Source organism: Aegilops tauschii, chromosome 5, assembly GCF_002575655.3.
Source record: "Aegilops tauschii subsp. strangulata cultivar AL8/78 chromosome 5, Aet v6.0, whole genome shotgun sequence".
NCBI classification, from domain to species: Eukaryota; Viridiplantae; Streptophyta; class Magnoliopsida; order Poales; family Poaceae; genus Aegilops; species Aegilops tauschii.
Window position 1 is genome coordinate 388,537,892 of NC_053039.3, and position 72,089 is coordinate 388,609,980.

Here is a 72,089-nt window from a genome sequence, read left to right on the forward strand (position 1 = left end):
TACTATCAGGTACTAAGTTCATGATAAATTAAAGTTCAATTAATCATATTACTTAAGAACTCCCACTTAGATAGACATCCCTCTAATCCTCTAAGTGATCACGTGATCCAAATCAACTAAACCATGTCCGATCATCACGTGAGATGGAGTAGTTTCAATGGTGAACATCACTATGTTGATCATATCTACTATATGATTCACGCTCGACCTTTCGGTCTCCGTGTTCCGAGGCCATATCTATTATATGCTAGGCTCGTCAAGTTTAACCTGGGTATTCCGCGTGTGCAACTGTTTTGCACCCGTTGTATTTGAACGTAGAGCCTATCACACCCGATCATCACGTGGTGTCTCAGCATGAAGAACTTTCGCAACGGTGCATACTCAGGGAGAACACTTATACCTTGATAATTTAGTGAGAGCTCATCTTATAATGCTACCGTCAATCAAAGCAAGATAAGATGCATAAAAGATAAACATCACATGCAATCAATATAAGTGATATGATATGGCCATCATCTTCTTGTGCTTGTGATCTCCATCTCCGAAGCACCGTCATGATCGCCATCGTCACCGGCGCGACACCTTATCTCCATCGTAGCATCGTTGTTGTCTCGCCAATCTTATGCTTCTACGACTATCGCTACCGCTTAGTGATAAAGTAAAGCATTACAGGGCGATTGCATTGCATAATAAAGCGACAACCATATGGCTCCTGCCAGTTGCCGATAACCCGGTTACAAAACTTGATCATCTCATACAATAAAATTTGGCATCATGCTTTGACCATATCACATCACAACATGCCCTGCAAAAACAAGTTAGACGTCCTCTACTTTGTTGTTGCAAATTTTACGTGGCTGCTACGGGCTGAGCAAGAACCGTTCTTACCTACGCATCAAAACCACAACGATAGTTTGTCAAGTTGGTGCTGTTTTAATCTTCGCAAGGACCGGACGTAGCCACACTCGGTTCAACTAAAGTTGGAGAAACTGACACCCGCTAGTCACCTGTGTGCGTAGCACGGCGGTAAAACCAGTCTCGCGTACGCGTAATGTCGGTCCGGGCCGCTTCATCCAACAATACCGCCGAACCAAAGTATGACATGCTGGTAAGCAGTATGACTTATATCGCCCACAACTCACTTGTGTTCTACTTGTGCATATGACATCTACGCATAAAACCAGGCTCGGATGCCACTGTAGGGGAACGTAGTAATTTCAGAAAAAATCCTACGCACACGCAAGATCATGGTGATGCATAGCAACGAGAGGGGAGAGTGTGTCCACATACCCTCGTAGATCGAAAGCGGAAGCGTTAGCACAATGTGGTTGATGTAGTCGTACGTCTTCACGATTCGACCGATCAAGTACCGAACGCACGGCACCTCTGAGTTCAGCACACGTCCAGCTCGATGACGTCCCTCGAACTCCGATCCAGCGGAGTGTTGAGGGAGAGTTTCGTCAGCACGACGGCGTTGTGACGATGATGATGTTCTACCGACGCAGGGCTTCGCCTAAGCACCGCTACAATATTATCGAGGTGGACTATGGTGGAGGGGGGCACCGCACACGGCTAAAAGATCAATGATCAATTGTTGTATATTTGGGGTGCCCCCTGCCCCCGTATATAAAGGAGCAAGGGGGGAGAGGCGGCCGGCCAGGAGAGGGGTGCGCCAGGAGGAGTCCTACTCCCACCGGGAGTAGGACTCCCTCCCTTCCTTGTTGGATTAGGAGAAGGGGGAAAGAGGAGAGAGAGGAGAGAGAGGAAGGAAAGGGGGGTGCCGCCCCCCCTCCTTGTCCAATTCGGACTAGAGGGGGAGGGGGCGCGCGGCCTGCCCTAGCCGCCTCTCCTCTTCTCCACTAAGGCCCATGTAGGCCCCTTAAAACCCCGGGGGGTTCCGGTAACCTCCCGGTACTCCGGTATATATCCGATAACCCCCGGAACCATTCCGGTGTCCGAATATAGTCGTCCAATATATCAATCTTCATGTCTCGACCATTTCGAGACTCCTCGTCATGTCCGTGATCACATCTGGGACTCCTAACTACCTTCGGTACATCAAAACATATAAACTCATAATATAACTGTCATCGAAACTTTAAGTGTGCGGACCCTACGGGTTCGAGAACTATGTAGACATGACCGAGACACGTCTCCGGTCAATAACCAATAGCAGAACCTGGATGCTCATATTGGCTCCCACATATTCTACGAAGATCTTTATCGGTCAAACCGCATAACAACATACGTTGTTCCCTTTGTCATCGGTATGTTACTTGCCCGAGATTCGATCGTCGGTATCTCAGTACCTAGTTCAATCTCGTTACCGGCAAGTCTCTTTACTCGTTCCGTAATACATCATCCCGCAACTAACTTATTAGTTGCAATGCTTGCAAGGCTTAAGTGATGTGCATTACCGAGTGGGCCCAGAGATACCTCTCCGACAATCGGAGTGACAAATCCTAATCTCGAAATACGCCAACCCAACAAGTACCTTTGGAGACACCTGTAGAGCACCTTTATAATCACCCAGTTACGTTGTGACGTTTGGTAGCACACAAAGTGTTCCTCCGGTAAACGGGAGTTGCATAATCTCATAGTCATAGGAACATGTATAAGTCATGAAGAAAGCAATAGCAACATACTAAACGATCGAGTGCTAAGCTAACGGAATGGGTCAAGTCAATCACATCATTTTCCTAATGATGTGATCCCGTTGATCAAATGACAACACATGTCTATGGCTAGGAAACATAACCATCTTTGATCCACGAGCTAGTCAAGTAGAGGCATACTAGTAACACTCTGTTTGTCTATGTATTCACACGTGTATCATGTTTCCGGTTAATACAATTCTAGCATGAATAATAAACATTTATCATGATATAAGGAAATAAATAATAACTTTATTATTGCCTCTAGGGCATATTTCCTTCACTATGTTGATATTAACTAGGCCCGGTTCAGGCGGTCTCCACCCATGCCCCGGCATGACCAAAGTTTGCTTTTGTGGAAGTTCAAGAAGCGCAAGGGCTTCTCTGGTCATACCCATGTAGTTATCCGGATTGGATCCTTCCTCCTCATGCTTCAGTTTATTCCTAGAGTGCCAAATATACCACATGATCGTGATAATCTTGGGCCTATCTCCATCCGAAAAGCGGGGGTCACAGAGATTATCTCTTGCCCATGAATCTGGATGTAGTCGGGGGAGTTGAAGATCAAACCAGAGAAACGCCTCGTTCCAAAAATGTTTTGCATGTGAACAGTGGATCAAGGCATATTGGAGATCTTCCTCCATCGCAAGGCGGATTTTGCATCTGCTTAAAACACTGATATGTCATGAATTTAGGGTGTGTTCATCAGGCAGAATCCCGCGTAAGACCCTCCACCAGAACACTCTAACCTTGGGCACAACATTCAACTTCCATAAGGCATTCCACAACTGTTGATCACTCATTGAGGTGTCGGTAGCCGTCCCTTCTTCTAGATCCAAGCACTCTTTCTAGGTCACAAGAGTACGGTACGCCGATTTGACAGTGTAGTTGCCTGACTTTTCAAAAGCCCAAGCAAGAAAAACCTTGCCCCCGCCCTGCCAAATTGGGATATTTAAGATGGCAGCCGCGTCAGGCGGGATAAACGTGTATCAGACCACCTGCTGATTGCAGGTCCAATTGTGATGACCAATTACCTCAAAGACTTTTTCAATCACTGTATTCTTCGGTTTCAGCAGCGATGACATGGAAATAGTTCCCGGGATCTATTTATCATTCCAAACCGAAATTGATGAACCATCACCCACTCGTTTTATCAATGGGAACCACTAGGGATCATACTACTGATCCTTACTGTTTCATCAGACAAGTTTGTGGCCGTAGGATTAGTAGCAGAGAAGCCGTTGGATCCTGTAGGGAAATGACGTTGATTGTTTGTTAGATTTTTAGTAACGTCCTCTTTAAATTACGTGCTTCTTGTAACCACTCCCGTTAACTTCTCGGAGCCTTTGCTTCTTAGAAACAATTTGTCAGCTTCCTGCTTCTGTTCCATCGCTCAACCTTTCCTAGAACCTGTTGGGGATCGTAGCAGAAATTTAAAATTTTCTACGCATCACCAAGATCCATCTATGGAGTTTACTAGCAATGAGAAGGAAGGAGTGCATCTACATACCCTTGTAGATCGCGAGCGGAAGCGTTCAAGTGAACGGGGTTGATGGAGTCGTACTCGTCGTGATCCAAATCACCAATGACCGAGCGCCGAACGGACGGCACCTCCGCGTTCAACACACATACGGAGCAGCGAAGTCTCCTCCTTCTTGATCCAACAAGGGGGAAGGAGAGGTTGATGGAGATCCAGCAGCACGACGGCGTGGTGGTGGAACTAGCGGGGATCCCGGCAGGGCTTCGCCAAGCGCAAGCAGGAGGGAGAGGTGTCATGGGAGGGAGAGGGAGGCGCCAGGGGCTAGGGTACTGCTGCCCTCCCTCCCCCCACTATATATAGGGGTCCTGGGGGGGCGCCGGCCCCCTGGAGATCCCATCTGAGGGGGGGGCGGCCAAGGGGGTGGCTTGCCCCCCAAGCCAAGTGGGGCGCCCCCCCCCCACCCCTAGGGTTTCCAACGCTAGGCGCAGGGGAGGCCCAAGGGGGGCGCACCAGCCCACCAGTGGCTGGTTCCCCTCCCCACTTCAGCCCATGGGGCCCTCCGGGACAGGTGGCCCCACCCGGTGGACCCCCGGGACCCTTCCGGTGGTCCCGGTACAATACCGATAACCCCCGAAACTTTCCCGGTGGCCGAAACTGGACTTCCTATATATAATTCTTCACCTCCGGACCATTCCGGAACTCCTCGTGACATCCTGGATCTCATCCGGGACTCCGAACAACTTTCGGGTTTCCGCATACTAATATCTCTACAACCCTAGCGTCACCGAACCTTAAGTGTGTAGACCCCACGGGTTCGGGAGACATGCAGACATGACCGAGACGACTCTCCGGTCAATAACCAACAGCGGGATCTGGATACCCATGTTGGCTCCCACATGTTCCACGATGATCTCATCGGATGAACCACGATGTCGAGGATTCAATCAATCCCGTATACAATTCCCTTTGTCAATCGGTACGTTACTTGCCCGAGATTCGATCGTCGGTATCCCAATACCTCGTTCAATCTCGTTACCGGCAAGTCACTTTACTCGTACCGTAATGCATGATCCCGTTACCAACCACTTGGTCACTTTGAGCTCATTATGATGATGCATTACCGAGTGGGCCCAGAGATACCTCTCCGTCATACGGAGTGACAAATCCCAGTCTCGATCCGTGTCAACCCAACAGACACTTTCAGAGATACCTGTTGTGTACCTTTATAGTCACCCAGTTACGTTGTGACGTTTGGTACACCCAAAGCACTCCTACGGCATCCGGGAGTTACACGATCTCATGGTCTAAGGAAATGATACTTGACATTGGAAAAGTCTAGCAAACGAACTACACGATCTCTGTGCTATGCTTAGGATTGGGTCTTGTCCATCACATCATTCTCCTAATGATGTGATCCCGTTATCAATGACATCCAATGTCCATAGTCAAGAAACCATGACTATCTGTTGATCAACGAGCTAGTCAACTAGAGGCTCACTAGGGACATGTTGTGGTCTATGTATTCACACATGTATTATGATTTCCGGATAACACAATTATAGCATGAACAATAGACAATTATCATGAACAAGGAAATATAATAATAACCATTTTATTATTGCCTCTAGGGCATATTTCCAACAGTCTCCCACTTGCACTAGAGTCAATAATCTAGTTACATTGTGATGAATCGAACACCCATAGAGTTCTGGTGTTGATCATGTTTTGCTCTAGGGAGAGGTTTAGTCAACGGATCTGCTACATTCAGGCCCGTATGTACTTTACAAATATCTATGTCTCCATTTTGAGCACTTTCACGAATGGAGTTGAAGCGACGCTTGATATGTCTGGTCTTCCTGTGAAACCTGGGCTCCTTGGCAAGGGCAATAGCTCCAGTGTTGTCACAGAAGAGAGTCATCGGGCCCGACGCATTGGGAATCACCCCTAGGTCAGTAATGAACTCCTTCATCCAGATTGCTTCTTGCGCTGCCTCTGAGGCCGCCATGTACTCCGCTTCACAAGTAGATCCCGCCACGACGCTTTGCTTGCAACTGCACCAGCTTACTGCCCCTCCATTCAAAATATACACGTATCCGGTTTGTGACTTAGAGTCATCCAGATCTGTGTCGAAGCTAGCGTCGACGTAACCCTTTACAACGAGCTCTTCGTCACCTCCATATACGAGAAACATATCCTTAGTCCTTTTCAGGTACTTCAGGATATTCTTGACCGATGTCCAGTGTTCCATGCCGGGATTACTTTGGTACCTTCCTACCAAACTTACAGCAAGGTTTACATCAGGTCTGGTACACAGCATGGCATACATAATAGACCCTATGGCCGAGGCATAGGGGATGACACTCATCTTTTCTCGATCTTCTGCCGTGGTCGGACATTGAGCCGTGCTCAATTGCACACCTTGCAATACAGGCAAGAACCCCTTCTTGGACTGATCCATATTGAACTTCTTCAATATCTTGTCAAGGTACGTACTCTATGAAAGACCAATGAGGCGTCTTGATCTATCTCTATAGATCTTGATGCCTAATATATAAGCAGCTTCTCCAAGGTCCTTCATTGAAAAACACTTATTCAAATAGGCCTTTATACTTTCCAAGAATTCTATATCATTTCCCATCAATAGTATGTCATCCACATATAATAAGAGAAATGCTACAGAGCTCCCACTCACTTTCTTGTAAACACAGGCTTCTCCATAAGTCTGTGTAAACCCAAACGCTTTGATCATCTCATCAAATCAAATGTTCCAACTCCGAGATGCTTGCACCAGCCCATAGATGGAGCGCTGGAGCTTGCATACCTTGTTAGCATTATTAGGATCGACAAAACCTTCCGGCTGCATCATATACAATTCTTCCTTAAGAAAGCCGTTAAGGAATGCCGTTTTGATGTCCATTTGCCATATCTCATAATCATAGAATGCGGCAATTGCTAACATGATTCGGACGGACTTCAGCTTCGCTACGGGTGAGAAAGTCTCATCGTAGTCAACCCCTTGAACTTGTCGATAACCCTTAGCGACAAGTCGAGCCTTATAGATGGTCACGTTACCATCCGCGTCTGTCTTCTTCTTAAAGATCCATTTATTTTCTATGGCTCGCCGATCATTGGGCAAGTCAATCAAAGTCCATACTTCGTTTTCATACATGGATCCTATCTCGGATTGCATGGCTTCAAGCCATTTGTTGGAATCCGGGCCCGCCATCGCTTCTTCATTGTTCGAAGGTTCACCGTTATCTAACAACATGATTTCCAGGACAGGGTTGTCGTACCACTCTGGTGCGGAATGTGTCCTTGTGGACCTACGAAGTTCAGCAGTAACTTGATCCGAAGCTTCATGATCATCATCATTAACTTCCTCCCCAGTCGGTGTAGGCACCACAGGAACATCTTCCCGCGCTGCGCTACTTTCCGGTTCGGAAGGGGTGACTATCACCTCATCAAGTTCCACTTTCCTCCCACTCACTTCTTTCGAGAGAAACTCTTTCTCCAGAAAGGACCCGTTCTTGGCAACAAAGATTTTGCCTTCGGATCTGAGGTAGAAGGTATACCCAATGGTTTCCTTAGGGTATCCTATGAAGACGCATTTTTCCGACTTGGGTTCGAGCTTTTCAGGTTGAAGTTTCTTGACATAAGCATCGCATCCCCAAACTTTTAGAAACAATAGCTTAGGTTTCTTCCCAAACCATAATTCATACGGTGTCGTCTCAACGGATTTTGACGGAGCCCTATTTAAAGTGAATGCGGCAGTCTCTAAAGCATAGCCCCAAAATGAGAGCGGTAGATCGGTAAGAGACATCATAGATCGCACCATATCCAATAGAGTGCGATTATGACGTTCGGACACACCATTTCGCTGAGGTGTTCCAGGCGGCGTGAGTTGTGAAACTATTCCACATTTCCTTAAGTGCGTACCAAATTCGTGACTTAAATATTCTCCTCCACGATCTGATCGTAAGAACTTTATTTTCCTGTCACGTTGATTCTCAACCTCACTCTGAAATTCCTTGAACTTTTCAAAGGTTTCAGACTTGTGTTTCATTAGGTAGACATACCCATATCTACTTAAGTCATCAGTGAGAGTGAGAACATAATGATAGTCACCGGGAGCCTCAACACTCATTGGACCGCACACATCAGTATGTATGATTTCCAATAAGTTGGTTGCTCGCTCCATTGTTCCGGAGAACGGAGTCTTGGTCATCTTACCCATGAGGCATGGTTCGCACGTGTCAAATGATTCGTAATCAAGAGACTCCAAAAGTCCATCTGCATGGAGCTTCCTCATGCGTTTGACACCAATGTGACCAAGGCGGCAGTGCCACAAGTATGTGGGACTATCGTTATCAACTTTACATCTTTTGGTATTCACACTATGAATATGTGTAACATCACGTTCGAGATTCATGAAGAATAAACCATTGACCAGCGGGGCATGACCATAAAACATATCTCTCATATAAATAGAACAACCATTATTCTCGGATTTAAATGAGTAGCCATCTCGAATTAAACGAGATCCTGATACAATGTTCATGCTCAAAGCTGGCACTAAATAACAATTATTGAGGTTTAAAACTAATCCCGTAGGTAAATGCAGAGGCAGCGTGCCGACGGCGATCACATCGACCTTGGAACCATTCCCGACGCGCATCGTCACCTCGTCCTTCGCCAGTCTCCGCTTATTCCGCAGCTCCTGTTTTGAGTTACAAATATGAGGAACCGCACCGGTATCAAATACCCAGGAGCTACTACGAGTACTGGTAAGGTACACATCAATTACATGTATATCACATATACCTTTGGTGTTGCCGGCCTTCTTGTCCGCTAAGTATTTGGGGCAGTTCCGCTTCCAATGACCACTTCCCTTGCAATAAAAGCACTCAGTCTCACGCTTGGGTCCATTCTTTAGCTTCTTCCCGGCAACTGGCTTACCGGGCGCGGCAACTCCCTTGCCGTCCTTCTTGAAGTTCTTCTTACCCTTGCCCTTCTTGAACTTAGTGGTTTTATTCACCATCAACACTTGATGTTCCTTTTTGATCTCCACCTCCGCTGATTTCAGCATTGAATATACCTCAGGAATGGTCTTTTCCATCCCCTGCATATTGAAGTTCATCACAAAGCTCTTGTAGCTCGGTGGAAGCGACTGAAGGATTCTGTCAATGACTGCGTCATCTGGGAGATTAACTCCCAGCTGAGACAAGCGGTTGTGTAACCCATACATTTTGAGTATGTGCTCACTGACAGAACTATTTTCCTCCATTTTACAACTGAAGAACTTGTCGGAGACTTCATATCTCTCGACTCGGGCATGAGCTTGGAAAACCATTTTCAGCTCTTCGAACATCTCATCTGCTCCGTGTTTCTCAAAACGCTTTTGGAGCCCCGGTTCTAAGCTGTAAAGCATGCCGCATTGAACGAGGGAGTAATCATCAGCATGTGATTGCCAAGCGTTCATAACGTCTTGGTTCTCTGGGATAGGTGCTTCACCTAGCGGTGCTTCTAGGACATAATCTTTCTTGGCAGCTATGAGGATGATCCTCAGGTTCCGGACCCAGTCCGTATAGTTGCTGCCATCATCTTTCAGCTTGGTTTTCTCTAGGAACGCGTTGAAGTTGAGGGCAACGTGGGCCATTTGATCTACAAGACATATTGTAAAGATTTTAGACTAAGTTCATGATAATTAAGTTCATCTAATCAAATTATTCAATGAACTCCCACTCAGATAGACATCCCTCTAGTCATCTAAGTGAAACATGATCCGAGTCAACTAGGCCGTGTCTGATCATCACGTGAGACGGACTAGTCAAGATCGGTGAACATCTTCATGTTGATCGTATCTTCTATACGACTCATGCTCGACCTTTCAGTCTTCCGTGTTCCGAGGCCATGTCTGTACATGCTAGGCTCGTCAAGTCAACCTAAGTGTATTGCATGTGTTCCGAGGCCATGTCTGTACATGCTAGGCTCGTCAACACCCATTGTATGCGAACGTTAGAATCTATCACACCCGATCATCATGTGGTGCTTCGAAACAACGAACCTTCGCAACGGTGCACAGTTAGGGGGAACACTTTCTTGAAATTATTATAAGGGATCATCTTACTTACTACCGTCGTACTAAGCAAATAAGATGTAAAACATGATAAACATCACATGCAATCAAATAGTGACATGATATGGCCAATATCATTTTGCTCCTTTGATCTCCATCTTCGAGGCGCCATGATCATCTTCGTCACCGGCATGACACCATGATCTCCATCATCATGATCTCCATCATCGTGTCTTGATGAAGTTGTCACGCCAACGATTACTTCTACTTCTATGGCTAACGTGTTTAGCAATAAAGTAAAGTAATTTACATGGCGTTATTCAATGACACGCAGGTCATACAAAAATAAAGACAACTCCTATGGCTCCTGCCGGTTGTCATACTCATCGACATGCAAGTCGTGATTCCTATTACAAGAACATGATCAATCTCATACATCACATATATCATTCATCACATCTTCTGGCCATATCACATCACAAGGCACATGCTGCAAAAACAAGTTAGACGTCCTCTAATTGTTGTTGCAAGTTTTTACGTGGCTTCTATAGGTTTCTAGCAAGAACGTTTCTTACCTACGTAAAACCACAACGTGATATGCCAATTTCTATTTACCCTTCATAAGGACCCTTTTCATCGAATCCGTTCCGACTAAAGTGGGAGAGACAGACACCCACTAGCCACCTTATGCAACTAGTGCATGTCAGTCGGTGGAACCTGTCTCACGTAAGCGTACGTGTAAGGTCGGTCCGGGCCGCTTCATCCCACAATACCGCCGAAACAAGATAAGACTAGTAGCGGCAAGAAAAATTGACAACATCTACGCCCACAACTGCTTTGTGTTCTACTCGTGCATAGAAACTACGCATAGGCCTGGCTCATGATGCCACTGTTGGGGATCGTAGCAGAAATTTAAAATTTTCTACGCATCACCAAGATCCATCTATGGAGTTTACTAGCAACGAGAAGGAAGGAGTGCATCTACATACCCTTGTAGATCGCGAGCGGAAGCATTCAAGTGAACGGGGTTGATGGAGTCGTACTCGTCGTGATCCAAATCACCAATGACCGAGCGCCGAACGGACGGCACCTCCGCGTTCAACACACGTACGGAGCAGCGACGTCTCCTCCTTCTTGATCCAGCAAGGGGGAAGGAGAGGTTGATGGAGATCCAGCAGCACGACGGCGTGGTGGTGGAAGTAGCGGGGATCCCGGCAGGGCTTCGCCAAGCGCAAGCGGGAGGGAGAGGGAGGCGCCAGGGGCTAGGGTACTGCTGCCCTCCCCCCCACTATATATAGGGGTCCTGGGGGGGCGCCGGCCCCCTGGAGATCCCATCTGAGGGGGGCGGCCAAGGGGGTGGCTTGCCTCCCAAGCCAAGTGGGGCGCCCCCCCCCCCCACCCCTAGGGTTTCCAACCCTAGGCGCAGGGGAGGCCCAAGGGGGCGCACCAGCCCACCAGTGGCTGGTTCCCCTCCCCACTTCAGCCCATGGGGCCCTCCGGGACAGGTGGCCCCATCCGGTGGACCCCCGGGACCCTTCCGGTGGTCCCGGTACAATACCGATAACCCCCGAAACTTTCCCGGTGGCCGAAACTGGACTTCCTATATATAATTCTTCACCTCCGGACCATTTCGGAACTCCTCGTGACGTCCGGGATCTCATCCGGGACTCCAAACAACTTTCGGGTTTCCGCATACTAATATCTCTACAACCCTAGCGTCACCGAACCTTAAGTGTGTAGACCCTACGGGTTCGGGAGACATGCAGACATGACCGAGACGACTCTCCGGTCAATAACCAACAGCGGGATCTGGATACCCATGGTGGCTCCCACATGTTCCATGATGATCTCATCGGATGAACCACGATGTCGAGGATTCAATCAATCCCGTATACAATTCCCTTTGTCAATCGGTACGTTACTTGCCCGAGATTCGATCGTCGGTATCCCAATACCTCGTTCAATCTCGTTACCGGCAAGTCACTTTACTCGTATCGTAATGCATGATCCAGTTACCAACCACTTGGTCACTTTGAGCTCATTATGATGATGCATTACCGAGTGGGCCCAGAGATACCTCTCTGTCATACGGAGTGACAAATCCCAGTCTCGATCCGTGTCAACCCAACAGACACTTTCAGAGATACCTGTTGTGTACCTTTATAGTCACCTAGTTACGTTGTGACGTTTGGTACACCCAAAGCACTCCTACGGCATCCGGGAGTTACACGATCTCATGGTCTAAGGAAATGATACTTGACATTGGAAAAGCTCTAGCAAACGAACTACACGATCTTTGTGCTATGCTTAGGATTGGGTCTTGTCCATCACATCATTCTCCTAATGATGTGATCCCGTTATCAATGACATCCAATGTCCATAGTCAGGAAACCATGACTATCTGTTGATCAACGAGCTAGTCAACTAGAGGCTCACTAGGGACATGTTGTGGTCTATGTATTCACACATGTATTACGATTTCCGGATAACACAATTATAGCATGAACAATAGACAATTATCATGAACAAGGAAATATAATAATAACCATTTTATTATTGCCTCTAGGGCATATTTCCAACAGAACCAACTTTTTATCCCTGCTTCCATCGTTCACTAGTAAACAATTATTTTGGATGCTAATAAACTTTACTACAATTGCTACAATAAAATGAAAACTTTGTATCTAACACTTCATTTTTGTTTCCAACACAATAGAAATTTGCATCCACCGACAACACAAATTTGTATGATTGCGATCAAAATTTGGTTTGATCTACCAAAAATTAAACAAAATATTGCATCCGAGAAAAAAAATCACATGGAAAAAACTGAAGTCCCATATATCTTTTTAACTATGTTTTTAAACAACAGAAAACTTTGCTTCCATCCACTACACAAGTGTTTTCATCAGAAAAATAATTTTCTTAAAACCATACATAAATTAGTTTTCATACTTCAGTGGTTCATACAACATGTTTCAGATGTGCTACAAAATCTTTCTTCCTTCAAGTCTGACGACCCACAAGTATATGGGATCAATTGTAGCCTTTTAGATAAGTAAGAGTGTCGAATCCAACAAGGAGCAGAAGGAAATGACAAGTGGTTTTCAGCAAGGTAATGTCTGCAAGTGCTGAAATTGTAAGTAACAGAGTAGTTTGATAACAAGATAATTTGTAACGAGCAAGTAACGATAGTAGTAACAAAAGTGCAGCAAGGTAGCCCAATCCTTTTGAGGCAAAGGACAGGCCAAAATGGTCTCTTTTAATAAGCAAAGCGTTCTTGAGGGTACACGGGAATTCATCTAGTCACTTTCATCATGTTGGTTCGATTCGTGTTCGCTACTTTGATAATTTGATATGTGGGTGAACCGGTGATTAGGTGTTGTTCTTACTTGAACAAGCCTCTACTTATGATTAACCCCCTCGCAAGCATCCGCAACTGCGAGAAAAGTATTAAGAATACATTCTAACCATAGCATTAAACTTTTGGATCCAATCGGTCCCTTACGGAATAGCACATAAACTAGGGTTTAAGCTTCTGTCACTCTCGCAACCCATAATCTAATAACTACTCCACAATGCATTCTCTTAGGCCCAAATATGGTGAAGTGTCATGTAGTCGACGTTCACATGACACCACTAAGGGAATCACAACATACATACTATCAAAATATCGAACACATATCAAGTTCACATGATTACTTGCAACATGATTTCTCCCGTGACCTCAAGAACAAAAGTAACTACTCACAAGTGATAAACATGCTCAAGATCAGAGGGGTATTAAATGGCATATTGGATCTGAACATATAATCTTCCACCAAATAAAACATATAGTAATCAACTACAAGATGTAATGAACACTACAAGTCACCCACAAGCACCAAGCTATAGTTCCGGTACAAAGATTGAACACAAGAGATGAACTAGGGTTTGAGAGGAGATGGTGTTGTTGAATATGTTGATGGAGATTTCCTTCCCCAATATAGGAGAGTTGTTGGTGATGACGATGACGATGACGATGATTTCCCCCTCTGGGAGGGAAGTTCCCCCTGCGGAATCGCTCTGCCGGAGGGCAAAAGTGCTCCTGCCCAAGTTTCACCTCGAGACGGCGGCGCTCTATCCTGAAAGTCCTCTCTTTATTTTTTCTAGGTCAAAATGACTTATATACCAGAAGATGGGCACCAGAGCTCGGCTGGCTGAGCACACCCCAACAGGGCGCGCCTAGGGGGCCAGACGTGCCCTGGTGTCTTGTGCTCACCAGGTGGCCCCCCTCCGGTGGTTATTTGCTCTAGTATTTCTTATTTATTCCATAAAAAATCCTCGTGAAGTTTCATCTCATTTGGAGTTGTGCAGAATAGGTGGCCTGACGTAGCTTTTCCAGGTCTAGATTTCCAGCTGCCGGAATTCTCCCTCTTTGTGTGTACCTTGCATATTATGAGAGAAAAGGCATTAGAATTAATCCAAAAAGCATTATTATGCATAAAAACATTATAAATAACAGTAGCTAAACATGATGCAAAATGGACGTATCAACTCCCCCAAGTTTAGACATCGCTTGTCCTCAAGCGAAAACTGAAATCGAAAAACATGTCAACATGCTTGGAGAGAGAGGTGTCGATAAAAACAAAATACGGACATAAAAGCATGATGTGAATTATTATAATAGCAACAAACTTTAACATAAAACTTTTATCATAGAACTTTTATCATAGACTTCTCATGAATAAGTAACAATTCATCACACTATCTAAGTATAAAGCATAAACTCTATTGGAAACCAACAAACTATGTTCTCAGTCAATTTTGCAACTACTATTCATCATCTTTTCAGGAAGGGTCACGTATCGGAGCCTTTAGGCAAGTCCACATACTCAACCATCATATAGTTTTCTATGATTGCTAACACTAACCGCATACACATGAGCAAAACGTTTCAACCGGACACATAGAAAGATAGGGGCCTATGGTTTCACCTCCCAACGTATTCACCTCAAGGGTGATGTCAACAATAATAACTCATGCTACCCATTTCAACTGGACATATGTGCCTAGATCTTTCCTCACCACATGATGCTTGCCAAAGGAGAAAAATAAAAAGGAATAGAGAGAAAAAAAATTGACTCTTGCATAAAAGTAAATACATAAAGTAAAAGATAGGTCCTTCGTAGAGGGAAGCAGAGGTTGCCATGCGCTTAATTGTTTGTATGCTCAACCCCTTAGTGCAAAAGAACGTCACATTATATTGCCCCTTGTGATGGAAACCTTTATTATGTAGTCTGTCGCTTTTATTCTTTACCATCACAAGTTCGTACAACGCTCAATTTTCTCTTACACTAAATGATCTCACACTTTTAGAAGCAATTTTTATTGCCTTATTGCACCGATGACAACTTACTTGAAGGATCTTACTCAATCCTTAGGTAGGTATGGTGGACTCTTGAAAATAAGATTTGGGTTTAAGGGTTTTTGGATGCACAAGTAGTATCTCTACTTAGTGCTGAATTTTTGGCTAGCAAAGATGGGGGGCAAGCACCACATGTTGAAGGATCTATGACAATATAACTTCTATGTGAATATGAACAAACATAAATCATTACGTTGTCTTCCTTGTCCAACGTCAACAATTTTGGCATATAATATTTTTATGGGGGCTCACAATCACAAAAGATTTCCAAGATAGTGTATTTGTATGTGAATCTTCTATTCCCTTATTAATTCTTTCATGAGTTGCATCATTGACCAATGCTATGTTTGTCAATCCCTAATAAAATTTTCTACTTATACTTTTCCTTATGTGGTGTCATTACCTACCATAAAGATTAGCATATGATCCTTTTCATTTATTTCCTTTCTTTTTATTGCAACATGAAAGTCAAGAAAGCAAAAACTCAAACTAAACTTTATTATATATCTCACACACGATTACAAGGATAGAGCACTAAGCAAACACTCAAAAAGAAAGGATCGAACTAAACTTTTATTCATCTAAAGCAAAAGATAATTAAAGATCGAACTAGAAGAAGTAAAGGAAAAAGATAGTGGGGGTGATATGATACCGGGGCACCTCCCCCAAGCGTGGCGGAAGCCAAGGGGAGTGCCCATACCCGATACTCAATTTTCTTTTGGTGATGAAGAAGGAGGTGGTGGTGATGGAGTGGTAAGACACGTCTCCAACGTATCTATAATTTTTGATTGTTCCATGCTATATAATATTCTGTTTTGGACATTAATGGGCTTTATTATACACTTTTATACTATTTTTTGGGACTAACCTATTAACCAAAGGACCAGCCCAGAATTGCTATTTTTTTGCCTATTTCAGAGTTTCGCAAAAAATAATATCAAACGGAGTCCAAACGGAATGAAACCTTCGGGAACGTGATTTTCGGAATGAACGTGATCCATAGGACTTGGACCCTACGTCAAGAAAGCTACCAGGAAGGCACGAGGTAGGAGCGCGCCCTCCACCCTCGTGGGCCCCATGTTGCTCCACCGACGTACTTCTTCCTCCTATATATACCTACGTACCCCCAAACTACCAGATACGGAGCCAAAAACCTAATTCAACCGCCGCAACCTTCTGTACTCGTGAGATCCCATCTTGGGGCCTTTTCTGGAGCTCCGCCGGAGGGGGCATCGATCACAGAGGGCTTCTACATCAACACCATAGCCTCTCCGATGATGTGTGAGTAGTTTACCTCAGACCTTCGGGTCCATAGTTATTAGCTAGATGGCTTCTTCTCTCTTTTTGAATCTCAATACAATGTTCTCCCCCTCTCTTGTGGAGATCTATTCGATGTAATCTTCTTTTGCGGTGTGTTTGTTGAGACCGATGAATTGTGGGTTTATGATCAAGTTTATCTATGAACAATATTTGAATCTTCTCTGAATTCTTTTATGTATGATTGGTTATCTTCGCAAGTCTCTTCGAATTATCAGTTTGGTTTGGCCTACTAGATTGATCTTTCTTGCAATGGGAGAAGTGCTTAGCTTTGGTTCAATCTTGCGGTGTCCTTTCCCAGTGACAGTAGGGGCAGCAAGGCACGTATTGTATTGTTGCCATCAAGGATAACAAGATGGGGTTTATATCATATTGCATGAGTTTATCCCTCTACATCATGTCATCTTACTTAAAGCGTTACTCTGTTCTTTGAACTTAATACTCTTGATGCATGCTAGATAGCGGTCGATGTGTGGAGTAATAGTAGTAGATGTAGGCAGGAGTCGGTCTACTTGTCGCGGACGTGATGCCTATATACATGATCATACCTAGATATTCTCATAACTATGCTCAATTCTGGCAATTGCTCAACAGTAATTTGTTTACCCACCATAATACTTAGGCTCTCGAGAGAAGCCACTAGTGAAACCTATGGCCCCCGGGTCTATTTTCCATCATATTTAATCTCCCAACAAAAAGCTATTTCTGGCGCCGTTTATTTTTCTTTTATTTTACTTTGCATCTTTATCATAAAAATAACAAAAATATTATCTTATCATATCTATCAGATCTCACTCTCGTAAGTGACCGTGAAGGGATTGACAACCCCTTTATTGCGTTGGTTGCGAGGATTTATTTGTTTGTGTAGGTGTGAGGGACTCGTGCGTGGCCTCCTACTGGATTGATACCTTGGTTCTTAAAAACTGAGGGAAATACTTACGCTACTTTACTGCATCACCCTTTCCTCTTCAAGGGAAAACCAACGCAATGCTCAAGAGGTAGCAAGAAGGATTTCTGGCGCTGTTGCCGGGGAGTCTACGCAAAAGTCAACATACCAAGTACCCATCACAAACCCTTATCTCCCGCATTACATTATTTGCCATTTGCCTCTCGTTTTCCTCTCCCCCACTTCACCCTTGCCGTTCTATTCGCCCACTCTTTTCCGCTCGCCTTCCTTTCGCCATGTCAGAATCAAAAAGGGTTGGGGTTTCTCTCCCGAGTTTTAGCACTTTAGACAATCCTGCTATTTTATCTAAACTCATAAATAGAGATACTATGGAAAAACATGCCGGAGTTATCAATGAGAATCTTAATAATTTTGATGAAGATGATTCTGGAATTTTTCGTTATTTACTCGATGAATCTTTGAAAGATGCTTGGGATAGGCTGGCTGTTAAGGATCCGGGCTAGCTATGTACCCCAATATCAAATTGAGGTTTACTTAAAAATCTTTTATGTTGGGTTGCCCGCTTCGTTCAAACCAGTTTTAGATTCTATTTTTGAAGAGGGTTTTCTTGAAGGGGACCCCATAGATACCTATGAAAAGATGAAAACTATATTTGGGCACCCCATGAATGAGAAAGTTGAATCCACATCTCTTTCGCTCTCCTACCAAAACGAATCTATCAAAGAAATAAGAGCTAGCCTAGATGCCAATTTCCGCAACGTGCTTAATCTTTATTCTACCATTAATAGCCACGTACTTTATCAAAATAGAAAGATTAATTCCATAGATAACAAGTTTGCTCTTTTCTTCCCTAAAACTAAAGATGGCAATACCTAGATCTATCCTTGCTATTATGCCTAGCTAGGGGCGTTAAACGATAGCGCTTGTTGGGAGGCAACCCAATTTTATTTTTAGTTTTTTTGCTTTTTGCTTCTGTTTAGGAATAAATATTTGATCTAGCCTCTGTTTAGATGTGTTTTTATGTTTTAATTAGTGTTTGTGCCAAGTTTAACCTATAGGATCTTCTTGGATGATAGTTATTTGATCTTGCTGAAAATTCCAGAAACTTTCTGTTCACAAAAATAATTGTTCAAAATCACCAGAACGTGATAAAATATTGATTCCAATTGCTGATGATCAATAAACAAATTTTATAGGTCGTCCTATTTTGGCTGAATTTTTGGAGTTCCAGAAGTTTGCGTTAGTTACAGATTACTACAGACTGTTCTGTTTTTGACAGATTCTGTTTTTTGTGTGTTGTTTGCTTATTTTGATGAATCTATGGCTAGTAAAATAGTTTATAAACCATATAGAAGTTGTAATACAGTAGGTTTAACACCAGTATAAATAAATAATGAGTTCATTACATTACCTTGAAGTGGTGTTTTGTTTTCTTTCGCTAACGGAGCTCACGAGATTTTCTGCTGAGTTTTGTGTTGTGAAGTTTTCAAGTTTTGGGTAAAAGATTTGATGGATTATGGAACAAGGAGTGGCAAGAGCCTAAGCTTGGGGATGCCCATGGCACCACAATATAATCTAAGGACACCTAAAAGCCAAAGCTTGGGGATGCCCCGGAAGGCATCCCCTCTTTCGTCTACTTCCATCGGTAACTTTACTTGGAGCTATATTTTTATTCACCACATGATATGTGTTTTGCTTGGAGCGTCTTGTATTATTTGAGTCTTTGTTTTTTAGTTTGCCACAATCATCCTTGATTTACACACCTTTTGAGAGAGACAGACATGATTCGGAAATTGTTAGAATACTCTATGTGCTTCACTTATATCTTTTGAGTTATATAGTTTTTGCTCTAGTGCTTCACTTATATCTTTTAGAGCACGGTGGTGGATTTGTTTTATAGAAACTATTGTTCTCTCATGCTTCACTTAGATTATTTTGAGAGTTCTACAAAACAGCATGGTAATTTGCTTTAATTATGATAGGCATTCAAGATTAGTAAAACAAATTTTCTTATGAGTGTGTTGAATACTATGAGAAGTTAGATGCTTGGTAATTGTTTTGAGATATGGAGATGATGATATTAGAGTCATGCTAGTTGAGTAGTTGTGAATTTGAGAAATACTTGTGTTAAAGTTTGTGATTCCCGTAGCATGCACGTATGGTGAACCGTTATGTGATGAAGTCGGAGCATGATTTATTTATTGATTGTCTTACTTATGAGTGGCGGTCGGGGACGAGCGATGGCCTTTTCCTACCAATCTATCCCCCTAGGAGCATGCGCGTAATACTTTGCTTTGATAACTGATAGATTTTTGCAATAAGTATATGAGTTCTTTATGACTAATGTTGAGTCCATGGATTATACGCACTTTTCTTTCTTCCACCATTGCTAGCCTCTCTAATACCGCGCACTTTTCGCCGGTATCATACACCCACCATATACCTTCCTCAAAACAGCCACCATACCTACCTATCATGGCATTTCCATAGCCATTCCAAGATATATTTCCATGCAACTTACCACCGTTTCGTTTACTATGACACGCTCCATTATTGTCATATTGCTTCGCATGATCATGTAGTTGACATCGTATTTGTGGCAAAGCCACCGTTCATAATTCTTTACATGTCACTCTTGATTCATTGCATATCCCGGTACATCGCCGGAGGCATTCTCATAGAGTCATATTTTGTTCTAAGTATTGAGTTGTAATTGTTGAGTTGTAAGTAAATAAAAGTGTGACGATCATCATTTTTTAGAGCATTGTCCCAAGTGAGGAAAGGATGATGGAGACTATGATTCCCCCAGAAGTCGGGATGAGACTCCGGACTAAAAAAAAGAGGCCATAAAAAAAGAGAAAAGGCCCAAATAAAAAGAATGATGAGAGAAAAAGAGAGAAGGGACAATGTTACTATCCTTTTACCACACTTGTGCTGCAAAGTAGCACCATGATCTTCATGATAGAGAGTCTCCTATGATATCACTTTCATATACTAGTGGGAAATTTTCATTATAGAACTTGGCTTGTATATTCCAATGATGGGCTTCCTCAAAATGCCCTAGATCTTCGTGAGCAAGCGAGTTGGATGCACACCCACTTATTTCCTTTTGTTGAGCTTTCATATACTTATAGCTCTAGTGCATCCGCTGCATGGCAATCCCTACTCACTCACATTGATATCTATTAATGGGCATCTCCATAGCCCGTTGATACGCCTAGTTGATGTGAGACTATCTTCTCCTTTTTTGTCTTCTCCACAACCACCATTCTATTCCACATATAGTGCTATGTCCATGGCTCACGCTCATGTATTGCGTGAAGATTGAAAAAGTTTGAGAACATCAAAGTATGAAACAATTGCTTGGCTTGTCATTGGGGTTGTGCATGATTCAAATACTTTGTGTGGTGAAGATAGAGCATAGCCAGACTATATGATTTTGTAGGGATAACTTTCTTTGGCCATGTTATTTTGAGAAGACATAATTGCTTAGTTAGTATGCTTGAAGTATTATTATTATTTTGTCAATATTAAACTTTTGTCTTGAATCTTTGGGATCTGAATATTCATACCACAATTAAGAGAATTACATTGAAATTATGCCAAGTAGCATTCCACATCAAAAATTCTGTTTTTATCATTTACCTACTCAAGGACGAGCAGGAATTAAGCTTGGGAATGCTTGATACGTCTCCAACATATCTATAATTTTTGATTGTTCCATGCTATATAATATTCTGTTTTGGACATTAATGGGCTTTATTATACACTTTTATATTATTTTCGGGACTAACCTATTAACCGGAGGCCCAGCCCAGAGTTGTTGTTTTTTGCCTATTTAAGAGTTTCGCGGAAAAAGAATATCAAACGGAGTCCAAACGGAATGAAACCTTCGGGAACGTGATTTTCGGAATGAACGTGATCTAGAGGACTTGGACCCTACGTCAAGAAAGCTACCAGGAAGGCACGAGGTAGGGGGCGCGCCTACCCCCTGGGCGCGCCCTCCACCCTCATGGGCCCCATGTTGCTCCACCGACGTACTTCTTCCTCCTATATATACCTACGTACCCCCAAACTACCAGATACGGAGCCAAAAACCTAATTCCACCGCCGCAACCTTCTGTACCCGTGAGATCCCATCTTGGGGCCTTTTCCGGAGCTCCGCCGGAGGGGGCATCGATCAAGGAGGGCTTCTACATCAACGTCATAGCCTCTCCGATGATGTGTGAGTAGTTTACCTCAGACCTTCGGGTCCATAGTTATTAGCTAGATGGCTTCTTCTCTCTTTTTGGATCTCAATACAATGTTCTCCCCCTCTCTTGTGGAGATCTATTCGATGTAATCTTCTTTTGCGGTGTGTTTGTTGAGACCGATGAATTGTGGGTTTATGATCAAGTTTATCTATGAACAATATTTGAATCTTCTCTGAATTCTTTTATGTATGATTGGTTATCTTTGCAAGTCTCTTCGAATTATCAGTTCGGTTTGGCCTACTAGATTGATCTTTCTTGCAATGGGAGAAGTGCTTAGCTTTGGGTTCAATCTTGCGGTGTCCTTTCCTAGTGACAGTAGGGGCAGCAAGGCACGTATTGTATTGTTGCCATCGAGGATAACAAGATGGGGTTTATATCATATTGCATGAGTTTATCCCTCTACATCATGTCATCTTACTTAAAGCGTTACTCTGTTCTTTTGAACTTAATACTCTAGATGCATGCTGGATAGCGGTCGATGTGTGGAGTAATAGTAGTAGATGCAGGCAGGAGTCGGTCTACTTGTCGCGGACGTGATGCCTATATACATGATCATACCTAGATATTCTCATAACTATGCTCAGTTTTGTCAATTTCTCAACAGTAATTTGTTTACCCACCGTAATACTTATGCTCTCGAGAGAAGCCACTAGTGAAACCTATGGCCCCTGGGTCTATTTTCCATCATATTTAATCTCCCAACAAAAAGCTATTTCTGGCGCCGTTTATTTTGCTTTTATTTTACTTTGCATCTTTATCATAAAAATACCAAAAATATTATCTTATCATATCTATCAGATCTCACTCTCGTAAGTGACCGTGAAGGGATTGACAACCCCTTTATTGCGTTGGTTGCGAGGATTTATTTGTTTGTGTAGGTGCGAGGGACTCGTGCTTGGCCTCCTACTGGATTGATACCTTGGTTCTTAAAAACTGAGGGAAATACTTACGCTACTTTACTGCATCACCCTTTCCTCTTCAAGGGAAAACCAACGCAGTGCTCAAGAGGTAGCATGGTAGCGATCCTGTCTTTCATGATATGAAGATTCTCCAATCTACGGACGACGCTCCGGAGGAAGATGATGTGCTCTTGATGCAGAATATTTTCACGAGTGAGATATTTATTTTGCACACGAACCGTTTCAATGATCTGAAAAGCTTCAATCTTAGTAGGGGTAAATATGAGCATAGTAAGGTTTAAGGATATCTTCTTCTTCCTCAGCAGGCCAGGCCGGCTCAACCACCGGCGCTTGATCTCCGGTAGCCTCCGATACGTCTCCCACGTATCTATAATTTATGAAGTATTCATGTTGTTATATTATCATTCTTGGATGTTTTACAATCATTTTATAGCAAATTTATATCATTTTTTGGGACTAACCTATTGACCCAGTGCCCGGTGCCAGTTGCTGTTTTTTCCTTGTTTTTTCCATCGCATGAAATCAATATCAAACGGAGTTCAAACACCGCGAAACTTTTTGTGGATTTTTTATGGACCAGAAGACATCCAAAGGGCCAGAGCAGCACCTAGGGGGTGCCCCGAGGGGGCACAATGCCCAGGTGGGTTGTGCCCACCTCGGTGGCCTCCCGCACCCCCTCTTCACCCTATAAATTCCCAATTATTCCAAAACCCTTTGGGGTAGCCCTAGATCAGAAGTTCCGCCGCCGCAAGGCTCTGTAGGCACGAGAAACCAATCTAGACCCCATTACGGCATCCTGACGGAGGGGGAGATCATCGCCGGTGGCCATCTTCATCATCCCCGCGACCACCACGATGAGGAGGGAGATCATTACCGGTGGCCATTTCCATCATCGGTGGCTTCGAGGTGGTTTCGTACCCTACAAACAATTTCTTCTTATGTTCTCCGCTAGATAAGAACTTTGGAGTGATTCTTCGTTGCACGTTGAGGGATGGTTATGTGATCCAATTATATTAGCATTGTTGAGAGGTTGCACTAGTGAAAGTACGGACCATAGGCCTCATTTTCAAGCATTGCAATACCGTTTGTGCTCCATTTTATCAATTGTTACCTTGCTATTTTTATTGTTCCTATTACAAAAATCAATATCTACTATCATTACTACACTTGTATCACCATCTCTTCGCCAAACTAGTGCACCTATACAAATTTCCATTGTATTTGGTGTGTTGGGGACACAAGAGACTTTTTATTATTTGGTCGCAGGGTTGTTTGAGAGAGACCATCTTCATCCTACACCTCCCACGGATTGATAAACCTTAGGTCATCCACTTGAGGGAAAATTGCTACTGTCCTACAAAACTCTGCGCTTGGAGGCCCAACACAAGTCTACAAGAACAAGTTGCGTAGTAGACATCAAGCTCTTTTCTGGCACCGTTGCTGGGGAGGCTAGGTAAGCGGCACTCACATCCCGTCAACGAAGCTCTTTTCTGGCGCCGTTGCCGGGGAGGTGAGTGCTTGAAGGTATATCTTTAGATCTTGCAATTGAATCTTTTAGTTTCTTGTTTTATCACAAGTTTGGTTTATAAAAAGAAAATTACAAAAAAATGGAATTGAGGTTGCATCATATTATTGATCATCTTTATAATATCTTTCATGAAAATGATGGAAAGGAAAATTGTGCTCAATTGATAGAAGAAGAATTCAATAGAATGTTTGGTATAAATGATGAGCATGATTTCAATGTTGTTAGTATGAATTCTTTGAATATCCATGATGCTAATGATATGCAAAGCCATAAGCTTGGGATGCTATGCTTGATGAAGATGATATTTTTAGTCCCCCAAGATTTGATGTGCAAATTTGTTATAATGATTGCATGCCTCCTATTTATGATGATTACAATGATGAAAGTGGATTTGGAGAGGTCATGACTTTATTTAGTGATGAATCCACTATTTTGGAAGAGGTTTCAATTGACTATGATAACAAAGTTGCTATCTATGATGATTATGGTGATGACATGAATGCTATAAATAATAATGATAACCATGAAACCTGTCATCATGATTTTAATTTTCACTCTCATGATAGTTATTTTGTTGAGTTTGCTCCCACTATTATTGATGAGAAGAAATTTGCTTATGTGGAGAGTAATATGTTTTCTATGCTTTTGTGTCATGAAAAGAATGCTTTATGTGATGGTTATATTGTTGAATTTCTTCATGATGCTACTGAAAATTATTATGAGGGAGGAACTTATGCTTGTAGGAATTGCAATAATATCAAGTTTCCTCTCTATGTGTTGAAAGTTTTGAAGTTATGCTTGTTTTGCCTTCCTATGCTAGTCAATTCTTGTTCCCATAAGTTGTTTGCTCACAAAATCCCTATGCATAGGAATTGGGTTAGACTTAAATGTGCTAGTCATGTGCTTCATGATGCTCTCTTTGTGTTTCACTTCTTATCTTTTATGCGAGCATCATTGAAATCATCATGCCTAGCTTAAAGGCATGAAAGAAAAGCGCTTGTTGGGAGACAACCCAACACTTTTACCTACTGTTTTTCTGTGTTAACATAATTAAGCTACTGTAGTAATCATGTTTTATTGCTTTTGTTTCAATAAAGTGCCAAGTAAAGCCTTTGGGATAGTGTGGATGATAGTTGACTTGAATCTGTGAAAAAACAGAAACTTTTGCGCTCAGTCCAAGAATTTTGAAAATTCACTGGAACGTGCTTTTGATCTGAATTTTTTACAGGTGATAGATATACAAATTATCTACGCTGTCCTAATTTTTCAGAATTTTTGGAGTAGCAGAAGTATGGTTGGAGTACAAATTATTTCAGACTGTTCTGTTTTTGACAGATTCTGTTTTCAATGCATAGTTTGCTTGTTTCCTAGTTTCTATGGCTTATATTGCTCAATATAAATTGTGTAAATGATATGCTACAGTAGGCATTGTGTGGAAACAATTATGAATCTTGTCTTTGACAGTACCAAAGTGAAATGGTTTCCTCTTTATCATACTAACCTATCTCACGAAGTTCCGTTAAGTTTTGTGTGATTGAAGTTTTCAAGTTTTGGGTGAGATGTCGATATGAGGAGAATAAGGAGTTACAAGACCCTAAGCTTGGGGATGCCCAAGGCACCCCAAGATAATATTCAAGGAATATCCAAGCAACTAAGCTTGGGGATGCCCCGGAAGGCATCGCCTCTTCCGTCTCCAACATTATCGTTAACCTCACTTGGAGCTACATTTTTATTCGGCACATGATATGTGTTTTGCTTGGAGCGTCATTTTATTTTGTTAGGATTTGCTTGCTGTTATTTAGAATAATTTTTTCATCTTTTACTTCAATAAAAGTGTCAAGGATAGCCTTTACCATGCTTATTTTGCAAGTATATGAGTTGTTGTTTCAAAACAGAAAGTTTGTCGCTGTTGCAAAAGTTCCCGAGAAAAGTCAGAATGTGATAAAATGTTGAAACTTTTTGCACAATAAGCTATGATAAATTTTCTACAGTGTGGTAAATTTTCATAATTTTTGGAGTTAGGGAAGTATTGATACTCTTGCATTCTTTACAGACTGTACTGTTTTAGCAGATTGCTGTTATGTTTGCATTGCTTGCCTATGTTTGCTTGTTTAATGATTCTATTTGTGGATATGAGTATTAAATATGCAGAGGCATTTAGTATGCGATGTTGAATAATAATTTTTGTGATTTGCTACAGTAGAGAATGATAAGGTTTTTGCATTGGTTTATACTAACTTATCTCAAGAGTTCTTGTTGAGTTTTGTGTGGATAAAGTTTTTAAGATTTAGGGAAACCGTGTTATGAGAAGAATGAAGAAGGAACAAGAGCTCAAGCTTGGGGATGCCCAAGGCATCCCAAGTTAATATTTCAAGAAGTCTCAAGCATCTAAGCTTGGGGATTCCCGGTAGGCATCCCACCTTTCTTCAACAACAATTATCGGTTAGTATCGGTTGATCCTAAGTTTTTGCTTCTTCACATGAGTTGTGCTATCCTTGAAATGTCATTTTACTTTCATTTTGCTTGTTGTTTTAATAAAATACTTAGATATGAAAGTTTTAAATAAGACAGAGTCCTCAAATAGCTATCCATTTACATAACTACTCGCTTGATCTTCACTTGTATCTTTTTTGGAGTAGTTTGTCATTTGCTCTAGTGCTTCACTTATATCCTATGAGTAAATTGTTGAATGAATTGAACATCATGAAGTTGAAATTATATGTTCATATCATGCCTAGTGGTAGCTTCACATTGGGTTTAGAAAGTGAAATCTTTTGAAGCTTGACAATCACAATATTGGTCATACAAGCAATTCCTGAATGATTAGTAGAAGGAAGAGAACTTTCACATGCAAATACACTATCTTGGAAATCTTTTGTGATTGTGAGCCCCCATCAAAATATTATATGCCAAAATTGTTGACGTTGGACAAGGAAGACAACGTAATGATTTATGTTTGTTCTTATTCACATAGAAGTTATATTGTCATAGATCCTTCAAATTGTGGTGCTTGCCCCCCATCTTTGCTAGCCAAAAATCTGCACCAAGTAGAGATACTACTTGTGCATCAAAAAACCCTTAAACCCAAATCTTATTTTCAAGAGTCCACCATACCTACCTAAGGATTGAGTAAGATCCTTCAAGTAAGTTGTCATCGGTGCAATAAGGCAATAAAAATTGCTTCTAAAAGTGTTAGATCATTTAGTGTAAAAGAAAATTGAGCGTTGTACGAACTTGTGATGGCGAAGAATAAAAGCGACAGACTGCATAATAAAGGTTGCCATCACAAGGGGCAATATAACATGACGTTCTTTTGCACTAAGGGGTTGAGCATACAAACAAATAAGCGCATGGCAACCTCTGCTTCCCTCTGCGAAGGGGCTATCTTTTACTTTATGTATTTACTTTTATGCAAGAGTCAAAGTTTTTCTCTCTATTCCTTTTTATTTTTCTCTTTTGGCAAGCATCATGTGGTAAGGAAAGATCTAGGCACATATATCCAGTTGGATATGAGTAGCATGAGTTATTATTGTTGACATTACCCTTGAGGTGAATACGTTGGGAGGCGAAATTATAAGCCCCTATCTTTCTATGTGTCCGGTTGAAACGTTTTGCTCATGTGTATGCGGTGAGTGTTAGCAATCATAGAATACTATATGATGGTTGAGTATGTGGAGCTCTTACTTAGACTCTGTTGAATAAGTTGAATTGCAATTGCTTGGTGACTAAGAACATAGGTTGTTGAGTTTCAAGAGAACTCATTGTTTGAACCTTAACATGTGAATTGGTTACTACTTTAACATGAGAAGTTTTATAAGAAAATTTTGTTGTTATGATGCTAGGAAGTGATTGAAATTATCATTGATCAAACTTGTGCACTTTGCTAGGATTCACACTTCATAAATTATTTCTTTTATCATTTACCTACTCGAGGACGAGCAGGAATTAAGCTTGGGGATGCTGATACGTCTCCAACGTATCTATAATTTATGAAGTATTCATACTGTTATATTATCATTCTTGGATGTTTTACAATCATTTTATAGCAACTTTATATCATTTTTTGGGACTAACCTATTGACCCAGTGCCCAGTGCCAGTTGCTGTTTTTTCCTTGTTTTTTACATCGCAGGAAATCAATATCAAACGGAGTCCAAACACCGCGAAACTTTTTGTGGATTTTTATGGACTAGAAAACATCCAAAGGGCCAGAGCAGCACCTGGGGGGGTGCCTCGAGGGGGGCACAACCCACCAGGGCGCGCCTGGGGGCCCCAGGCGCGCCCAGGTGGGTTGTGCCCACCTCGGTGGCCACCCACATCCCCCTCTTCGCCCTATAAATTCCTAATTATTCCAAAACCCTTAGGGGTAGCCCTAGATCAGAAGTTCCGCCGCCGCAAGCCTCTGTAGCCACGAGAAACCATTCTAGACCCCGTTCCGTCAGCCTGCCGGAGGGGGAGATCATCACCGGTGGCCATCCTCATCATCCCGGCGGCCACCACGATGAGGAGGGAGTAGTCCACCCTCGGGGCTGAGGGTTTGTACCAGTAGCTATGTGTTTAATCTCTCTCTCTCTCTCGTGTTCTTGAGATGTCACAATCTTGATGTATTGCGGGCTCTGTTATTATAGTCGGATAATATGGTGTTTTTCCCTCTCTATCTTGTTGTGATGAATTGAGTTTTCCCTTTGAGATTTCGTTTTATCGGATTGAATACTTTTATGGATTTTACTGCACTTGATATATGCCTTGCATATGAATACTCTTGGTGACAATGGGGTATCATATTGATTCACTTGATATGTGTTTTGGCACTCAACTCGCGGATTCCCGAGGTGACATTGGGGTAATCTATGCATAGGGGTTGATGCACATTCTCGTCTTTTGTTTCTCCAGTAGAAATCTTGGGGCACTCTATGAGGTTCTTTGTGTTGGATTGAGTATTATGAATCTGAAATTATTTGGTGTTATTTTAGTACGAACTCTTGGATAGATCGATCGGAAAGAATAGCTTCGAGGTGGTTTCGTACCCTACAAACAATTTCTTCTTATGTTCTCCGCTAGATAAGAACTTTGGAGTGATTCTTCATTGCACGTTGAGGGGTGGTTATGTGACCCAATTATATTAGCATTGTTGAGAGGTTGCACTAGTGAAAGTACAGACCCTAGGCCTCATTTTCAAGCATTGCAATACCGTTTGTGCTCCGTTTTATCAATTGCTACCTTGCTGTTTTTTATTGTTCCTATTACAAAAATCAATATCTACTATCATTACTACACTTGTATCACCATCTCTTCGCCAAACTAGTGCACCTATACAAATTTCCATTGTATTTGGTGTGTTGGGGACACAAGACACTTTTTATTATTTGGTTGCATGGTTGTTTGAGAGAGACCATCTTCATCCTACACCTCCCACAGATTGATAAACCTTAGGTCATCCACTGGAGGTTGCTACTATCCTACAAAACTCTGCGCTTGGAGGCCCAACACAAGTCTACAAGAACAAGTTGCGTAGTAGACATCAGCCTCCTTGCTTTGTTCCCCTTTGCAGCTCCTACGGGTTCTTCTCTTTTCAGCTCGATCTTCATCAACCAAGCGTCCTCTTCCACGTTGTTGGAGGAAGAAGAAGACATAATGCCTGGCTCAATAGGTTCGGGGGGTATATAAAGATTTGTTTTATCTTGGGAAACAAGCAAACGGAAGAAAAACGGAGTCCGGAAGACACCCGAGGTGGGCACAACCCACCTGGGCGCGCCTGGCAAGCCAGGCACGCCTTGGTGTCTTGTGCCCACCAGGGTCAACTTCCTAGTAGTTTCTTACTTTCCTAATTTTTTAAATATTCCAAAACTGAAAAAAATATTTTTGCGGATTTTTCGGAGTCCGTTTACTTATCGTATCACGTACCTCCTCTTTTTAATGATTCTGGAGTGTTCCGGAAGGTCTCTTTTATGTGTTCTTCCGGTGTCATAGTTTGGATAATATTACTTTCAACATTAATGGGCGTACCTAAGATATAATGTTTTATTCGTTGCCCATTAACAACCTTCGGCTTTATTTATTTTGATAGCTCCAGACCGATAAACCTCCTCGATAATATAGGGTCCTTCCCATTTAGAGAGGAGTTTTCCTGCAAAGAATCTGAAACGAGAGTTGTATAAAAGAACATATTCTCTAACTTTGAACTCACGCTTTTGGATTCTTTTATCATGCCATCTTTTAACTTTTTCCTTAAATAACTTGGCATTTTCATAAGCTTGGGTCCTCCATTCATCTAATGAGCTAATATCAAATAACCCCTTTTCACCGGCAAGTTTAAAATCATAGTTTAGTTCTTTGATTGCCCAATATGCTTTATGTTCTAACTCAAGAGGCAAATGACAAGCCTTTACATACACCATTTTATAAGGAGACATACCCATAGGATTTTTATATGCTATTCTATAATCCCAAAGTGCATCATCTAATTTCTTAGAACAGTTCTTCCGGGACCTATTGACAGTCTTTTGCAAAATTAATTTTATTTCTCTGTTGCTAAGTTCAACTTGACCACTAGACTGAGGATGATAGGGTGATGCAATTCTATGGTTAACATCATACTTGGCAAGCATTTTACGGAAAGCACCATGAATAAAGTGTGAACCACAATCAGTCATTAAACATCTAGGGACTCCAAACCTTGGGAAAATAACTTCCTTAAGCATTTTAATAGAGGTGTTGTGATCAGCACTACTAGTTGGAATAGCTTCTACCCACTTAGTAACATAATCAACAGCAACCAAAATATGTGTATACCCATTAGAGGAAGGAAAAGGTCCCATGTAATCAAATCCCCAAACATCAAATGGTTCAACAGCGAGTGAATAATTCATAGGCATTTCTTGACGCTACCGATATTACCTACTCTTTGACATTCATCACAAGATGAGATGAATACGAGCATCCTTGAAAATAGTAGGCCAATAAAACCTAGACTGCAATACCTTGTGAGCAGTTCTGTCTCCCGCATGATGCCCTCCATAAGCTTCGGAGTGACATTTTCATAGGATTTGTCCCTGTTCATGCTCAGGTACACAACGTCTAATAATACCATCTACTCCTTCTTTATAAAGATGTGGGTCATCCCAGAAGTAATGTCTTAAATCATAGAAGAATTTTTTTCTTTTGTTGGTATGTGAAACTAGGTGGTAAATATTTAGCAACAATGTAATTAGCATAGTCAGCATACCAAGGAGTGTTATGAGAAACATTTATTGCAGCTAACTGCTCATCAGGAAAACTATCATCAATAGGTAGTGGGTCATCAAGGACATTCTCCAACCTAGACAAGTTATCAGCCACGGGGTTCTCTGCTCCTTTTCTATCAGTGATATGAAAATCAAATTCTTGTAGCAAGAGAACCCATCGAATAAGTCTAAGTTTAGCATCTTTCTTTTCCATAAGATATTTTATAGCAGCATGATCGGTGTGAACAATAACTTTAGAGTCAATAGTGTAATATCTAAATTTATCACAAACAAACACCACAGATAGAAATTTGTTTTCAGTAGTAGCATAATTTCGTTGTGCACTGTCTAGAGTTTTACTAGCATCATGAATAACATTTAATTTCTTATCAACTCTTTGTCCTAGAAAATCACCAACATCATAATCACTAGCATCACACATAATTTCAAAAGGCAAGTTCCAGTCAGGTGGTTGAACAATAGGTGCAGAAATTAAGGCTTTCTTGAGTGTTTCAAAGGCTTTTAAACAATCATCATTAAAAACAAAAGGAATATCCTTTTGCAAAAGATTTGCAAGAGGTCTAGAAATTTTAGGAAAGTCTTTGATAAATCTCCTATAGAAACCAGCATGACCAAGGAAACTACGAATACCTTTGATATCTTTAGGACATGACATTTTCTCAATTGCATCAACCTTAGCTTTGTCCACCTCAATACCTCTTTCAGAAATTTTATGGCCCAAAACAATACCTTCATTAACCATAAAGTGGCACTTCTCCCAATTCAAGACAAGATTTGTTTGCTCACATCTCTGCAAAACTCGATCAAGATTGCTTAAACAATCATCAAAAGACTTCCCATAAACAGAAAAGTCATCCATGAAAACCTCAACAATCTTTTCACAAAAGTCAGAGAATATAGCAGTCATACATCTTTGAAAGGTAGTAGGTGCATTGCATAAACCAAAAGGCATACGTCTATAAGCATAAGTTCCAAAAGGACAAGTAAAAGTGGTCTTTTCTTGATCAGGTTGAGAAACAGGTATTTGTGAAAAACCATAATATCCATCAAGAAGCAAAAATGTGTGTGCTTAGATAATCTTTCTAGCATTTGATCAATAAAAGGCAGAGGGTAATGATCTTTTCTAGTAGCTTTGTTTAATTTTCTAAAATCAATTACCATTCTATAGCCTGTAACAATTCTTTGTGGAATGAGTTCGTTCTTATCATTAGGAACAACAGTAATACCTCCCTTCTTAGGGACACATTGAACAAGACTTACCCATCTACTATCAGCTATAGTATAGATTATACCTGCTTTCAGAAGTTTTAATATTTCCGTTCTTACCACTTCTTTCATCTTCGGATTTAACCGACGTTGGTGATCAACAACGGGTTTAGCATCAGGTTCCATATTAATCTTGTGCTGACATTGAGTGGGACTAATGCCCTTTAAATCATCAAGAGTATATCCAATAGCAGCTCGGTGCTTCCTTAGAACTTTCAATAATCTCTCTTCTTCATGTTCTGAAAGGTTAGCACTAATAATAACAAGATATATCTTCTTCTCATCAAGATAAGCATATTTCAAAGTGTCTGGCAATTATTTTAATTCAAACACAGGATCACCTTTAGGTGGAGGAGGACCTCCTAGAGTTTCAATAGGCAAATTGTGTTTAAGTAGAGGACGTTGTTCAAAGAAAATCTTATCTATTTCATTTCTTTCATGCATATGTAAATAATTTTCATGGTCTTGCAAATATTGTTCTAGAGGATCAGTAGGAGGCATAGCAATAGAAGCAAGACCAATTATTTCATCCTTACTAGGCAATTCTTTTTATGAGGTTTTCTACTAAACTTGGAAAAATTAAAATCATGAGACTCATCACCAAAGCTAACACCAACATTTTGTTTCTCACAATCTATTTTAGCATTAACGGTGTTCAAGAAAGGTCTACCAAAAATAATGCGACAAAAATCATCTTGTGGGGAACCAAGAACAAGAAAATCAGTAGGGTATTTTATTTTCCCACACAAGACTTCAACATCTCTAATAATCCCAATTGGTGAAATAGTATCTCTATTAGCAAGTTTAATAGTAACATCTATGTCTTCTAGCTCTGCGGGTGCTATGTCATTCATAATTTCTTGATATAAGGTAAAGGGAATAGCACTCACGCTAGCACCTATGTCACATAAACCATGATAACAGTGATATCCTATTTTAACTGAGACAACGGGCATGCCAACCACAGGTCTATGATTATCCGTTTTATCGGGTTTGGCAATTCTAGCAGCTTCTTCACAGAAGTAAATGACATGCCCATCTATATTTTCTTCCAGGAGATCCTTAACATAGCAACACTAGGTTCTACTTTTATTTGTTCATCAGGTTTAGGTATTCTGTTATAACTTTTGTTGACCACAGTTGAAACTTTAGCATGTTCCTTCATCCTAGCAGGGAAAGGTGGTTTCTCAATATAATCAGTAGGAACAACTGGATCAACATTATAAATAATAGTTTCCTCTTTAGCTAGTATCGGTTCTTCAATTTCTTCTTTAATAGGTGGGTGATATTTAAACCACTTCTCCTTGGGGAGATCAACATGAGTAGCAAATGATTCACAAAAGGAGGCTACTATCTCAGAGTCAAGTCCATATTTAGTGCTAAACTTTTGAAAAGCATCGGTATTCATAAAAGATTTAACACAATCATACTTAAGCTTAATACCCGACTCTTTACCTTCGTCAAGTTCCCAATCTTCAGAGTTGCGTTTAATTCTTTCCAAAAGATCCCACCGGAATTCAATAGTCTTCTTCATAAAAGAACCAGCACAAGAAGTATCAAAGCATGGATCGATCACTATGAGAAAGCCGAGCATAAAAATTCTGGATAATAATTTCTCTTGGGAGCTCATGATTGGGGCATGAATATAACATTGACTTAAGCATCCCCCAAGCTAGAGCGACACTTTCTCCTTCACGAGGCCAAAAATTATATATGCAATTCCGATCACGATGAACTAGATGCATAGGATAATTTTTTGGTGAAACTCCAATTTCAATTGATTCCAATTCCAAGATCCAATATCATCGCATAGCCTATACCATGCCAATGCTTTTCCCTTCAAAGATAAAGGGAAAACCTTCTTCTTAACTTCTCTCCGGGTAAACCTGCAAGCTTAAACAATCCACAAATTTCTTCCACATATATCAAGTGCATATCAGGATGTTCGGTTCCATCTCCTGCATAAGGATTAGCTAGCAGTTGTTCTATCATACCCGAAGGAATTTCATATTCAATATTTTCAGTAGGTGCAGTAGGTTGATGGGTAACAAATTGTGGTTCCGGTCGAGGTGAAGATACCCCGAACAAACATCTCAAAGGATTGTTTTCCATAGCAACAAGTGACAATAAATTTGAGCATGTAGTAATAATTTTTCCTTACCAAGAGCGCTTCACTGCCTGGCAACGGCGCCAGAAAATAGCCTTGATGGCCCACAAGTATATGGGATCAATTGTAGCCTTTTCGATAAGTAAGAGTGTCAAACCCAACGAGGAGCAGAAGGAAATGACAAGTGGTTTTCAGCAAGGTAATGTCTGCAAGTGCTGAAATTGTAAGTAACAGAGTAGTTTGATAACAAGATAATTTGTAACGAGCAAGTAACGATAGTAGTAACAAAAGTGCAGCAAGGTAGTCCATTCCTTTTGAGGCAAAGGACAGGCCAAAACGGTCTCTTCTAATAAGCAAAGCGTTCTTGAGGGTACACGGGAATTTCATCTAGTCACTTTCATCATGTTGGTTCGATTCGTGTTCGCTACTTTGATAATTAGATATGTGGGTGGACCGGTGCTTAGGTGATGTCCTTACTTGAACTAGCCTCCTACTTATTAACCCCCTCGCAAGCATCCGCAACTACGAGAAAAGTATTAAGAATAAATTTTAACCATAGCATTAAACTTTTGGATCCAATCGGTCCCTTACGGAATAGCGCATAAACTAGGGTTTAAGCTTCTGTCACTCTCGCAAACCATCATCTAATAACTACTCCAAAATGCATTCCCTTAGGCCCAAATATGGTGAAGTGTCATGTAGTCGACGTTCACATGACACCACTAAGTGAATCACAACATACATACTATCAAAATATCAAACACATATCAAGTTTACATGATTACTTGCAACATGATTTCTCCCATGACCTCAAGAACAAAAGTAACTACTCACAAGTGATAAACATGCTCAAGATCAGAGGGGTATTAAATGGCATATTGGATCTGAACATATAATCTTCCACCAAATAAACCATATAGTAATCAACTACAAGATGTAATCAACACTATTAGTCACCCACAAGCACCAATCTATAGTTCCGGTACAAAGATTGAACACAAGAGATGAATTAGGGTTTGAGAGGAGATGGTGCTGTTGAAGATGTTGATGGAGATTGCCCTCCCCAAGATGGGTGAGTTGTTGGTGATGATGATGACGATGATTTCCCCCTCCGGGAGGGAAATTCCCCCGGCGGAATCGCTCCGCTGGAGGGCAAAAGTGCTCCTGCCCAAGTTCCGCCTCGAGACGGCGGCGCTCCGTCCCGAACATCCTCTCTTTATTTTTTCTAGGTCAAAATGACTTATATACCAGAAGATGGGCACTGAAGGTGGGCTGGGCTAAGCACAACCGACCAGGGCGTGCCTGGGGGCCCAAGCGCGCCCTGGTGTCTTGTGCTCACCAGTTGGCCCCCCCTCCGGTGGTTATTTGCTCTAGTATTTCTTATTTATTCCATAAAAAATTCTCGTGAAGTTTCAGCTCATTTGGAGTTGTGCAGAATAGGTGGCCTGACGTAGCTTTTCCAGGTCCAGATTTCCAGCTGCCGGAATTCTCCCTCTTTGTGTGTACCTTGCATATTATGAGAGAAAAGGCATTAGAATTACTCCAAAAAGCATTATTATGCAAAAATTATAAATAACAATAGGTAAACATGATGCAAAATGGACGTATCAAAGTCACCGATAGTACAATGCTTCTTGGGTTTGTATCATATGCTTCCTACAGACTATAGACCCGCTTCCTTTCATATAGCAAATGACAGTCTTAGTTGTGATTTGTGAGGTGGATTCAGGTGTCGTTGTGCTTCTTAGTGCATGCACCGGTCGGCTCCATATAGACATGTCTCATCGAAACCTCTCGGCCCTCGGCAAACAGCCACCTAAATCGTACATTAGTTAAACATGATGTGAAGTATCAAAGGTAGGAATCAACAATTCGTTCTGCATGTACATCAAAATACTGATGAAGGATAGAATTTTTAAATTACAATGGTAAAGAAAAATGGAAACAATAAGCAAAAAAAAGGATGCTAGAACTATGGAAGCAAACTACCTAGAACAGATAAAATATGTAGTATAATATATGAGCATGACATGTTTGGTACAAGAACAAAAATTGTAAAATAAATAGGAGGGGGGTGTTATGGAAGCAGTCCACATAATTGAAGGAAGCATATATGGAAAACGAAGAAAGCATGAGTGTCACTCTGTGCAACCGACACATCTTTAAAACAAAACCATAAGTGACAAACAAACAAAAGCATGATTATCATTGTGTGAAACAATACATATATAAAGTAGAAGCATATATGGAAAACAAAGGAAGCATAACTAGTTAGGAAAAAAATGATATCACAATGGATATGCGGCATAATTGATACGTATACTGTTAATACATAAATTTGAATATGCAAAATTATTAGCTACTTGCCATGAGTAGGGTAAACATATTAATGGTTTGTAAGCCAACTCCATCAATCTAAGTTTGAGTAAACGTGAGCTTTCAGCAACAATGTTAAACCACAAACAGTCAAACCAGATCAACTTTACATCCATGAGAACATGGGTTGTTGTTAATGTGAACTGAGAAAAGAATAGGAATGGAATAGAAGTATGGAAGCATGTCATGCAGAAGCAATAGGGCTTGACCCCTAATGTTGGCTCAAAACAGCAAGGATGTAGGAAGCATGAAAAATATGGCAACTCAATATTACGGATTTTTATATGAAGCATATATCAGTGACATTAGGTAAGAAAATAAGCTTGGTACCATTATGAGGATGCATCTGATTGGAAGCAATTTTCTACCGCAACGAAACTTAATGTTTACTAAGTTGAAGCACCCTGGTTAGAAACATTGAAATTTGTACATGGTTCATATGTAGCGTTACTTGGAAGCATGAAAACATGGGGACTTAAACATAACTAATATTTGTATGAAGCATGGAAAATTGGTAACTTATAACAAACTGAGCTTGATAACAAGATGAGGATGAATCTTCAGTGTCACCAACTTTCAAATTACACTAAATATTTGTGATGATACATGGAAGCATTTTTCTAGACGACAGTAGCAAAATGGTTACAATGTAGAAGCACCCAGGTATGAAGCTAGATAATAATGCAAAGGGTGCATTATTATTGTTAAGTGGAAGCGTGATTTTTTGAAAATGAACAGAAAGTTGCCACTGACTGCTTTCGTGGAAGCTCCATATATAGGAAGCAATGAAATGATGTTATCTCAACGATTCTCAACTTCATTCAAACCACTAAAGATTGAAACTAAGGAATAGCCAGGATTGCCTGCCTACATAGCTACGGGTCACATAAATGGCAACAAGTACTCGACAGACAATGAAATTTGCATGCAAAATTACAGTGTAGAATCAAGTCAGGGGCGATCGATGAAGTGCAATAATCTTCGATTTGGAGAATAGGGGGGAAATACTGGAGTCCACTACATGTTCTTCCGCCGGCCGATGCTACTCTGGATGCCGATTCAGCTGATGGATAACCTGGCGGAGCAAGATCCGCTGATGAGGATGGGTCCCCGGGTGTGGCATCAGTGGACAGGACGATGTAGTGGGAAGAAGCAGGGGAAGGGAACTGGCCGGTGAGGTGGCCGTGCTGCTCGACGACGGGGGGAGATGGAGGCAGGTGCGTGCGAGGCGAGGTTACAAGGGGATCCGCGCGTTGCGAGTTCAGGGCAGTGCGTGCGAGGTGGATTTGCTCGGGGCGGTGCGTTCGGTTGGTGGCGAGTGAAATCGGGAGGGATCTCGAGCGATTACATGCGGGGGTTGCGGGAGGTTGCCGATGGGATTTTCTTTTACTTTTTTTCATAACTAAGCACATCTATGAGCGTCGGTTTCTAATTGAATCGACGGCGGTCGAGTGGTCAGATTTAGCTTTACTAGCGAGATGCACGTGCGTTGCACGGAACATCAAAATGCATTTGTATAAGTAGTTTATTTTCTGAGAGAAAAGGATGAACGAAGCAAGACCTTATCTACAAATGTGAAGAGGGGCGTGGGTATTTTTTTACAAAATTACCATATCGGACGGCCTATATTGCATGATGAGGCACACCATCATCACTAGCTCAGCTTTTTATAAACGCAGAGATCAATCCTGCCTTTAGGGCTTCCCCTCCTGCAATAACGGCTTCCCCATGTGTATTTTTCAGTGTTTTCTGGAACTTTAAAACTTTGTTTATGTTATTTTGTTCAATAGTCGAGCTCAACTACTAGAAATTTCCGTGAACTTTACGAGTGCCTGCATTTTTGTGACGTGCGTGTTTGCGCCGATCGGCACAGCACTGTACCTGTACGGCGAGGTGACGAACGACCTGAGAGGAGAGGGACCCAATCCGGGAGGGGAGGTTGACACGACTCCAGAACCCAAACCCGTCGGGCGACGGCTAACCCAACGTCGCCAACGAGGCGGCCACTCCGGTCCACGCGGTAGCACGCCACCTGCCGGCGCGGAGCCCGCTCTGCGGTGGCGCGGGAGCGCGAGGGGGCGCGCCCCTGATGCGACGCGATTGGTCGGCTTCGCCCACCGCGTGCCGCCAGGACGACGGCGACCTGATCACCCCGTCACCCCACCCGTGTCCCCCTCTCATTAAAAGGGAACCCTCCCTCGCCGCGCACGTACACACTGCCGGCTCGGCAAGCGCACGGGGAGGGAGAAAAAAAAATACTCTGGTGAGCAGCGCGCCGGCCGCTCTCCGGCGTCGTCCTGAGCCAAGGGATACGAGGAGAGCCGGAGGAGATCGAGCCGCCGAGCCCCTCCCCGTCTCCATCCCCTGGCCCACTCCCTCCGGTGGAAGATCAAGATCCCCGCGCGCCTCACGGGCGGTACGTGACTGACTGCTCCCCTGCCGCCCGCACCACTTGGCTGCCGGCGCCGGCCCAAAGCGGGCAGCGCGCGCGCGGTGACCGCTTCTGGGGGGGGGGGGGGGGGGGGGGGGGGGCCTAGCTCTAGCGGGCCATGGAGCAGGAGGAGGGGCGGAGGAAGCGGGAGGCGGCGGTGGTGGTGGTGCTGGAGTGCGTGGCGGGGAGCTCCAAGGCGGAGGAGTGGGGCGGCGGCGGCGCCGTGGTGCAGGAGGGCGACGTGGTGGAGTCGGTCCGGGTCGGGCTGGGCTCCGGCGCGGCCTCCCTGGACGCGCCCTTCAAGGGCGGCCGGGCCGGGCTCCACAAGGCGCTGCACAAGGCGTTCAAGCGCGGCGACACCTCCGTGGAGGTGCGCGTCCGCGGCGGCAAGGACCTGCAGGCCTGCATCCTGCCGCACCCCGGCGGCGCCAGCGCCCGCAAGCAGTACGTGCTCCGCTCCCTCCACGACCCCAACTACGTGCTCGGCTTCGGCGATCGCCTCGAGAGCGACTGCCTCGTCCTCCAAGGTACGTAATCAATTCAATCAGACAATCACACAGCCAGCTCTTCCTCACCCCAAAGAGCCACTCCTGAATTTCATGGACTGAAATTGCGTGATTTGATAGTGATATCTGCTGCTGAATTATGTGTGAACTGGATAGTTTTGCTGTCAATTCTCGATGTGAAACGTATGCGTGCGTGGATATCTCAGCATGAACGCTAGTAAGAAAACATAGAGGAGTATCAGCCAGATAGATTCGATATGGGCTGTCTTTCATTTCAGCACGTACGCATGGCCTATGTGGTTTGCGTCAGTTGCGAAAAGACAAGCTTGCTGTCAAGTCTGAGGTTCAGACTAGATGGGGAATATTCTGATCGGCTGATCTTTCAGCAGCATTGTTGGAAAGCAATTTTCCTTCATTTCATATTCACATCCATTCTTCCACAATGTTATGATATAAAACCAATGTGCATGTAGTTGTCACTAACTAGAAGTTATGATAGCTACATGAACAGAAAACAAAGGAGGCAAAAGTGGAATGAGAAGATAGTAAAGTAGGGAGAACGGGAAGACATCGCTGAAACGTGTCAAGGAAATTGACCATCTGTGTAGGTGGTGGTCAATTCCTCCCATAGTACGTCCCTGCCTCGTGCGTTTCACTCGTTTTCTTGTCTCCGCCGGGGAATGTGTCATGGTCGACTCTTGACGACGTGGTGGTCCTTGTAAACAGCCATCGTTTCGTTTGTGGCTTCCTGGCTTTCTGACCATGCATGACTTAACATCCATCTAGAAGTTTTTGGCAAACAAACTAAATAAATTATCTACAAGTTGATGTTTACTACTCCCTCCGTTCCAAAATAAGTGCTATTGTTTGATTGTCTACTAATTACAATTGTTCGCAATTTCTGACTGTTCATTTTACGGCAAAACCACACATGTTCACTTCTTGAAAACCCTTTGGCGGTGCTTCTGGATACTTAGTTGATGCTTCCACTCACAAATGATGTATAGTTTGCACACAGTATATAAGCAATGCTTTATTGTGATGACCTTGACATGTAAAAATACTTCCTCTTCTCCCTTGGCAAAAGGCACAAGAGGCACAAGAGTTGCATCGGCGCTGAGCCGGGCGCAGCTTCAGGACGGGTACGTCACGTATCCATGGGACAAGAAGATGCGCGACTCGCTGCGCACGCCCAACTCGAGCTGCTTCCTCTCGATGCTTGTCCTCCCCAAGGCGCTGGACCTCAACGCGTGCCGGTACGAGTCCTTCGAGGACACGTTGGCTCGTGCCAACACATGGCTCTACTCGTCGCAGGACTCGGGGATCCCCATCGAGTTCATGAATCTGCAGAGCGAAGCTCTTCTCACCAAGGTGCATATATCTTGACTTCAGAAATTTCCTACTAGAACAAACTTTGAAACCTTCAGTTGGTTTGCACCTGACAATAACCAGTCAAGGTTCAGTTTGATTGGATAGTGATTTCATCCTCACACCCTCCATTGTTCAGATATCTGGGGAGACGGCGTCTGCGACTGTCAACTCCGGGTCGTTGTCCGACATGTCGAACCTCGTGAACGCGACGCTCTACGGTTTCGAGGATTACCACGGGGTGGACATCGGCGTCGTGAAGGCGGCCCGGCTTTGGTACAGCTCCACGGCGGGAGAAATGCCGCTAGAGATCCAGCTTCAAGAAGGTGACACCAGGCTAGGATTCGCCGTGAGCCGTACTGAAGAGGTTCATTTTCAGTTTTGCTGTACACAATATCCAATATCGACATTCAGTCAAAAACGCACTTCAGCATTCAGAAACATCCATCTAACCTACCGCGTCACCTTTGTTTCATCCAGGGTTTCATCTACATATCTTCGGTGGTCGACGACGACGAGGACAGCGAGGCGCCGTCGACGCGGTCCGGGCTCCGCGATCTGTTCAACCGGGCGAAAGTGGCATCCAAGCTGTTGATCATATCAAGGGTGTCCAACGAGAAGGTCCTCCCCTGGATGATCTCCAGCTCAGGCGCGGTCCGTTGCTTCGACACCATCTCCCTCAGCCAGAAGCTCTCCCTGCACCGCCTCGCGCTGCAGCCCATCCAGCTACACCTGCTCATGTGGGAGAAGCCCGTCGGTGTCGCGGCGCAGAGCGTCGTTCTTTCTCCGAAAATGCCCTTCCCGCTGTCGTTGCCTCCTCAGGTACCCCTAAGCATCATCGAGAGCCCTGAACATAGAGTAGATGCTGAGGAAGGATTTGTGTTGGATTCGTCGTTTCGGCTCGATGATTCTCCGGTCAGCAACTGGGTGTGATCTCAGCTTTCCTCTTCCGATAAAGGGTGGATTTTATTGACTCAAAATGAAGCATCAGGTGGATACAAACACAATGAGGACCCCAGCTTTCCTGATGGGCACATGTAATGTCTTCATCTTCTCTAGTTCTCTAGGCAGTGCTGCTTAGTTTGTCCTAGAGAAGTAGTGTTCAGATTTCAGAACCATTGTAGGTTTCTGAAGTAATCAGGGGAGATTGCTTTCATAGCATCTGAACATCATGTTGTGATACATACATAGTCTTTGACTCTTTGTTCAGCATGGCATAAACAATGGAGGAATATATATTACTCATTTCCTTGTACTCGGGTGCTCAATTGCCTACTCTGAATTTACTGACAAACATGAGATGGATCAGCATTCTGACATTTAAGTTACCCTCACACCACACTAGCTAGCCATACAATGAACATGTTAAACAAAGTTACACATAATGAACATGACAGAAAGTTATGCTACTGGTCTAGCTGTTTTGTTGTGAGGACCTTGCACTTGAGCACTCGATCTTGGACATAGAACCCCGGCATCACCATGACCTTCACCCTCAACGGATCCTGGACCTGCCGCCGGTCCGGCAGGATGTCCTCCATGTACGCCTGGTCGAACGCCCGGCCGTCCTCGACCCGCAGGATGGGCAGCGGCGGCGCGAAGGAGAAGGCGAGCAGGTGGAGCAGCCAGACGCACTTGGTGGCGACGAAGAAGCACTGCAGCAGCTGCTCCGGCCACGGCCACGACCAGCTCAGCGCGGCCACCACGCAGCTCATCTTCTGGTCGCAGAACCGGCTGAGGTCCTCGCTGTAGTACCTGGTGCCCTTCCGCAGCACCTCGCTCCAGCTCAGGTTGCGCAGCGCCACGAAGGACGCGAAGCTCTCCCGCCGGCCCTGCCCCGGGTCCAGGTGCCTCGCCGCGCCGTTCCGCTGGAAGCTCGGGTTCTCGAAGTCCTGGTAGAGAGTCTGGTTCATGATCGCCTCCAGGTGGTACAGCACGGCCTTGGAGCAGTGCCGGCCGGCGATGGCGAGCTGGTGCGGCCGGAGCAGCTGGTTCAGCTTGTCTGACAGCCCGTTGTCCGGCTCCTCCACCTGCTGGATCAGCGCCTTGCAGAGCTGCTTCACGGAGAGGCGCGCCTCGGAGGCGATCTGCAGGAACCCTTCCACCATGGCCTCGTGGCTCACCGGCATGCCGTTGCCCGGCAGCTCTCGGCTCGCCCCGATCGACCTCGACGACGACATCCGCGAGTGGGACTGCGTGTCGGTGCCGCCGCTGTGGTCCGTCGCTTGCCGCAGGGCCTTCTTGAGCTCCGAGCAGTAGGCTTCCAGGCTCATCATCTTGGTGGTCAGCTCGCCCAGCGACGACCTCATCTCGGCGGCGTCCTCCTGCGCGGCGTCCCGGTGCGCGTTGGCCTCCGCGAGCTCCTTCCTGAGGGAGTCTAGCGACAGCAGCCCCCACTCCTTGAGGAGCTGTGACATGTTCCCGCGCTCGATGACGGCGGCGGTCGGCGGCGGCGTCTCCGGCTTTGCCTTCTTCTTCGCCTTGGCGAAGAGCCATGAGAGGATCTGCGACCCTCTCTGCTTTGCCCGGGAGTGCGCCGATGGCGGGGGCTGGTTGCTGGACGAGAATGGCACCCTGTTGCTGCTGCCGAGGAATCTCAGGGCTTCGGCGTCGCTCCCACCGTTGTCCCTGCCGATCGTCGCCGGCCGGAATGCGCCGCCGGACGAGGACGGCACCTTGAACTCTGCCACTCTCCCGGCCGACGCCGGGAAACGGCCGGCAAGCGGCGCGGACTGCAGAAAGGCCGGATGGATCCGGTTCACGCCTCTGCTCCGGAGGTGATTCTCGCTGGCGTAGTGGAAGTCGCTGTTGCAGGAGGAGAAGCCGTTGATGCACTCGTCGTAGTCCGAGTAGGCCGCCTCGTCGCCGACGCCGCCGCGGTCCAAGGTGATGCCGCCCCAGTTCTCGGACCGGCTCCGATTGTCATGGCAGATGTCGTTGAGTCCAGCCGCCATCGCCATGGGCTCCTCGTCGTAAGTCTGCGCGCACAATGTTGAGCAAGCAGGTCAGAAAAAATGCTATCTGTGACGGGGCGAATTGGATTATGATGCAAGGATGCAATTCGGTGACCAGAAGCATGCACCACAAACTGTGGACAGTGACCAGAAGCAAAGCAAGCACCACCAATGATCATACCCTAGTGGGCACCGATGGCGACCATGAGAGATTCTGAATGAACATTACTGCAGGTAAAGCTAGCAACTGTTGCTACTTGCTAGTCGTACCGCCTTCTGCCTACCGCCGCTGCCGCTGCCGCTGCATCGAGCACTAAATGCAGCGGCTGCAGGAACTCCCACGGCAAGAACAGTTGGCGATTCGAGAACTAAATGGGGCGCCTCTACCACCAACGCCGCCGCTTGAACCGAGAAGAGCAACCAAGAAGGCGCAAGCCATCACGGCAACACGCAGAGAAGCTGGCAGTGCTCACCGGAGTAAACACGGGGTAGTCCTCGTCTACGGCGGCGGTGACCGTGGTCCGGGAGCGCGCGGGGGACGCGGCCGGCGGGAGGCGGATGGTGGCCGGGCTGCGGCTGGCGCTGGCGCGGGCGCCGGCATTGGGCGGTGCGGCGCGCTGGCGGAGGGCGGCGTGGAGCGCGCGCAGCTCGACGGCCTTGGCGACGGCGGCCTGGACCTCCTGCCGGGTGGCCGGGAGCGGGACCCTGGACGGCGCCGCGTGGTCGGAGGCCTCGGCGGCCGCCATGGCCATGGCGCCACACCACTACGAGACTGATGAACAGTGACGGGTCAAAGGCTGCGCCCTCGGCCGCTGCCGCTCTAAGGCTGTGCTGATGCAGTGATGCCGCTGGACGGGCGCTGCGGGGCTGGGCCGGAAGAAGGAGTTTTCTTGGGATTCGCGGCCAGGGATGGCACGGGTGGGGAGGTGGGGCGGGGAGAAGGAATGGAGCGGAGGGGAAGGGAACAGTGGAATTCGTGGGGAGAGAGGGACTGGTTGGTGCGGCGGACGCGAGCGAGCGAGTGAGGTGGTGGAGGTGGACGTGGAGCGGTGGAGGGGGAGGGGAGGGAGGGAACTGCGCATTTTGAAGAGGCTGGCAGCCTCTTTTGGGCTTTTCGCTTGTCGCTTTTGATTGGCGGTGCAAGTATTATTAAACGGGTGAGGAGTACTGCTGCTAATTTACTTTGCTTGCTGCTTGGAGCAGCCGATTCGTCCCTTCCAATCCAAACCAAGATTTAAGGTCGCTTTGCACCTGTGTGCAGATTTTATATAGTTGATTGAATTGGCACGGGCTTGGGAAAAGCTGAGAGTTTTTGTTTTTATTTTTTGAGGGGAAGCTGGGAGTTTTTTTTTAGGATCAATATTTCAATATTGCCGCTTTATTTAATCGTAGGCTGTCGGTGTCAAAACCGGCCGATCTCGGGTAGGGGGTCCCGAACTGTGCGTCTGAGTATCGAAGGTAATAGGAGGCGGGGGACACGATGTTTAACTAGGTTCGAACCCTCTTAATGGAGGTAATATCCTACTTCCTGCTTGATTGACTTTGATGAGTATAGAGGTTACAAGAGTTGATCTACATCGAGATCGTAATGGCTAAACCCTAGATGTCTAGCCTGTATGATTGTGATTGCCTCTACGGACTAAACTCTCCGGTTTATATAGACACCGGAGGGGGCTAGGGTTGTACAGAGTCGGTTTACAGAGAAATGAAGTTTCATATCCGAATGCCAGGTTTGCCATCCATGCAAAGGAGAGTCCAATCCGGACACGGGGAGAAGGCCTTCAATCTCGTATCTTCACGGCCCATTAGTCCGGCCCATGTCACATAGTCCGGATGCCCGGGGACCCCCTAATCCAGGACTCCCTCAGTAGCCCCCGAATCAAGCTTCAATGACGACGTGTCCGGCGCGCAGATTGTCTTCGGCATTGCAAGGCGGGTTCCTCCTCCGAATACTCCAAAGCAATTGAACAAAAGAACTGTATTCGGCCTTTCAATGACGACGCAGTATCCGGCTTTATATCTTCGGCTTTGTAAGGTGGGCCCTCCATGGTACTTCGGACAGCTTCGGCTTTATATTAAATATCATACCCTTCGGCTTCTGCGCCACCGTCGCCTCGGCTTCCACGTGTCAGACGAATACGAAGGGTCCAAGTGTTTTTATAGATAACACCCTGACTTTGTAGGGAAGGCGTTTATTTAAGGAGATTGGATCTCAGATGCCATTCCACACGAGGCGAAAATCCTTAGAGCTTGCCATAGGAAACCGTGCAAACATGGCTGGCGCTCCCAATTCTTCCTCGCGCTCCCACGGCCCTCAAAAAGGCGATTGGGAGAGCTGCTCGGTATCCCACGCCCAGCTGACCAAGCTTCAGACGCAGGGATATCTCCCTCCCGCGGATCTAGTCCCCGTTCGGGCGGGACTAACTTCCATCAATGGCGAAGCCCTAGCAAAAAAAGTCCCCAATCCTACTGAAGGGGAGCGAGTGTGCTTTTTTCCTTCCTGTTAAGAGGCGTTAGATTTCCAATCCACCCTTTCCTCTGAGGTCTCCTGGAGTATTATGGCCTCCAACTGCACAATCTCACGCAGGGCTCCATTCCGCACATCGCGAGTTTCGTCGCTCTGTGCGAGCTGTTCCTAGGCTGCGAGGCCCATTTTGAGTTATGGAGGAAACTTTTCTGCCTCGTCCCCCGCTCCCAAAAGGGATCCATATTTGAGGTGGGCGGTGCCGAAGTATGGTTAGTAGCTGGGACAGGGTACCTGTCCGGCACTCCGAAGAAGGCATCCGAAGAGTGGCCCTCAGAATGGTTTTATATTGACACCGTTTCCTGCCTTTAACTCTTGCTAGCCAGACAGTCGCTCTGCGAGCTGCGGCTTAAGGCAAGAGAGGGCTTAGATGTCGGCACACTACTTGTCCAACTGTAGGTGGCATCAACGTAGGACAAGGCGGCGAGCCCCCGGGCCAACTGGTCGGACCCGGTGCCGAGCGAAGAAGTGAAATAACACATTCACAGGCATAATCTTATCATATGGATAAAAAGGGGAGCCCCCGAGTGCTCCTCGAGGGACCCGATGTCTTTGCTCTTAATACAAAAGGTAGCGTGGTACATACTACATTAAATGTAAAATCTTCGGAGGAGATTTGCGTTCCATGGGCGCTCCGTCTCCTTGCCGGAATCGTCCCTCTTGCGTGCCCTGGCTTCTGCGCGTCGATGGGGTAGTAGGAGTCGTTGCCCAGGGCTTTGCTGATGATGAAAGGGCCCTCCCAAGGAGTCAAGAGCTTGTGTTGGCCGGCTGTTCACTGGATCAGTCGGAGCACAAGGTCCCCCTCTCGGAAGGATCAAGGCTTGACCTTCCGGCTATGGTAGCGGCACAGGCCCTGCTGGTAGATGGCGGACCGACTGAGTGCCAGCAGCCGGCCTTCTTCCAGCAGGTCGACGACGTCTTCTCGCGCCTCCTTTGCTTCCGCCTCCGTGTACATGGTGACACGAGGCGAGTCGAACTCGATGTCAGTTGGGATGACGGCCTCGGCCCAGTACACGAGGAAGAAAGGAATTAAGCCGGTTGCTTTGTTTGGCGTGGTCAGGAGACTCCAGAGGACGGTTGGCAGTTCTTCGACCCAACAGCCCGCCGAGCGCTCCAGCAGCTCGACTAGTCGGGGCTTGATGCCGAATAGGATGAAGCCGTTTGCTCGCTCCACCTGGTCGTTTGACTGCGGATGGGCAACGGATGCTAAGTCCAGTCGGATGCCCTGCGTCGCGCAGAAACGGGCCAAAGCACCTTTGGCAAAGTTTGTGTCGTTCTCGGTGATGATGTTGTGTGGTACGCCATACCGGACGGTGATGTCCGCGATGAAAGTCAAGCAGTCGGACCATTCAGCTTCTTGATTGGCTTTGCTTCAATCCCTTTGGTGAATTTGTCCACGGCGACCAGCAGGTGGGTCCAGCCCCCAGACGGCGAATGGCCAAGTGAGGGGGATGGTCTTGAGTGCAGAAGCCGGCAGGTGTTGCTTGGAGCTGAAGCGTTGGCATTCGTTGCACTTCTTGACCAAATCCTTGGCGTCGTCCAAAGCAGTCGGCCAAAAGAAACCATGGCGGAAAGCTTTGGCGACAAGGGATCTGGAGGCCGCATGGTGGCCGCACTCGCCTTGATGAATATCTATGAGGATTGATTTGCCCTTCTCTGGCTCTACGCAGCGCTGGAACACGTCAGTCACACTGCGCCTGACAAGCTCTCTGTTCACTATTGTGTATGCTGCTGCCCGGCGTTGCACCTGCCGAGCCAAGATCTAGTCGGTTGGTAGCTCTCTGCTCACTAGAAAGTTGAGGATGGGATGCGCCCATGATGGTGCTTCTCCCACTGTCATCACGGCCACTGGTACTAGGGCGGTTGGGTTGGGAGGCGGCTGGTTGGAGTCGGCCGCCGCTTGTTGCGTCGTTGAAGTCCACGGGCCGAGTGCAGCAGCCCCGGGGCCGGGTTCTGAAGTCCCCGGGCCGGGTGCGACTGCTGCAGTCCCCGAGCCGCCTACCGATGTCCCTGGGCTGACTGTTGCAGCCCCCGGGCCGGGTCCTGAAGTCCCCGGGCTGGGTGCGACTGCTGCAATCCCCGAGCCGCCTGCCGAAGTCCCCGGGCCGACTATTGTGGTCCCCAAGCCGGATCCGACTGTTCCGGGGACAGCCGGCACGAAGATGGACTCTGATTCCGGTGAAGGCTTGATAGACGGCTTGCGGAGGCACTGGAGGGAGACGCCAGCTGGTATGGCCTGCCGGGTGGAGCCGATTCGTGCCAAGGCATCTGCTTGCTCGTTGTCGGCCCGTGGCACATGAAGGAACTCGCACCCGTCAAAGTAACCACTGATCTGCTGGACGAGGAAGCAGTAACTCACCATGTTCGCATCCTTGGTGTCCCAGTCGCCAGAAGACTGCTGGGCCACCAAGTCCGAGTCGCCGTAACACAATACTCGGTGGATGCCAATCTCTTTGGCCAGTCGGAGCCCGTGGATGAGTGCCTCGTACTCGGCCACGTTGTTGGAGGCGGCGAAGTGAATCTGTTGTGTGCATCTGAGCTTGTCACCTTTGGGAGAGGTGAGGACGATGCCGGCTCCCAAACCGGTACGCATCTTTGAGCCATCAAAGTGCATCCGCCAATGGGTGGAATCCGACACTGGTGGCAGGTACTGGGTCTCGGCCCAGTCGACGAGGAAGTCGGCCAGTGCTTGGGATTTGATGGCGGTGTGAGGTTGGTAGAGGATGGTGTGGGGAGCTAGCTCAATGGCCCACTTTGCCACTCGGCCTGACGCATCTCTGTTGTCTATGATCTCGGCAAGTGGGGCAGTGCAGACAACCATGATGGAGTGCTCTTGGAAATATTGCTTGAGCTTCTTGGCGGCAAAGTACACGCCGTAAAACATCTTCTGGTAGTGGGGGTAATTCTGCTTGGAAGTCGACAGCACCTCGCTCAAGTAGTAGACATGCCTCTGGACCGGCTGTGCTCTGCCGTCTTCTGGGCGTTCGACGACGATGACGGTGCTGACCACCCGGCTGGTGGCGGCGATGTAGAGGAGCATGGGCTCTTTGGCAGCCGGAGCCGCCAGGATAGGCAGCATGGTCAGCATCTTATTGAGTTGGAGGAAGGCCTCGTCCGCCTTGTCGTTCCACTCGAAGGAAGTGGTTTTCTTCATTAGCTGGTACAGGGGCAGAGCTTTCTTGCCCAGCCGACAGATGAAGCGGCCAAGAGATGCCAAGCACCCGGTGAATTTCTGGACGTCCCGCAGCCGGGTAGGTCTCTACATCTGCTCGATGGCCTTGATCTTCACGGGGTTGCTGAGGGAGTCTGGGATTAGGGGGTCCTCGAACAGCCGGACTATATCCTTCTGCCGGACTGTTGGACCATGAAGATACAAGACTCAAGACTTCGTCCCGTGTCCGTATGGGACTCTCCTTGGCGTGGAAGGCAAGCTTGGCGATGCGGATATGTAGATCTCCTCCCTTGTAACCGACTCTGTGTAACCCTAGCCCCCTCCGGTGTCTATATAAACCGGAGGGTTTAGTCCGTAGGACAACAACAATCATACCATAGGCTAGCTTCTAGGGTTTAGCCTCTACGATCTCGTGGTAGATCAACTCTTGTAATACTCATATCATCAAGATCAATCAAGCATGAAGTAGGGTATTACCTCCATCGAGAGGGCCCGAACCTGGGTAAGCATTGTGTCCCCCGCCTCCTGTTACCATCCGCCTTAGACGCACAGTTCGGGACCCCCTACCCGAGATCCGCCGGTTTTGACACCGATGGTGCTTTCATTGAGAGTTCCACTGTGCCGTCACCATAAGGCTCGATGGCTCCTGCGATCATCGGCAACGATGCGATCCAGGGTGAGGTTTTCCTCCCCGGACAAATCTTCGTATTCGGCGGCTTCGTACTGCGGGCCAACTCGCTTGGCCATCTGGAGCAGATCGAGAGCTACGCCCCTGGCCATCAGGTCAGGTTTGGAAACTTGAACTATACTACCGACATCCGCGGAGACTTGATCTTCGACGGATTCGAGCCCATGTCAGGTGCGCCGCACAATCACGACGAGCATGATTTAGCTCTCTTGTCGGACAGTGTTCGGGAGATCGCACCTGCAACTACTCCGGCCCTCAATCCGGAACAAATTGCGCCATCTGAGGACGGGTGGATGGACCCCGCCACGGAGGCTGCACACTCAGCGGCGATAGAGCCGAATACTGACTTCACCTCCTACGAGACTCGTGTTGCCGAACCGTTGGATTCGTCCTCGGCCATGGACTCCGAGCCGCCTGCGTCCGTGCCCATCGAATCCGATTGGGCACCGATCATGGAGTTTACCTCCGCGGACATCTTCCAGCACTCTCCTTTTGGCGACGTGCTAAACTCGTTGAAATCTCTCTCCCTGTCAGGAGACCCTTGGCCGAACTATGTCCGGCTAGAATGGGATGCGGACGACGAAGAAATTCGCTCCCCACCCACCACCCACTTAGTAGCCACTGTCGACGACTTAACCGACATGCTCGACTTCGGCTCCGAAGACATCGACGGCATGGACGACGATGCAGGAGACGAACAAGAACCACCGCCCACAGGGCGCTGGACTGCCACCTCATCGTATGACATATACATGGTGGACACCCCCAAAGAGGGGGATAGCGATAAGACAACTGTGACGCCCGGATATTTAAGCTACAGTGATCATCTGCTAATGATGCCACGTCACCTCGATTACTGTTGCTAATCTCGCGTTAGTTCGAAACCGATTCGATTTCAAATTCAAAATCAAGCAAACAATAAAATATTTCAAAAATTAAAACTAAAATGTTCGGGGTGAGCCAAATAATACATAAGTAATATTGGTGGATAAACCAAGTCTTTATAAAAAGTTTAAATGCACTAAACTAAACAAAACAGTAGTAAATAGAATTATTTGAATACTTTTAAAATAATAAACAAATGTTAAACTAGTTTATTTAGTCACCAAACTTTTTTAAGGCAGTGGGTTATTCTGAGATTAATTTAGGAGCTATTGTCTTATTTCACAAAGCTAAAGAAACTAAAAGAAAAATGAAAAAAAAAACAGAAAACAAAAGAAAAACAATAAATGAAAGACAACCCCCCCTACTGGGCCAATCGGCCCAGCTGGCCTCCCGAACCAGGCCGGCCCAACCCCCCCCCCCCCCAACTACTAACTCCCCTGGCACCGAAACCCTAGGCCCGATCCCCAGTCTCCCCCCCTCGCTCCTCTTTCTCCCCTGACCCGATCTGGATCGGGGAGCTCGTCCCCCCTGACCTGACGGCTGCGCCCAGCCCCGAACCAGCCATCCCGCCCTGCCTCTCCATCGCTGGCGCCTTCGGACCTCGTCGCGCCCCATGGTCGTCGTCCACCCCACCAGCGCAAGGCTACGGTGCCCCCCCATCGCCGGATCGTCGCCGCTCCTCCGTGTCGGCCAACGCCATGACGACCGCGTTGACCTGCTGCTCCGACGCCCTCTGTCCTCCCCGAGCATGCTGCCCCGTCCCTACAGCCCCGCCGTGAGCGCCCTCCTCCTCTCCCCTCTTCCCCTGTCACCGCGCGCCCGAGGCCGTGCTCGCTCGCGGCCTCCCCGCGCTCGTCGCGCCTCCTCTGGATGGCCATCGCGCCCGAGCCGTTCCCCGTCGTCGCCTCGCCGTACACGGCCGCCCGACCGCGCCCTGCGCCGTGCGTGCTTGCCCCCGACGCCCCTCTGCACCCGCCAGCCCCTGCTCTCGCCGTGTCGCCGCCTTCCGCTTCCTTGGCCGCACCCGCTGGCGACCACCCGTCTGAGGCCGCCATCAGCCATGGCTATGGCCTCGCGCCGACTGCCGTGGCCCCCCCTGCCTGCCTCTACTCATTGGCCGGTGCCCGCTGGAGCCGTCCCATGCCCGCGGACTCCCCTTTGCTCGCCCGCTGCGTCAGGTGGGCCCTGCCGTCGCCGGCGACCTCGCCTCGCACCGGGCGGGTTGCGCCTCAGCGCCTGGTGCCCGCACACCCGCACCCAGCGCCCACAAACCCACTAGGCTCCCCTATGGGCCAATGACACAGGGGCCCCGCCCCCAGAACGAAAAAAAATATAATAAAAAAAATAAAAAAAATAAAAAAATTTAAATAAATAATTAATTAATTAAGATAATTAATAACTTATTTAATCATGTTAATATTAATTAATTAAGATTAATTAAACTAATAACTAATTAACCTAATTAACTATTGATAATTAACTAACAGTCACTGACAGGTGGGACCCACCTGTCAGGTTGACCAGGTCAACGGTCAACATTGACTGCTGACGTCAGCATGACATCATGCTGATGTCATAAATCCATTTTCGAATTAAATTAAATAATTAATTAAATTCCAGAAATTAATAAAATCTTTAGAAAATCATATCTTTTAATCCGTAACTCGGATTAAAATATTTTCAACATGAAAGTTGCTCAGAACGACGAGACGAATCCGAATACGTAGTCCGTTTGTCAGCCACACGTCCCTAGCATAGTGAACCTGCAACATTTCACCTCCGGTTCATCTGTCCGAAAACGTGAAACACCGGGGATATTTTCCCGGATGTTTCCCCCCTTCGCCGGTATCGCTTACTACCGCGTTAGGGCATACCTAGCACCGCGTTTTGCCTCCTTATGTTTTGTGATGCTTTGTTTGCTCCGTATTTACTGTTTTTTCCCCCTCTCCTTCTCCGGTAGACTACGAGACTGACGCCGCTGCTGGTGCCCGATCATCTACGTTGTTGACGACCCCTCCTACTTGCCAGAGCAACCAGGCAAGCCCCCCCCCTTGATCACCAGATATCGCCTATTCTTCTCTATACTGCTTGCATTAGAGTAGTGTAGCATGTTACTGCTTTCCGTTAATCCTATCCTGATGCATAGCCTGTCTTTGTTACTACACTTGTTACCCTTACCTGCTATCCTATTGCTTAGTATAGGATGCTAGTGTTCCATCAGTGGCCCTACACTCTTGTCCGTCTGCCATGCTATACTACTGGGCCGTGATCACTTCGGGAGGTGATCACGGGTATATACTATATACATTATATACATGACACATGTGGTGACTAAAGTCGGGTCGGCTCGTTGAGTACCCGCAAGTGATTCTGATGAGGGGGCTGAAAGGACAGGTGGCTCCATCCCGGTAGAGGTGGGCCTGGGTTCCTGACGGCCCCCGACTGTTACTTTATGGCGGAGCGACAGGGCAGGTTGAGACCACCTAGGAGAGAGGTGGGCCTGGCCCTGGTCGGCGTTCGCGGATACATAACACGCTTAACGAGTTCTTGGTATTTGATCTGAGTCTGGCCATTTGGTCTATACGCACTAGCCATCTACGCGGGAGTAGTTATGGGTATCCCGGCGTCGTGGTATCAGCCGAAGCCTTCGTGACGTCAGCGACTGAGTGGCGCGCGCCGTGTTGGACCGCTTTGACGTAACCGCCGTGATCGTGTGGGTTGCTAGGTCTGCTCGCGGCCGCGTTCGCAACGTGCAGGTGTGCATAGGGCGATGGGCCCAGACCCCTGCGCGCTTAGGATTAGACCGGCGTGCTGACCGCTCTATTGTGCTTAGGTGGGGCTGCGACGCGTTGATCCTACGAGGCCGGGCATGACCCAGAAAAGTGTGTCCGGCCAAATGGGATCGAGCGTGTTGGGTTATGTGGTGCACCCCTACAGGGAAGTTTATCTATTCGAATAGCCGTGTCCCTCGGTAAAAGGACGACCCGGAGTTGTACCTTGACCTTATGACAACTAGAACTGGATACTGAATAAAATACACCCTTCCAAGTGCCAGATACAACCCGGTGATCGCTCTCTAACAGGGCGACGAGGAGGGGATCGCCGGGTAGGATTATGCTATGCGATGCTACTTGGAGGACTTCAATCTTCTCTCTTCTACATGCTGCAAGATGGAGGCTGCCAGAAGCGTAGGCTTCGACAGGATTAGCTATCCCCCTCTTATTCTGGCATTCTGCAGTTCAGTCCACTGATATGGCCCTTTACACATATACACATGCATATGTAGTGTAGCTCCTTGCTTGCGAGTACTTTGGATGAGTACTCACGGTTGCTTTTCTCCCTCTTTTCCCCTTTCTATACCTGATTGTCGCAACCAGATGCTGGAGTCCAGGGGCTAGAGATCCCGAGGATGATTCTACATGGAGTTCGACTTCGAGGAGTAGTTAGGAGGTCCCAGGCAGGAGGCCTTGCCTTTTCGATCGTCGCTACTTTTGTGCTAGCCTTCTTAAGGCAAACTTGTTTAACTTATGTCTGTACTCAGATATTGTTGCTTCCGCTGACTCGTCTATGATCGAGCAGTTGTATTCGAGCCCTCGAGGCCCCTGGCTTGTATTATGATGCTTGTATGACTTATTTATGTTGTAGAGTTGTGTTGTGATATCTTCCCGTGAGTCCCTGATCTTGATCGTACACATTTGCGTGCATGATTAGTGTACGGTCAAATCGGGGGCGTCACAAGTTGGTATCAGAGCCAACTGCCTGTAGGAATCCCCCTTTCCAACTCCTTGGCCGAAGTCGAGTCTAGTCAGTGAAAACTGTTTTACTAACATGGCGGTGTGGCTTACGGGCCCACGTTGCCATTGGGTGGTTGTAGGATCTTTTATTCCTCAACCTATACTCTGGGACTCTGACATCTCTTCTATTCGGGTTAAATGAATTTTGCTAAATCTAACATTAGGATCTCGTTATCACTTTCACCCGGAGAGCCCCTTATTACTGATGATCGTCTGCTGCACGTGAAGACCCTGAAGATACTCCCCGCTGATAACCCGAGAACTTGTGTTCATCGCTTTTGCAATTCCCTTTCATCGGTAAACTCCTATGGATAACCACGTATACTCGCTATTCATACACTGTTTCCCGGTTGATCTTGTTACTACAAGATACCCCATAATTCCCTCTGTTGTTACGGGAATCCTTTGAGCTTACTGCCTTGCTGTTCTTTGTCACCTGAATATCCCTACGGATAATTCTCACACTTACCGAGTATCCGCTCATCCCCAGTTGATTCAAGTATTTCACAAAAGTGTTCAAAATACCATTCGATCTTCCGAAAATCCTCAGCAGCCTGTTGCACTTGAAATTCTTGCTTACTAGCATTATGATTAATCCCATAAGTCTCAAAATCTTATTGGCACCCTTTGTCATTATCTTATTGAGTCCATTGATTCAATATGTTGCGAATGCTCGCAATCCTTAATCAGATCCTAGAATTCATCCTTCCGGCTCAGACATCTTTAACATGAGCTGGATCTCGACCAATCAAATCGTCATCGATTGTACCCTAAGGCTATTCAACTTATCCATCCCTAATCAGAGCATTGCTTCTGATCCCTTGTCTTGGAATTCATAATTCCTTTGCAATTGAACTTGTGAGTTAGTCAGTTGTTTCTATAGTCTGATCTCCTTGCATTCTTCTTCCTCTGGTAGAGTACTGATGCTCACATCAGATCCCTTGTGGACCACCAGACCCTTTTGTCGGATTTTATCCGACAATGTCCTCCATATTAAATAAGCTGGTGAGCTTTTCCTCGGATACATAATGCCTTTGGTAAATTGTATCCTCTGCTTTGTCAACCATGCTCTACTTTTGAGCTTGTGTTATTTAATCCTGAAGTTTGTAGTATATCTTTCTACGATGCCCCGATGGGTTGAACCTATGCCTTCCTTAATCTGTGTGAACCCGAAAGATTTCGCGGGACATACTTATCTGGTATTGCACCAGGTAAAACTTTTGACAATTAATGTCATTATCAAAATACGAGAGGCGAATGGAAGGTTATGCATTGAAGAAGTGGGAGTCGACCTTGAACCTTTGTGTTCATGCCCATGGACACGATGTAGATCCTATCATGGAAGCTTCTCTTATAATAATTACCCCCTTGTAATAAGTTCATCTGGTATCCGTGGACGTGGTTCCGACCATGTTTCTCCTTGATTCCGTTTCTCGTGCAAGTTTGAGAACTTGTCTTCTGCAGGGCAATACCCTAGTCCAACCTTTACCTTGATCTGTCGTCGAGTATTACCCCCTGGTATCTCGAGATCATCATGGAACTGCATAACTTCTTATGAGTTCTTCATCAAGTGCTACATTCTCACTGATCCCAATTTTCCACGGGCTCTGAGTTATTAGTCACTCGAGAACACCGATAAGCGAATCAATTCCGCACTCCGATTCAATAACTCTAAGTAATTCTTGTTGCTTACGAGTGTAATAATCCTTCAAGTCATTCCTAGCCTTATCGGCTATATCATTATCGTGCAAACTTTTAACTGTGCTACCCGGTCCTTCCCGGAACACAACTTTCGGTGATGAGCTAAGCTTACGTCGATCTTCCTCGTCATATTAGTTCGCCTTGAACAACAGGCTTGATTTCAAGTTTGTGCCTTCCCCTTGGTTCCATTAACCTATCACTTCATCATTCCTTTGACTTGATGTCATCGCCGACCGATTACATCTTCGTGGAGCCTCTTGACAAAATTTGCCGTGAACATCATCAACATTTTGACTCCTTCCAGGATATCAATGGAATTCTTGATGATAAGTGCCATCCTCGTTCCTTGGTAATTTGAGTTACCATCGACAACAACCTTTCATTCCTTTCATCACAAACTTGATCAAGTTATGGAGCTCCTTGCTAACCAGCCTATGTTATGTTCTACCTTGGAGTATTACCATCTTTTATGTCAAGGATATTGTGAGAATTTCTCCACCTCTTGAGAATTCTTGATATAGTAATACTTCTCGCCATCTCCATTTGTTTCTGATCCCCGTGTTGTTTCTAAACGAAATACCGACAAATGGTCTGTGATGTGTAGATTTTAAACTTCTAGCAACCCTATTGCTTTGAAGTTATTGGTCTATAATTCCATTCTACGTCTATGGCCTAATGAATCATCATTCGAACAGTGATCGTGCTACCTAGCCCATATTTCGGGTGCACATTTCAGCCAATGTTTAACCGTGTATGTTTTCCTCGAGCATACTTCATTAAGTCATTCGATCTAGCTAATGTTATCTCCTTGTTCACATAGTTTTGGAAATCCATCTTTTGGAAGTCTCAATGGATTGTCGCTGAGTCAATCAATCACCTCCTCACCTCTCATTGGTTTAATGATGAACTCTTGTTTCGGAACTTGCTTTCATGGTTCATTTCCCGAGAATCTTACAATGTCATCCCATCAATTTGTGTTGCACCTTTCTTCTCAGACATCCTAAGTCTGAGGTAACCTGACACCAATCTGATCTGAATCTTGGTCAGAAATGATGGTTGGAACGTAATTCCAAGAGTTATAACATTAGTCTTTTTATAACCCCGTAAGATGATGTCATGCCTAGCACACATGGCCGGATGACCTATTGATATAGTATCCTCCTTACCAAGGTTAGCCATTCTTCCATGAGGAAATTGTAAGACTTATTCCATAAGTTGTTCCTGATGGAACCTTTGTGAATCCATGGCCTGATCTTACCTATTGACCATGTCAATGCTATCTCGAAGCATGTCTATGGTACTCTGGTTTTCAACAGGAACATTTGAAGCCCAAAGCTAATTGTTTCCTGCTCAATTATCCAAACACCGTTGTATGGGTAATGTCATGAAATTTCCTCCCCCTTACCTAAAGAGTTTTCTACGTTATATCCCGTCATGGATATCATGCTCTGCTTACCCTTGGGAAGAATATACCCTTGAAATATGTGTTTTAACACATTTTCCTTTCCATTCTTCTGTTTAATCTGATAATCATATTTTCCTTTCCATTGTTTGGTTTAACCTTTCTGGTGATCTATATGATCTAAGCAGTAATATCCTCCTGCTTATGTAAACACCTCGGTGTACAACTCTGTCAGTAAGACCCTGTTAATATTGTTGGTGACATTTTCGGTAACCCCCGATGGACGAGAACTTTGCCTATTGGTCCGCCTCATTTCAACGAGCAGGAAAATGGTTCTCTTCGTCCCTCGCCCTTGGTACCAACGTGTTGCCAACATAACTGACAGGGTACTCTCTGACATGCCTTGCTATCATGACCGTGCAAGATGTCACTGCTCCTATAAAAAAAACCACATGGTGGGCCCATAAGCCACAGTTCCACAGGATCGAAACCTGACTCTCCTGTACACCCCCGGTTTCCAGAGTTATTCCTCGCGCTTGACTTCTTATGTAACTCACGGGCCACCTGCCAAGTGATCTATTCGAGTATCAGACGCAATACTTATTCTCGTTGCTCTGAACCCCTTTCACCTTCTGATAGGCATCGAACACTTGCCTATCATTTTGAAACTTCTCATGGTACCTTCTTACTTTGCTCTCGACATCTTCTTAAGTTTCAATTCGAGAGATATTTATGCTTCTTCCCCTGAGTTAACCGTCTGATGCTCGATCTTGTTAGAATCCGTCCTTATAGGGTTTTCCCTTCTCACCCTTTCATAAGTTCAGTGAAGATCCTGAAGGAAGGACGACAAAGTTCATCATGATGACCTGAAGCAGAGGACTGAAGGCATCAATGTAATGGATCAACCTCTTCGAGAAGAGCAACTATGACCGAGAAGAATCGTTAGAATTTCGTAACCAAATCCCTTCCCCCTTATAACCGCTCCTAAATCTCGGGACGAGATTTCTTGTAGTGGAGGAGAATCGTGACGCCCGGATATTTAAGCTACAGTGATCCTCTGCTAATGATGCCACGTCACCTCGATTACTATTGCTAATCTCGCGTTAGTTCGAAACCGATTCGATTTCAAATTCAAAATCAAGCAAACAATAAAAGATTTCAAAAATTAAAACTAAAATGTTCGGGGTGAGCCAAATAATTCATAAGTAATATTGGTGGATAAACCAAGTCTTTATAAAAAGTTTAAATGCACTAAACTAAACAAAACAGTAGCAAATAGAATTATTTGAATACTTTTAAAATAATAAACAAATGTTAAACTAGTTTATTTAGTCACCAAACTTTTTAAGGCAGTGGGTTATTCTGAGATTAATTTAGGAGCTATTGTCTTATTTCACAAAGCTAAAGAAACTAAAAGAAAAATGAAAAAAAACAAAAAACAAAAGAAAAACAATAAATGAAAGACAACCCCCCCTACTGGGCCAATCGGCCCAGCTGGCCTCCCGAACCAGGCCGGCCCAACCCCCCCCCCCAACTACTAACTCCCCTGGCACCGAAACCCTAGGCCCGATCCCCAGTCTCCCCCTCGCTCCTCTTTCTCCCCTGACCCGATCTGGATCGGGGAGCTCGTTCCCCCCCTGACCCGACGGCTGCGCCCAGCCCCGAACCAGCCATCCCGCCCTACCTCTCCATCGCCGGCGCCTTCGGACCTCGTCGCGCCCCATGGTCGTCGTCCACCCCACTACGCAAGGCTACGGTGCCCCCCCATCGCCGGATCGTCGCCGCTCCTCCGTGTCGGCCAACGCCATGACGACCGCGTTGACCTGGTGCTCCGACGCCCTCCGTCCTCCCCGAGCATGCTGCCCCGTCCCTACAGCCCCGCCGTAAGCGCCCTCCTCCTCTCCCCTCTTCCCATTTCACCGCGCGCCCGAGGCCGTGCTCGCTCGCGGCCTCCCCGCGCTCGTCGCGCCTCCTCTGGATGGCCATCGCGCCCGAGCCGTTCCCCGTCGTCGCCTCGCCGTACACGGCCGCCCGACCGTGCCCTGCGCCGTGCGTGCTTGCCCCCGACGCCCCTCTGCACCCGCCAGCCCCTGCTCTCGCTGTGTCGCCGCCTTCCGCTTCCTTGGTCGCACCCGCTGGCGACCACCCGTCTGAGGCCGCCATCAGCCATGGCTATGGCCTCGCGCCGACTGCCGTGGCCCCCCTGCCTGCCTCTACTCATTGGCCGGTGCCCGCTGGAGCCGTCCCATGCCCGCGGACTCCCCTTTGCTCGCCCGCTGCGTCAGGCGGGCCCCGCCGTCGCCGGCGACCTCGCCTCGCACCGGACGGGTTGCGCCTCAGCGCCTGGTGCCCGCACACCCGCACCCAGCGCCCACAAACCCACTAGGCTCCCCTATGGGCCAATGACACGAGGGCCCCGCCCCCAGAACGTAAAAATATATATTATAATAATAAAAAATAATAATAATAATAATAAAATAATAATAATAATAAAAATAATAAAAATAAATAATAAACGTAATTAAATAATTAATTAAGATAATTAATAACTTATTTAATCATGTTAATATTAATTAATTAAGATTAATTAAACTAATAACTAATTAACCTAATTAACTATTGATAATTAACTAACAGTCACTGACAGGTGGGACCCACCTGTCAGGTTGACCAGGTCAACGGTCAACATTGACTGCTGACGTCAGCATGACATCATGCTGATGTCATAAATCCATTTTCGAATTAAATTAAATAATTAATTAAATTCCAGAAATTAATAAAATCTTTAGAAAATCATATCTTTTAATCCGTAACTCGGATTAAAATATTTTCAACATGAAAGTTGCTCAGAACGACGAGACAAATCCGAATACGTAGTCCGTTTGTCAGCCACACGTCCCTAGCATAGTGAACCTGCAACATTTCACCTCCGGTTCATCTGTCCGAAAACGTGAAACACCGGGGATATTTTCCCGTATGTTTCCCCCCTTCGCCGGTATCGCTTACTACCGCGTTAGGGCATACCTAGCACCGCGTTTTGCCTCCTTATGTTTTGTGATGCTTTGTTTGCTCCGTATTTACTGTTTCTTCCCCCTCTCCTTCTCCGGTAGACTACGAGACTGACGCCGCTGCTGGGGCCCGATCATCTACGTTGTTGACGACCCCTCCTACTTGCCAGAGCAACCAGGCAAGCCCCCCCCCTTGATCACCAGATATCGCCTATTCTTCTCTATACTGCTTGCATTAGACTAGTGTAGCATGTTACTGCTTTCCGTTAATCCTATCCTGATGCATAGCCTGTCTTTGTTACTACACTTGGTACCCTTACCTGCTATCCTACTGCTTAGTATAGGATGCTAGTGTTCCATCAGTGGCCCTACACTCTTGTCCGTCTGCCATGCTATACTACTGGGCCGTGATCACTTCGGGAGGTGATCACGGGTATATACTATATACATTATATACATGACACATGTGGTGACTAAAGTCGGGTCGGCTCGTTGAGTACCCGCAAGTGATTCTGATGAGGGGGCTGAAAGGACAGGTGGCTCCATCCCGGTAGAGGTGGGCCTGGGTTCCTGACGGCCCCCGACTGTTACTTTATGGCGGAGCGACAGGGCAGGTTGAGACCACCTAGGAGAGAGGTGGGCCTGGCCCTGGTCGGCGTTCGCGGATACATAACACGCTTAACGAGTTCTTGGTATTTGATCTGAGTCTGGCCATTTGGTCTATACGCACTAGCCATCTACGCGGGAGTAGTTATGGGTATCCCGGCGTCGTGGTATCAGCCGAAGCCTTCGTGACGTCAGCGACTGAGTGGCGCGCGCCGTGTTGGACCGCTTTGACGTAACCGCCGTGATCGTGTGGGTTGCTAGGTCTACTCGCGGCCGCGTTCGCAACGTGCAGGTGTGCATAGGGCGATGGGCCCAGACCCCTGCGCGCTTAGGATTAGACCGGCGTGCTGACCGCTCTATTGTGCTTAGGTGGGGCTGCGACGCGTTGATCCTACGAGGCCGGGCATGACCCAGAAAAGTGTGTCCGGCCAAATGGGATCGAGCGTGTTGGGTTATGTGGTGCACCCCTACAGGGAAGTTTATCTATTCGAATAGCCGTGTCCCTCGGTAAAAGGACGACCCGGAGTTGTACCTTGACCTTATGACAACTAGAACTGGATACTGAATAAAATACACCCTTCCAAGTGCCAGATACAACCCGGTGATCGCTCTCTAACAGGGCGACGAGGAGGGGATCGCCGGGTAGGATTATGCTATGCGATGCTACTTGGAGGACTTCAATCTTCTCTCTTCTACATGCTGCAAGATGGAGGCTGCCAGAAGCGTAGGCTTCGACAGGATTAGCTATCCCCCTCTTATTCTGGCATTCTGCAGTTCAGTCCACTGATATGGCCCTTTACACATATACACATGCATATGTAGTGTAGCTCCTTGCTTGCGAGTACTTTGGATGAGTACTCACGGTTGCTTTTCTCCCTCTTTTCCCCTTTCTATACCTGATTGTCGCAACCAGATGCTGGAGTCCAGGGGCTAGAGATCCCGAGGATGATTCTACATGGAGTTCGACTTCGAGGAGTAGTTAGGAGGTCCCAGGCAGGAGGCCTTGCCTTTTCGATCGTTGCTACTTTTGTGCTAGCCTTCTTAAGGCAAACTTGTTTAACTTATGTCTGTACTCAGATATTGTTGCTTCCGCTGACTCGTCTATGATCGAGCAGTTGTATTCGAGCCCTCGAGGCCCCTGGCTTGTATTATGATGCTTGTATGACTTATTTATGTTGTAGAGTTGTGTTGTGATATCTTCCCGTGAGTCCCTGATCTTGATCATACACATTTGCGTGCATGATTAGTGTACGGTCAAATCGGGGGCGTCACAACAACGGAGGATAATCCCTCCAAGAAGCAATCCAAGCAGCGGCGTCAGCGGCGCCGCTCTAAGTCTCGCCATAGCAAAAGCAGCGATATCGGCACAAGAGACAATAACGCTCCGGATAGTGCCGAAGACGACGATAATCCCCTCCATCTAGACCTCGAGCGGGAGGATGAACAAGCTAGCCCTCCGGAACAGGCAGCAAACAGAGATTAAGAGGATGACAATTACATGCCTCTCTCCGAAGACGAGGTGCGCCTCGGCGACGAAGAATTTATCATGCCTGAGGATCCTGTCGAGCAGGAGCGCTTCAAGCGCCGGCTTATAGCCACAGCAAACAGCCTGAAGAAAAAGCAACAACAGCTTAGAGCTGATCAAGATCTGCTAGCGGATAGATGTACTGAAGTCCTGGCAGCCGAGGAATACGAACTCGAGCAACCAACCAAGAGTTACCCAAAGCGCAGGTTGCTACCTCAACTCGAGGAGGAAGCATTGAAACCTACATCACCAGCGTATGATGCGGCTGATCGGCCACCTCGTGGCCGAGACAGAAAGGCATTTCAGCCCGAAGTCCAGCCCGCACCCCGCCGCCACTCAAACAAAAATACCAAGGCCCGGGGCAACACACGGGACCTGCGAGACGTATTGGAAAACAAGGCAAAACGTGCAAGATCGATCTACGGATCACGGGGGCGCGCCCCAACGCGGGACGATGACCGTCACGCCGGATACACTAAAAGCAAATCCGGCCGGGCCAAACACAGCAGACAAGACTCGTATGAACTGCGTCGAGATATAGCCCGACACAGAGGCGCCGCACACCCCTATGCTTCACTGATGAAGTAATGGATCACGAATTCCCAGAAGGGTTTAAACCCGTAAACATTGAATCATATGATGGTACTACAGACCCCGCGGTATGGATAGAAGACTTCTTCCTCCACATTCACATGGCCCGCGGGGACGATTTACATGCCATCAAGTATCTCCCCCTAAAAATCAAAGGGCCGGCTCGGCATTGGCTCAATAGCTTGCCGGCAAACTCCATCGGAAGTTGGGAGAGCCTGGCAGATGCATTCCTGGACAATTTCCAGGGCACTTATGTGCGACCGCCGGACGCTGACGATTTAAGTCATATAACTCAGCAGCCAGGGGAATCGGCCAGGAAATTCTAGACCCGGTTCCTAACCAAGAAGAACCAAATTGTCGACTGTCCGGATGCAGAGGCCTTAGCGGCATTTAAGCATAATATCCGCGACGAATGGCTCGCCCGGCACCTCGGCCAAGAGAAGCCAAAATCCATGGCAGCCCTCACGACACTTATGACCCGCTTTTGCGCGAGCGAAGATAGCAGGTTGGCTCGTAGTACCAATACATCAAGCAAACCTGGCATATCAGAAGCCAGGGATAGCAACGGCAAACCACGACGCAACAAACACAAGCGCCGCAAATATGGTGAAAACGCCGAAAATACGACAGTTAATGCCGGGTTCAGGGGCTCAAAGTCCGGTCAGCGGAAAGGGCCACCCAAAAATAAAAAATCCGGGTCCATCCAGTCTGGACCGCATACTCGATCGCCGATGCCAAATTCATGGCACTCCAGAAACGCCAGCCACCCATACCAACAGAGAATGTTGGGTCTTCAAACAAGCCGGCAGGGCAGGCGCCAAAGACGAAGGGGGGTCTCAAAGCGACGATGGCGACGAAGAGCCCAGATCACCGAACACAGGAGGGCAAAAGAAATTTCCCCCGCATATTCAATCGGTGAATGTGGTAAATACCACCCAAGTTACCAACTCGGACCGGATATGCACCCTTAGGGATGGCGACTCAACGGAACTAGTCGTCCCACATAATTTAACAATTCCTGAACCCTTTTTATCTTTTCTGTATCGGGTATAAACTAGGGCCGGTCACCTTCAACCGCACGGATCGTCCGGTTAACGCCAATCAGGGCAATCCAGCCGCACTAGTCCTCGATGTTGGGAATCATAGCATAATTTAAAATTTTCCTACGCTCACCAAGATGCATCTATGGAGTCTACTAGCAACGAGGGGAAGGGAGTGCATCTACATACCCTTGTAGATCGCGAGCGGAAGCGTTCCAATGAACGTGGATGACGGAGTCGTACTCGCCGTGATCCAAATCACCGATGACCGAGTGCCGAACGGACGGCACCTCCGCGTTCAACACACGTACGGTGCAGCGACGTCTCCTCCTTCTTGATCCAGCAAGGGGGAAGGAGAGGTTGATGGAGATCCAGCAGCACGACGGCGTGGTGGTGGATGTAGCGGTTCTCCGGCAGGGCTTCGCCGAGCTTCTGCGAGAGAGAGAGAGGTGTTGCAGGGGAGGAGGGAGGCGCCCAAGGCTGTAGTGTGCTGCCCTCCCTCCCCCCCTTTATATAGGCCCCTGGGGGGTGCGCCAGCCCTGAGAGATGGGATCTCCAAGGGGGGGGGCGGCGGCCAAGGGGGAAAGGGGTTGCCTTGCCCCCCAAGGCAAGGGGAACTCCCCCCCTAGGGTTCCCAACCCTAGGCGCATGGGGGGAGGCCCAAGGGGGCGCCCCAGCCCACTAAGGGCTGGTTCCCTTCCACTTTCAGCCCACGGGGCCCTCCGGGATAGGTGGCCCCACCCGGTGGACCCCCGGGACCCTTCCGGTGGTCCTGGTACAATACCGGTAACCCCCGAAACTTTCCCGGTGGCCGAAAGTAGACTTCCTATATATAATTCTTCACCTCCGGACCATTCCGGAACCTCTCGTGACGTCCGAGATCTCATCCGGGACTCCGAACAACTTTCGGGTTTCCGCATACACATATCTCTACAACCCTAGCGTCACCGAACCTTAAGTGTGTAGACCCTACGGGTTCGGGAGACATGCAGACATGACCGAGACGCCTCTCCGGTCAATAACCAATAGCGGGATCTGGATACCCATGTTGGCTCCCACATGTTCCACGATGATATCATCGGATGAACCACGGTGTCGAGGATTCAATCAATCCCGTATGCAATTCCCTTTGTCAACCGGTATGTTACTTGCCCGAGATTCGATCGTCGGTATCCCAATACCTTGTTCAATCTCGTTACTGGCAAGTCTCTTTACTCATACCGCAATGCATGATCCCGTGACTAACGCCTTAGTCACATTGAGCTCATTGTGATGATGCATTACCGAGTGGGCCCAGAGATACCTCTCCGTCACACGGAGTGACAAATCCCAGTCTCGATCCGTGCCAACCCAACACACTTTCGGAGATACCCGTAGTGCACCTTTATAGTCACCCAGTTACGTTGTCACGTTTGGCACACCCAAAGCACTCCTACGGTATCCGGGAGTTGCACGATCTCATGGTCTAAGGAAAAGATACTTGACATTGGAAAAGCTCTAGCAAACGAAACTACACGATCTTTTATGCTATGCTTAGGATTGGGTCTTGTCCATCACATCATTCTCCTAATGATGTGATCCCGTTATCAATGACATCCAATGTCCATAGTCAGGAAACCATGACTATCTGTTGATCAACGAGCTAGTCAACTAGAGGCTTACTAGGGACACGTTGTAGTCTATGTATTCACACATGTATTACGATTTCCGGACAATACAATTATAGCATGAACAATAGACAATTACCATGAACAAATGCCCTAGGGAGAGGTTTAGTCAACGGATCTGCTACATTCAGGTCCGTATGCACTTTACAAATATCTATGTCTCCATTTTGAACACTTTCACGAATGGAGTTGAAGCGACGCTTGATATGCCTGGTCTTCCTGTGAAACCTGGGCTCCTTCGCAAGGGCAATGGCTCCAGTGTTGTCACATAAGAGAGTCATTGGGCCCGACGCATTGGGAATCACCCCTAGGTCGGTAATGAACTCCTTCATCCAGACTGCTTCCTGTGCTGCCTCCGAGGCTGCCATGTACTCCGCTTCACATGTAGATCCCGCCACGACGCTTTGCTTGCAACTGCACCAGCCTACTGCTCCTCCATTCAAAATATACACGTATCCGGTTTGTGACTTCGAGTCATCCAGATCTGTGTCGAAGCTAGCGTCGACATAACCCTTTACGACGAGCTCTTCGTCACCTCCATAAACGAGAAACATATCCTTAGTCCTCTTCAGGTACTTCAGGATATTCTTGACCGCTGTCCAGTGTTCCTTGCCGGGATTACTTTGGTACCTTCCTACCAAACTTACGGCAGGGTTTACATCAGGTCTGGTACACAACATGGCATACATAATAGACCCTATGGCCGAGGCATAGGGGATGACACTCATCTCTTCTATATCTTCTACCGCGGTCGGGCATTGAGCCGTGCTCAATTGCACACCTTGCAATACAGGCAAGAACCCCTTCTTGGACTGATCCATACTGAACTTCTTCAATATCTTGTCAAGGTATGTACTCTATGAAAGACCAATGAGGCGTCTTGATCTATCTCTATAGATCTTGATGCCTAATATATAAGCAGCTTCTCCAAGGTCCTTCATTGAAAAACACTTATTCAAATAGGCCTTTATACTTTCCAAGAATTCTATATCATTTCCCATCAATAGTATGTCATCCACATATAATATGAGAAATGGTACAGAGCTCCCACTCACTTTCTTGTAAACACAGGCTTCTCCATAAGTCTGTGTAAACCCAAACGCTTTGATCATCTCATCAAAGCGAATGTTCCAACTCCGAGATGCTTGCACCAGCCCATAAATTGAGCGCTGGAGCTTGCATACTTTGTTAGCATTTTTAGGATCGACAAAACCTTCCGGCTGCATCATATACAACTCTTCCTTAAGGAAGCCATTAAGGAATGCCGTTTTGACATCCATCTGCCATATCTCATAATCATAGTATGCGGCAATTGCTAACATGATTCGGACGGACTTCAGCTTCGCTACGGGTGAGAAAGTCTCATCGTAGTCAACCCCTTGAACTTGTCGATAATCCTTAGCGACAAGTCGAGCTTTGTAGATGGTCACATTACCATCTGCGTCCGTCTTCTTCTTAAAGATCCATTTGTTTTCTATGGCTCGCCGCTCATCGGGCAAGTCAGTCAAAGTCCATACTTTGTTTTCATACATGGATCCTATCTCGGATTTCATGGCTTCTAGCCATTTGTCGGAATCCGGGCCCGCCATCGCTTCTTCATAGTTCGAAGGTTCACCGTTGTCTAACAACATGATTTCCAGGACAGGGTTGCCGTACCACTCTGGTGTGGAACGTGTCCTTGTGGACCTATGAAGTTCAGTAACTTGATCCGAAGCTTCATGATCATCATCATTAACTTCCTCCCCAGTCGGTGTAGGCACCACAGGAACATTTTCCCGCGCTGCGCTACTTTCCGGTTCGGAAGGGGTGACTATCACCTCATCAAGTTCCACTTTCCTCCCACTCAATTCTTTCGAGAGAAACTCCTTCTCCAGAAAGGACTCGTTCTTGGCAACGAAGATCTTGCCTTCGGATCTGAGGTAGAAGGTACCCAATAGTTTCCTTAGGGTATCCTATGAAGACGCATTTTTCCGATTTGGGTTCGAGCTTTTCAGGTTGAAGTTTCTTGACATAAGCATCGCATCCCCAAACTTTTAGAAACGACAGCTTAGGTTTCTTCCCAAACCATAATTCATACGGTGTCGTCTCAACGGATTTCGACGGAGCCCTATTTAAAGTGAATGCGGCAGTCTCTAAAGCATAGCCCCAAAATGAGAGCGGTAAATCGGTAAGAGACATCATAGATCACACCATATCCAATAGAGTGCGATTACGACGTTCGGACACACCGTTTCTCTGAGGTGTTCCAAGCGGCGTGAGTTGTGAAACTATTCCACATTTCCTTAAGTGTACCAAATTCGTGACTTAAATATTCTCCACCACGATCTGATCGTAAGAATTTTATTTTTCTGTCACGTTGATTCTCAACTTCACTCTGAAATTCCTTGAACTTTTCAAAGGTTTCAGACTTCTGTTTCATTAGGTAGACATACCCATATCTACTTAAATCATCAGTGAGAGTGAGAACATAACGATATCCTCCGCGAGCCTCAACACTCATTGGACCACACACATCGGTATGTATGATTTCCAATAAGTTGGTTGCTCGCTCCATTGTTCCGGAGAATGGAGTCTTGGTCATCTTACCCATGAGGCATGGTTCGCACGTGTCAAATGATTCGTAATCAAGAGACTCCAAAAGTCCATCTGCATGGAGCTTCTTCATGCGCTTGACACCAATGTGACCAAGGCGGCAGTGCCACAAGTATGTGGGACTATCGTTATCAACTTTACATCTTTTGGTATTCACACTATGAACATGTGTAACATCACGTTCGAGATTCATCAAAAATAAACCATTGACCAGCGGGGCATGACCATAAAACATATCTCTCAAATAAATAGAACAACCATTATTCTCGGATTTAAATGAGTAGCCATCTCGAATTAAACGAGATCCAGATACAATGTTCATGCTCAAAGCTGGCACTAAATAACAATTATTGAGGTTTAAAACTAATCCCGTGGGTAGATGCAGAGGTAGCGTGCCGACGGCGATCACATCGACCTTGGAACCATTCCCGACGCGCATCGTCACCTCGTCCTTCGCCAGTCTCCGTTTATTCCGTAGTTCCTGTTTTGAGTTACAAATATGAGCAACCGCACCGGTATCAAATACCCAGGAGCTACTACGAGTACTGGTAAGGTACACATCAATTACATGTATATCACATATACCTTTGGTGTTGCCGGCCTTCTTCTTGTCCGCTAAGTATTTGGGGCAGTTCCGCTTCCAGTGACCACTTCCCTTGCAATAAAAGCACTCAGTTTCAGGCTTGGGTCCATTCTTCGACTTCTTCCCAGTAACTAGTTTACCGGGCGCGGCAACTCCCTTGCCGTCCTTCTTGAAGTTCTTCTTACCCTTGCCCTTCTTGAACTTAGTGGTTTTATTCACCATCAACACTTGATGTTCTTTTCTGATTTCTACCTCAGCTGATATCAGCATTGAATATACCTCAGGAATGGTCTTTTCCATCCCCTGCATATTGAAGTTCATCACAAAGCTCTTGTAGCTTGGTGGAAGCGACTGGAGGATTCTGTCAACGACCGCGTCATCCGGGAGATTAACTCCCAGCTGAGACAAGCGGTTGTGCAACCCAGACATTCTGAGTATGTGCTCACTAACAGAACTGTTCTCCTCCATTTTACAGCTGAAGAACTTGTCGGAGACATCATATCTCTCGACCCGGGCATGAGCTTGAAAAACCAGTTTCAGCTCCTCGAACATCTCATATGCTCCATGTTTCTCAAAACTCTTTTGGAGACCCGGTTCTAAGCTGTAAAGCATGCCGCACTGAACGAGGGAGTAATCATCAGCACGCTGCTGCCAAGCGTTCATAACGTCTTGGTTCTCAGGGATTGGTGCTTCACCTAGCGGTGCTTCTAAGACATAATCTTTCTTGGCTGCTATGAGGATGATCCTCAGGTTCCGGACCCAGTCCGTATAGTTGCTGCCATCATCTTTCAGCTTGGTTTTCTCTAGGAACGCGTTGAAATTGAGGACAACGTGGGCCATTTGATCTACAATACATAGTGTAAAGATTTTAGACTAAGTTCATGATAATTAAGTTCATCTAATCAAATTTTAATGAACTCCCACTCAAATAGACATCCCTCTCGTCATCTAAGTGAAACATGATCCGAGTTTAACTAGGCCGTGTCCGATCATCACGTGAGACGGACTAGTCAAGATTGGTGAACATCTCCATGTTGATCGTATCTTCTATACGACTCATGCTCGACCTTTCGGTCCTCCGTGTTCCGAGGCCATGTCTGTACATGCTAGGCTCGTCAAGTCAACCTAAGTGTATTGCGTGTGTTCCGAGGCCATGTCTGTACATGCTAGGCTCGTCAACACCCGTTGTATTCGAACGTTAGAATCTATCACACCCGATCATCACGTGGTGCTTCGAAATAACGAACCTTCGCAACGGTGCACAGTTAGGGTGAACACTTTCTTGAAATTATTATAAGGGATCATCTTACTTACTACCGTCGTTCTAAGCAAATAAGATGCAAAAACATGATAAACATCACAAGCAATCAAATAGTGACATGATATGGCCAATATCATTATGCTCCTTTGATCTCCATCTTCGGGGCACCATGATCATCTTCGTCACCGGCATGACACCATGATCTCCATCATCATGATCTCCATCATTGTGTCTTCATGAAGTCGTCACGCCAACGA

The 72,089-nt window shown here is 46.2% G+C and overlaps 2 protein-coding genes and 1 long non-coding RNA gene across 4 annotated transcripts; 1 reads left to right on the top strand and 2 right to left on the bottom strand.

The window, feature by feature from the left end:
• Nucleotides 1–35,885: 35,885 nt before the first annotated feature.
• Nucleotides 35,886–39,587, bottom strand: LOC141023451 (uncharacterized). The gene is made up of 2 exons (XR_012184963.1): nucleotides 38,556–39,587; nucleotides 35,886–36,664 (listed from the first exon to the last, which is right to left on the bottom strand). It is a non-coding gene; the product is annotated as an uncharacterized lncRNA (long non-coding RNA).
• Nucleotides 39,588–39,750: 163 nt separating this feature from the next.
• On the top strand, nucleotides 39,751–43,094 carry LOC109762777 (uncharacterized). Its single transcript, XM_020321649.4, has 4 exons — nucleotides 39,751–40,492; nucleotides 41,559–41,842; nucleotides 41,979–42,206; nucleotides 42,320–43,094. The coding sequence occupies exons 1-4, from the start codon at nucleotides 40,084–40,086 to the stop codon at nucleotides 42,770–42,772; spliced, it is 1,374 nt and encodes a 457-aa protein (XP_020177238.1). The 5' UTR covers nucleotides 39,751–40,083; the 3' UTR covers nucleotides 42,773–43,094.
• LOC109762776 (IRK-interacting protein) lies at nucleotides 43,052–45,849 on the bottom strand. 2 transcript variants are annotated; one of them, XM_020321647.4, is made up of 2 exons: nucleotides 45,267–45,849; nucleotides 43,052–44,817 (listed from the first exon to the last, which is right to left on the bottom strand). In XM_020321647.4, exons 1-2 carry the CDS (start codon nucleotides 45,543–45,545, stop codon nucleotides 43,246–43,248), a joined length of 1,851 nt encoding a protein of 616 aa, XP_020177236.1. In that variant the 5' UTR covers nucleotides 45,546–45,849; the 3' UTR covers nucleotides 43,052–43,245. The 2 variants fall into 2 exon arrangements, with proteins under 2 accessions (XP_020177236.1, XP_020177237.1); XM_020321648.4 differs by lacking the exon at nucleotides 45,267–45,849 and adding an exon at nucleotides 44,975–45,255.
• Between the last annotated feature and the right edge of the window lie 26,240 nt (nucleotides 45,850–72,089).

Bases quoted from the DNA above. Each gene is read 5' to 3' on its own strand.
- LOC109762777 (XM_020321649.4), top strand. From the start codon at position 40,084: ATGGAGCAGGAGGAGGGGCGGAGGAAGCGGGAGGCGGCGGTGGTGGTG. The intron at 40,493-41,558 runs GTACGTAATCAA...CCTTGGCAAAAG, and splicing joins CGACTGCCTCGTCCTCCAAG to GCACAAGAGGCACAAGAGTT. The intron at 41,843-41,978 runs GTGCATATATCT...TCCATTGTTCAG, and splicing joins GCGAAGCTCTTCTCACCAAG to ATATCTGGGGAGACGGCGTC.
- LOC109762776 (XM_020321647.4), bottom strand. From the start codon at position 45,545: ATGGCCATGGCGGCCGCCGAGGCCTCCGACCACGCGGCGCCGTCCAGG. The intron at 44,818-45,266 runs GTGAGCACTGCC...TTGTGCGCGCAG, and splicing joins ACTACCCCGTGTTTACTCCG to ACTTACGACGAGGAGCCCAT.